The following is a 60,948-nucleotide window of genomic DNA, read 5'->3' as shown; positions in this document are numbered from 1 at the left end:
GGAATTGGAATCGAACCGGAACCGGAACCGGAACCGGAAACAGAACAGAACCTTGGAGGTCTTCAGGAGTCCATCCCCCTGCTCAAGCAGGAAAACCTATACCCATGATTGCATACCTATGGCATGCATGTCCAAAGTGGCAGCCATGTCGGCTGGCAGGCGCGGCATTGCCCATTCCTCTTCGGAGTTCGTGCACATATGGTGGGCATATGTGCTTGATGATCAGCTGGTTTTTTCCCCGTGTGCAGCAGTGCCGAAAACTGAACGAGTTGGTTTTTCAGTTTCTGTTGTGCGCATGCATGCTGGTCAGTTGATCATTGCATGTGCATGCACACCAGTAACCAGAAGGCAACCTGGCTGGTGCGCATGCACATGCAATGATCAGCTGACCAGCATGCATGCGCACAACAGAAACCAGAATGCACATGCCGGGAACCAGAAGTTCATTTCCTAGCAGGCACAAGCCCACTTGGCAGCTTCTCTTCTGGGGCATGTCCCCGCGTGCGCACTCCTTTTGGGGCACTCTGCCGAAAAGGTTCACAACACTGACCTATACCATAAGTGACTGTCTAGTCCCTTTTTTAAACCTCTTTTCTTCAAATATCACACATACTCCAAAAACATGGCAGGCTTACCTCTTTATATTAGTGAAAATATGTAAATACATGGGAATGTAAAGGTGAGCACCCAATTATCTCTTTTGGACACTAGCCACTGAGCAGAGTTTATCTTGGGGCTTATCAGTATTCTGATGGATAGGTCTGCATATCCTGGAACAGCCCACATCTGATGTAACCTTGGAATTTTTCAAAATTATCTTATACCCTGCTGAAATCCAAATTTATTCTCAGTAGATAATGTATCTCTGATAAAGAAATAGAAATACGCAAATTCCCTGAAATTCTCCTAGGATAAGATGCAGAAGATACATATCTGAAGTTGACAGAGAGCCCTCTTCAGTTCCCAGAGAATGAAAGGAAATGTGAGCCATAAATCTTGGTATCAGTGAAAAGGGCTTTGATGTAATTTAGCCCAATAAAATTTACAACTATTGTGTAATTAGTATAGCTATTATCTCTAAATGCCTATGAAAGAACCATTACCCTTTGGCAAAACACTACTACTGTTTTCATCTCCCAGCATAGTGTATCCTACTTATTTGGTAGGTTATGTCTTCTGTTTTGACATACACAGAGTCCTTTTATATGTGCATACATGCACATGCACACTTACATTTTTGTACTTCTGCAAACTCCCAGCTTGCTAAATTCTCCATCCCCCTTTTTGCACTGGTGGTACTATTTTAGCTACCAAAGAATCCAAAGGAGATACTGCGTTTCTTAATAAACAGCACAGAGCAAAATAAGATATACAATAAATACCTGTATTGAAATCACCAAACAGTCATAAATATGTACCCTATGATCTATAGATTTAGACATATAATCTTAAACACTTTTGAGTTTTGAACATGTCAGTTGCTGTGTTTGAGAATTTTGTAGGTTGGGAGGGACATAACTACTCAACATAATCCAGAGATACACAAAGCAGTATAAACTTCACACATGTTTTGTCCTTTAGTTTGTGCTCTGCCGTCACAATTTTCATGCATAATAAATTAACGAAGCATAAAAACTATTTCCTTAGACACTAGAGTCCCTGAATGCAAATAACAATTCTTAGAATAAGTCTTCACTTGATCTTCCTGGCCCTCCCTCACTATTGAGTCCAAGTGCTGTGTGTGTGTGTGTGTATATGTGTGTATGTATGTATCTTACAGATAAATAGACAGACAGACAGACAGATATAGACAGACAGGTGTAGATATAGATATAGATATAGAAATATGTAGAACACAAATGCAACAACCATATATTACATTAGTACATCTGGGGATCAGGAATGTACTAATGATTACAAGATTTGTGACATTAACATTCTTCCTCCCCACATATTTGGACCTTTCATGTATTGGCAAGATTGCATTAAAGTTTCCCTATTTCATTATTTATTTCACTGATATCACTCATTGATATGATGCTTCCCGTATCAGGATTAAAAAAAAAAACACCAAACCTTGCTGTGCCTCTCAAGTAAAATAGAAAACTTGGTTCAGTTATGAGGGAAGGCCCACTCCTAGAAGAATGAAATATTTTAAGGAATATTTAAAAAGGCAGAATATTATATTTCCTTAAAGGAGAAACTGCTCTTGGAAAGCAGCCCCCACCTTTCTTTATAGCCCCAGCAAGAGTGGGCCAGCCTATCTACAAGACAAAAGACCTTCAGCTCCAGGGTGATGGGATTAAGACATGACCCTCCAGGACATAATAGAATTAACCCACTAGCAGCAGAGCTCACTACATTGCACAATCTCCTAAGGACACTGCATCACCCAGCAAGCTTCAACCAAACCTGGGAGCTCAGACAAACATGATCCCGGAGGAACCTGAGAACAGCAAATAGATTACATGTTCTTGCACAGGAATGGGAAGCTCAAATGCAAAGCCCAAGAGAAGGTGTAAAAACTCCCCTCCATGTGGTCAGCTCCATGTGGTCAGCTGCCCAGGACCATCCATGTGGTTCTGCTTCATCATTAAACTGTCTTTCCAATCAGCCTCCATGTTTCCAGTGTCTTTCTCCCAGCTTGGAACTGAACCAGATGGATATTTCTTCCAACAATAAGATAGCAGGGGAAAGAACCAGAATTTAAGAACTGACAAAATTCCAAACACACTGATGCATGCTGATAGTACTTTGGCAAATGCTCCCTAGTTTGTTTGGATGGTTAATCATCCTGACAAACCTAATTTGAACAGGACAATTTCTCCAGTAAATAAAAATTAAACATACAATATGCTGCTGACAAAGTCAGTGGGTTTTTTATATATATAAAAATGTCTTGTGAGGCTAAAGAAAAGTAACAAGTAGTAGCCCTACATGATTGTCATTGTTGCTATTACCACTGTGATTTATGAAAGCATTTGGGTCTCCCTAGAATTTCCACAAGCGTTTCCCACCTTAATCTTTGCAAACATCTAAATTTCTTTACAATTAGATTGAACTTAATTATGGCCTTTGCTAATCATCCTCCTGCCTTGCTTTACCTGCTCTTGGGTCACAAATGGCCAGCTGTCTCATCATTTCATAAAGAGTTGTTTTCCTACCTGCCATTTGCTATGTTCAGAATGTTAATAGCTACTACAGCGGAATATGAATAGGCTTGGTTGAGCCACTTGAAATGTAGAAAAATGGCCCAGGCATGAAAAAAGATAAAAGGGAAAAGGGCAGTAATGAATTTAGAGGAAAATGAGCATTAATGGCCCTAACATTACTCATGTTCCACATAACAAATTATTGGAAGTCTGTCAAGCACACCAAATTACCTACTCATCTGCTGTTGTGGGGCCCTTTGGAGCCATCCAAAACCAGCAAAAGCAAGACAATTTGAGCTAATTTTACTATTTATAACAATAGAACAGACCATTAAGATAAATTAATGTCATTATCAAGTTTCTATGAAAATGACAAATACTGCTATCTCGAGCAGCTTTAGAAGCTGTTGACTATAATGAAATCTGCTCTACAGGTACTAAAGAGAAACACTCCATGTAATTATTTTCTAGTAGCTTGTTTGTTTCCTTCCCATTCATTTGCTTTCACCACAATTAGTTCTGTACACAATACATGGTAACTAAACAGTCAACACTAGGCGACATTAGGACTAATTGGGCAATTAGGAGGCAGTTCTCATCCTTTTAAGTCCTAAAGAGACCTAGGAGTAAACATTCTTCTTCAAGCCCCAATGCCGGTGCTACACAAGCTGACAACAATGTTTGTCCAAGCCTAAGGGAACATCAAGTAAGACAGAAAAGAAAGTGCAAATCAAATGTTTCCCCCTAAGGCTCAAACAACAGAGAGGGTGAATGCAATGATCTAATAATGACACCTCATCCCCACCCCCAATAGTAGCCTCTCCAAAGGAGCTAAAGGATGCGACAACTTGGAAAGTTTTGTTAGATACTTCAAGAATTTTAAGGTGCCTTAAAATGAAGATTAGAACATCACATGACTCATGGGCCAAGGAATATCTGGCCTATCAGATTAACCTACCTATTCTTTGGGCCTCAAATCATTAGGAATGCATGTAAAGTACCTTTTATTTATTTATTAATAAAATTTATATACCACCCAACTTGCTGCCCAAGGCAACACTTCTCAATGGACTACAATGAAAAAGCTTGTCATCTTGTTCTAGGGAAACGGTATTTGGTTACAGAAAGAATGGGCTGCCCAATATGAAGACAAAATGCTAGTCAGGCAAGTTTTTTTAAAAAAGATTGAAACAATCAAGGGATCTAAAATAAAACAAAGAGAATATAAATATGCATGAATGTTTGTGTGCATGTATGCACACAGACACACATTAAAGAGAAATAAAAGAATACTGATGACTTCTATCTGGAATATTTGTATAGGTGAAGGTGATCTATTAGGAAATGATATAGCATCCTAATATCAGATCCTAAGAAAGATATCTTAGAAAGATATCTGGAAGTCTTTAAGAAGCTGCTGGATAGCCATTTGTCTGAAATGGTATAGAGTTTCCTGCCTAGGCAGGGGTTGGAGTAGAAGACCTCCAAGGTCCCTTCCAACTCTGCTATTGTATTGTATTGTATTGTATATCCTTGGCTTTAGGAGGGATTCTTCAAAGTCATTGCAAGTTGTGCTCATTGTTTAACCGTTGCAACATGAAGGTCTGATCACTAATAAGCCAAATGTATATAATATATTTCAGCAGTTGAATTTAAAACTTAATAACGATATAGGATTTTTCTTTTAATTAGCCCATCCTCTTTGGTTAATTTATATTGTTCACACACAAAAAGTGGATTAATTTAATAACTAATTAAACATGGAGAGCACTCTCCAAATAGAAATGGAAATAGCACTTAGACTTATATACTGCTTCATAGTGCTTTACAGCCTTCTCTAAGCAGTTTACAGAGTCAGCATATGGCCCCCAAAAATCTGGGCCCTCATTTTACCAATCTCCAAAGGATGGAAGGCTGAATCAACCTTAAGTTGGTGACAATCAAACTCCTGGAGCGAGCAGTGAGTTAGACTTGCAGTTCTGCATTCTAACCACTGGGCCATACAGCTCTATATACCTTAGGATATGACACAGAAGAATGCAGAGTGTATGTACACCCAGAATAATGAATTTCAATTCTGAGGAGGCAGATTTAAATTCCATTTAGAGAAAACTAAAAACAGCAGCAATTTGGCATTGGAACCAATTTCCCATAGAGATGATGCATTTTACTGGATGCGTCTCATGGTGTATAGCAAACATCAGTCATGGATAAATTAAATTGGATTCTTGCACAGAGCAAGGGCTCAACTTAAATGGTTTTCCCAGCTCTAAAATGCTTGGATTGACAGGTCTGTCTTTGAACCATAGGAAACTATTTACCATCTCCTTCCAACTCTGTTAATCTCTTTGCTGTTAATCTCAGGTTGCCTATGCAATCCTCGGAGGTGGCAGCCCGCACATAGCTTGCTATGAATTACACCATAATCTATCGGAGGAGATGATACAGTTAGTGGACCTGGTGCTCTTTTCTTCACCCTGCAATAGTCTTCTTTATCCTAATACTGCCCTTCCTAATGTGATGAATGGAAACACCGAAGCTTTTCAGCCTTAGTGCTTTGAAATCCTTACCAAAAAGAGAGTATGCTAAAAACAAAAACCGTCCATGCTTATCACAATTCATGTGTTCATTCTCAATGGCTTCAACAAAAAGTCACTGGCACAGTCTTTAGGAATGGCATTAGGCATGGGAAGCCTAATCCTAAATTCTAAAGTAACGATTTAGCAATAGGGAGGAAGGAAACACTCCTGAAACTTTGCTGCCGTGACGCATTAGGTATATTAGATGTTCCTGCAAATGTAACTCTAACGTGAAAGGATACACAAATGCACATATACCATTTGGGTCTTCATAATAGGAATCAAAGAGGTTCGACTTTAACCCCAGATCAGGCCTGACATGAAACAGAAACTCATTCCAAAGCATTACATTAGGAACCCAAATCCAACCCCACCTTTGGCTTTAGGTCAGTCTTCTTAATTTAGCATTCCCAGTTATGGCAGATTCCCATCATGTTTAACCAGCATGGGCACTGTATACCAGTGGTGGTTTGCAGGCGGTATGCCCTGGTAGGAGCCTACCGGTGCCTGCCCGGAGCATGGGGTACCATTCCGGTACAGTGCTCTGGAGGGCTCACCCACCTGCCAGTCATCCTTACCTGTCTTTAAACTCTTTGGCACTTCCGTGCACACGCACAACACATACAGTGCCTGTGCAACACTCTGCCAAGCAGCTGGAGCATCGTGGAGGCTCGCGGAGGCATCGCTGGAGGGTAGAATGTGCATGCGCTGTACGGGTTGATGCGGAGGACACCGGGCCCCGTTGCAACTGTACCGGTTGCAATGGGTTCCGGAACCTACCACTGCTGTATACGTAACACAGAGTAACATTCCCAGAGATACCTTCAAGGAGTGTACTACCCTGTTTTCCCCAAAATAAGACCTCCCTGGATAATAAGCCCAATTGGGCTTTTGAGCGCATGCACTAAAATAAGCCCTCCCCCCAAAATAAGTTTCCCCGAAAATATTTAAACACAGGAACAGACAGTCCCTGCCATTTCCTCTGGTTGGTTGCCACGCAAACAACATGAGATGAAGTAAGTCTGGGGAGACGGAGGGAGGGGGAACATGCACCACACACACACACTTACCTAACAGCCACTCCCATAACCCTAACCACCAAGATCTTTCTGTCATGCTAACGGCCGCCGCAAAAAGGGCAGCAAGCCCAGCAATGCGCAACACAGCAGTAGCCGCCATGAGGTGACCACGCTCACCGCCTCCTGCACCTCAAAAATAATAAGACCTCCCGCAAAATAAGGCCAAGCACTTATTTGGGGAGTCAAAAGAAAATAAGACCCTGTCTTATTTTGGGGGGAACACAGTGCATCTAGCCATTGTAAGTGAAGGCAAAGCATCTATAGATCACGGTTTACAGATTAACAGAGTTGGAAAGGGACCTTGTAGGTCATCTAGTCCAAACCCCCACTACCCAAGCAGGACACTCTACACCATTTCTGACAAATGGCAGTCCAATCTCTCTTTGAAGGCCTCCAGTGATGAAGCTCCCACAAGTTCCAAAGGCAACTTCTGTTCCATTGGTTGATTGTTTTCACTTGTCAGAAAATTTCTCCTTATTTCTAGGTTGAATCTCTCCTTGGTCAGTTTCTATCCATTATTCCTTGTCTGGCCTTCAGGTGCCTTGGAAAATAGCTTGCCCCCCCCCACCTTCCTCTCTGTGGCAGCCCCTCAAATATTGGAACACTGCGGTCATGTCTCGAAACTGCCTATTCTCTCCCAGTACAACTGTGTTTCTTTCTGGTTGATCAGTGCATCTATTTGCCATAACAGTCATCAACTGCTGGAATCACAGAGCCTAGTCAGTTAGCATTGTATTAAAGTTAATGAAAGGCAATTAGTATAATAAAGTGCTATCAAACATTTAAGGACATTTTATTCATACTATTAGCCAGAGGTTCTCTTTGAGAGGAGATTTCATTTTTTAAAATTTAATTATACTTTTAAATGGGAATATTGTTAATCTATTATAAAATAAAGAGATTGCAAATTTGTGACCCACTTGGAGGCCAAAGCAAATTCTATGTCAGAGAATATAAAACCAGGCCTCTTTGCACCACCCCTGAAACTTACATTGACATTGCTTTTAATTTTTTTTTCTTAATTTGGAAAAAATATTGAACATTTTTCACTGATTCTCGGGCATTGCCTAGAGTTTTAATTAACTCAATTCACATACGCTATTAAGCAACGGTTTATTAAATCAGTTACTGTTTTTCTCCATTGGCAACTCAAGGTGCTAATGTTCTGTGTCGGTGTCAAACTCGTGGCACATGGATCAGGTATGTCATGTGCTGACCATGCCCACCACTGGTTTAGGGAAGGGGGGGAAAGTCTCAGTACATCACGTGACAATGATGTGACAACGTGAGTTTGACACCCCTGCTCTATGTTGTTGTTAGTTGTGAAGTCATGTCCGACCCATCATGACCCCATGGACAACGTTCCTCCAGAGCTTCCTGTTCTCTACCACCCTCTGGAGTCCATTTAAGCTCACGCCTACTGCTTCAGTGACTCCATCCAGCCACCTCATTCTCTGTCATCCTCTTTTTCTTTTGCCCTCAGTCTTTCCAGCTTTAGGCTCTTCTCCAGTGAGTCCTTCCTTCTCATTAGGGTGGCCAAAGTATTTGAGTTTCATCTTCAGGATCTGGCCTTCTAAAGAGCAGTCAGGGTTGATCTCCTCTAGGAATGACCTCCCATCTGGACACGTTCTGGATCTTTAGGCCACATTATGACAATAGCATGCATTTCCAAGGGAATTTGACATGATCTTAGAAACTGTTCCAGGACTTTGCTGGACAGAACACATATGAGAGTAAATGGTATGTGTGAATAATTTTGGGAGACAGGAATGCAGCCAAGGGAGCTGTCAAATAAAAGGCAGTTGAGCCTACAACAGTAATATGAGTGAGGCAAGAGGCTTAGAAGAGATCTTACCTACTTTGGGAGCTATAAAGGAGACTAGATGTTGTGGCCCACCAGTGGCCAGTGGAGCTGGCAGAGGAGTCAGACAGTGAGATTGGGGAGGAACATGGGCCAGTCCTGGAGGCTGAGGAAGGCTCGGACGAGGGCTCTGCATTGGGCCAAGGCCATCTGGCAGTTCTCAGCTGCCTTCGGAGCTAGACAGCAGTGAAGCAGAGGAATAGCAGAAGAAAAGAACAGCTCAGAAATCAGGATCGATTTGGGAGTAAAGTCACAGGTGGACTGTGATTGACCTCTCCCATAGGAAATAAAAGAGGAGCGAAAGAGGACTGGGCTTTTGCAGGAAACCATTTGTTCGTTCGGTCATTAGATTCGTTTCAGGAGTGTGAAGATCTGTCCCTGAATCTCAGAGAATCTGTGCCAAGGCTTTCCTTGCACTGCTCTGCATTTGGAAAATATTTACATGGCAGCTTTCCAAGCTACATAAGGTCTGTGGTCATAAATTCACCTTTGAAAGACTGTTTACCAGGCCTTTGCTGAATATGAATGTGAGGAATTCACATTCGTTTAATAAAAGGGGTTTTGTCGGGACCAGGAATCTTCTTCATGCTTTTTAGGGAAGCCTAGGTCAGAACACTAGAGAAGTACTTTCAGACTTGCAAGATGTCTAAAATGTCTTGTTAACTTTACATCAAAGTAGAATTGGCTTACCTGCTCATGTTTCCTGTCTAGTCTTCCTTGTAAAGCTAATAACAATCTTGCAAGTCTCAAAGCTGTTGTTATACAGAGGTAAACCTATATAATGAGATACATCAATGGTGGGTTCCGGGAGGTACAGCCTGTCCGGGCGTACTGGTGGTAGCCGGGAGCAGTGGCCACCGTACTGGAATGGTGGCTTGTTTGGCCTACCTGCCCACCCGCATTCCTTACCGCTTTTTGATGCAAACGGGCCAATTGTGCACACACGCAAAGCATGTGGCACCTGTGCGAACTCCACCAAGCAGCTGAGAGTTGCTGGGCGGTGGCGTGCGCATGCGTGCACAGCACATGTGCCTGACGAGGACTAAATACTGATTTTAGTGGCACACTTTGATGTGAATGGTGTGCACATGTCTATATATGAAACAAACAAAAAATAAGTTGGTGAAATCTTTGCTAGGCATAATAAACCTATTTACATACCGTGTTTCCCAGAAAATACAACAGGGTCTTATTTTCTTTTTACTTCCAGAGTCTTCTGGACAGAAAGTTTTCCAGCAGCCAGTCCACAACCATAGAGCGCACTCCTAGAACGGCCACTGCTGGAAGACTCGGCAGCCAAGTTTGGAAGTTTGGAACCGAAGAAGACGTTATTTTAGACATTTTTTTTTTTAGACATTTTATTAGGATTTATAGGCCGCCCTTTTCCCTGAGGGGACTCAGGGCGGCTTACAATCACAGGGAAGGGGGTGCAATATCAAAAGACAAACAATATGTGAACAGAAGAAAATAATAAAACACAACTTGCATTCAACAGTCAACACTCGGGCGGGTAAATTGGGAACCTATCCCCAGGCCTGATGGGAGAGCCAGGTCTTGAGGGCTGTGCGGAAGGTCTGGATGGTGGTGAGGGTACGGATCTCGACGGGGAGGTCGTTATGCTTGGAGGGCGGCAGTGGCAGCGGCTGCTGTAGGGAGAGCTGGGCCCGGACATGTTGAGGTTAGGAGGCATGCCTGCTGGAGGCAGAACAGGCGCTCGCGCAACCCCCTTCTCCAGCTGGGCAGAGCTCCATGCATTGACCTAGCGGGTATCCCTAATGTGCCAAGCCGCAGGAGCTGGGGAGCAGGCAGAGCGCCACATGGCTTGGTGCCTTAGTGATACCCCTAGGTCAGTGAATGGCGCTCTGCCCAGCTGGAGAGAGGGGTTGCCGGGCAGTTGCTTGTGAGCTTGGTCACCTCATGGCTGCTTTGCCCCTGAGCCTGTGCCCGGCTCTTCGGGAGCCACTTCACAAGGGAGCAGCTGCCCAGCAACTCCCCCCTCCAGCCATGCAGAACGTCACTCCCCAACCTAGTGGTATCCCGAAGGTGCCAAGCATTGTGAGCACCGTTCCGCCCCCCCGCTCCTGTGGCTTGGCGCCTTCAGGATACCGCTATGTTGGTGAGTGCTCTGCCTGGCCGGAGGGGTGTTATCCAGGGGGTTTATTTTGGGGGGTGGGCTTATATTTTTGCCCACGCGAAAAATGTGGCAAGGCTTTAGTTTCAGGACAGGTCGTATTTTCGGGGAAACACAGTAACAGACTTCCACAATTTCTCAAGGATGCTTACATCTTTTATTTCCACCCCTTCTGATGATGTCATCACCATACCTGCAGTCTTTGGAGATCAAAATTAAATTATGGCCTTTTTTCCCCCAGCACAAGTCCATAGACTATATGTACATTCCACATAGATGCAGCAATATAAATATGTTCATTTCATGCTGCCATGAAAAACAAAATAACCTTTCAGTGTGGGAAATCTATAATGTAGGCAGCTTATTTTGCAGTTAGGTGGTGCTTCTTTGAACCCATCCAATTTTCTGAAAATATCTTGCTGTGGTGGACCTCTAAAAGGCAGTGAGGTTTCTCACATTGTTTGACAATGAATAATACATTGGAAGCAAAGGCAGCCATTAGCTCTCTTCTAATCAGTATCATGTAGCATTTTACCAATTAACCACTTCTCTCAGACACTTACCAAATGAAGTGGCTGTAGGCAGAACTCCCACCAGGCTGGACTGGGCCATCTGCATTTAGAAAATTGCCTACACATTTATTAAAGTGAAATTCACCCATTAATTACTCCTGCCAGTCTTTCCTCCAAGGGTTCTCATTAGCACATTGATCTAATTATCACCACCAGAAGCAAAAGGGTGTAGAATTGGGAAAGATTGGGACACGGGAGGAGGAAGAGGAGAGGAGAAGGAGAAGAAAGAGAAGGAGTCTTTTTTTCTTCCCATCTTCAACCCAAGAATAGCAAAAATCCAAACTCCATAACAAAACTGAATAATCACTCATATCCAACATCTCTATTTTATCTTGATGAAATCTATACGAAACTCATTTTTGAAAAGTTTGTAGTTTAAATTACTTAAAAGTACAAAATCCAAATAGTTATGGCTTAGGTTTAGGCTGCATTCACTCAATACCAGATGTGGGTTTCTGCCGGTTCGCCCTGGATCGGGCAAACTGGTAGTGGTGGCGATGGGAGGTTCCGCCCACCCGCCCAGGTACTTCTGCGCATGCGCAGAAGCGGCGCGTGAGCGCGCACAAATGAACCAGTAGTAAAATAAATTGGAACCCACCACTGCTCAGTACCTGACACCACAACTACCAAGCGTGTTTGACTTAACTAAGAGTCCTGCAAATTCAGTCTCTCTTACTAATTTACCATTTAGTGGGTCATGTGAATGTAGAAAATTATGCTAAGCTTAGCCAGAACTTTAAATATTGGCCAAGCCTATGTTGGGACGCATAAGCAAGCAAGACCTTTTTAACTAAAAGTTTTTTCAAATGCAAATATGAACTTAAAAATGGTCTTCACACATACACACACATGTCCAATTCCCAATGAATTCAAATAACTATTTGGAAGCATTCTATTAATTGAATATAGATGGGAAAAATTGCACCATGTGGCTGTCACCTTTATCACTACATCCGATGACAGCCTTGGTGAGTTTCCATCTGGAATGTATCAGACTCCTAACTTTTATTCACTTGTGTATTTAGAAAGAAAGGGGGCATGACAGCTACATTTCTAGTCTCCATCTCACCTTTAGACTTATTCTTGCTCTGAAAAAATGTCCAGGATCAGCTAATAGCTGCCTGAAACAGTGTATGATATTATGTTAATGAAGACTGGGATAAACGCTGTAGAAAAATTTGCATAATATGATCATGGCCATAGCTGCCTCTGGAGTGCATATCCCGACGTGTCTGCCCCCAAATAACCGACCTTTTTCACACCAGCTATAAAATTCAGGAAAGACTTTGTCAGAAAGAAAAAGCAAAATGTTTAATTTCTGTCCTACATCTAGTGGTACAGCCATTCTGCTCTGAAGGCATCAAGTAATTATAAGTCTAAGAGCAGCCATGCAACTGAAATGCTATATAATGTAAGCATAGCAGAGTTCAGCATATCCTCAGCACAAGCCCAATATGTGCCATCTCTCTGAAATTTGTGCTGGAGAAGCAGGCCTTTTTCACAGCATCTTATGTGGAAGATCAGCTTTCTGCCCCTAACTTTTAAATAAAAGGCACCACAAACTTTGTAAATGATGTCTGCAGAAGAATGGAGCAAAGGCACAACACTTAGGCTGAGTCTGCATGATACATTGAGGCACAAACCAACTACTGTACATTTTTATCTGGTTACCAAATGCCCAGCAAAAAGAGGACATATTTGTTCTTCTTGTGTTCCATTTGGCAAGCATAGCATCAAAATATTGTCCGGCTATGATAAAAGAGAATATTTGTAGCTCAGAGTTGAACTGTGGAGTCCTTGATGCTGAGTTGGTAGTTTTCTTGAAGACATTTCATTACCAAACTAGGTAACATCATCAGTGCCAGAAGGCAGTAGGGTTTGCACTTATTTTTATATACCAGTGATTTGCCCTGTCAAAGTTGCTGAGTGTTCTTGGTGGTTCCTTGATTAGGCTGTTTTACTGCTAGCTTGTTTGTCTGCAATGAAAGTTCTTTGATTGGAGTATTGTTTATTTCATTGTTGGTCTAATGTTAATCTTTGTGTCAATCTTTCATATGGTTGTTGATTGTAGATGAGGGGGTGTTTTGTTTTAGTTTTTGTTTCCTTTTGAGCTTTTTTGTCTACCAAGCTCGCACCAATGGCCTCACATTGTCTGGCTTTTGGAGTGTCTTGGTTTTCTTCTTATTTTGGAGCACACTAGACATTCAAGTTTACTATTATGCCCTTGTAAATTGTCTCCTTTCTTTCCTTCATCCGTCAACAATCTCAACAGCCTGGACTTGTGTTATATATTTCCTGATTCCAGAAAGCAATTTCAGAGCAGCTCCTTCAAATCCATCATCCTCATAGTCGGTAGATTGCATAACTCATGTTTCCATGGTTAAATTTGGAAAGAACATTGTTTATTTTGTATTATTGCTGGCATGTGCTCTTTAAAATAAAAATATTAGAAAAATATTGCAATTGAAAAATTAGCCTTTCTAGTGCTGAAAAAAGTAATTCCATATACATGTAGGCTTAAAAAATTATTTGCAGGTGTTTTTTGTTTTTTTACTGAACTCTTTGTTACAGGTATCAGTGTTAAACACTGTGTCCTTCTTTCCACCAGTCTTCTTTTGCAATTGTCCATGTCTACAATTTTTGTTTAGATATGATAATCTTAACTTTCGCTTTTTGTGCAGTTTGTATCCTTTATTGTTTCAGTGTGTCATAATACTAAAAAAATGGAGAAACCATGTTTAGGTTAATCATGGGTTAATACAGCCTTACAATCTTTTTTTTTAGCAATAGCACTTAAGATTTACTGTATATACTGCTCCATAGTGCTTTATACTGCTCTCAGGTGGTTTTAGTGTCAGCATATTGCCCCCAACAATCTGGGTCCTCATTTTACCGACCTCGGAAGGTTGGAAGACTGAGTCAACCTTGAGCCTTTCAGGATCAAACTCCAGGCTGTGGGCAGAGTTAGCCTGCAATACTGCAATTTCACCATTACTACACCAGGGCCCATTTTAAGAGTTCTCTTAAGTTGCTCTTCTTTTCTTGGTTCTGGTTCCCCACAACTATATTTCTAGATATATTCACCTTTCATGGAAAGTTTTGCTTCTTAGTATTTTTAACCATCATTACCTCCAGGATATTAATTAGGATTATTGTAAAATTTCAAAAGTAGTTTAAAATGTCTTGGAAAAAGGCAGAGGCCCTTTACCTATCAATCTTTAAATGGAATAGAATAGAGTTGGAAGGGACTTTGGAGTCTTCTAGTCCAACCCGTTGACTAGGCAGGAAATCCTACACCACTTCAGACAAATGGTTATCTAATCTCATTTTTAAAACATCCAGTGTTGGAGCATTCACAACTTCAAGAGGCAAATTGCTCCACTGATTACTTGTTCTAAATGTCAGGGAATTTCTCCTTAGTACTAAGTTGTTTCTCTCCTTGATTAGTTTCCATTCACTGCTTCTTGTTCTACCCTCAGGTGCCTTGGAGAATAGCTTGACTCCCTCTTCTTCATGGCAGCCCCTGAGATATTGGAACACTGCTATCATGTCACCCCTAGTCCTTCTTTTCTAGACATACCCGGTTCCTGCAACTGTTCTTCATATGTTTTAGCCTCCAGTTCCCTAATCATCCTGGTTGCTCTTCTCTGAACTCTTTCTAGAGCCTCCACATCTTTTTTACATCGTGGCGATCAAAACTGGATGCAGTATTCCAAGTGTGGCCTTCCCAAGGCATTATTATAGTGGTATTAACACTTCACGTGACCTTGATTCTATCCCTCTGAACTGTGTTGGCTTTTTTAGCAGCTGCTGCACACTGCTGGCTCATATTTAAATGGTTGTCCAATAGGACTCCAAGATCCCTGTCACAGTTACTACTATTGAACCTGCTACCTTCTCCATTTAATCCTGTGGCAGTTGTTGTTGCTGCTGCTGCTGTTGATGATGATGATATTAATTTGTACAGGTCGTTCAACCCTTCATTTCACAGGCTGTAAATCTCACACCACAAGCCTAAATGTTGTTGTTGTTGATGAGGAAGATCACCTCCTTTGAGCCAAGGGTTGCCAGCTCAGGTTGCCTACTTTATGACAGAGGGAAAGCTTCAGAAATTTCCTGATTTATGGATTAGCTATTATGTTCATACCAGCTGGAAAGTTTGAATGTCAGGCACCAAATGCATATGACATGGTCAATTGTTTGACACTGCAAAATTGATTGTATTGATTGCTTCCAAAATAGTTCTGATTTACATTTTGATGATTACGTAATTTTTATCAGTATTGTTGAAGATATAAAGAATATTGTACCATTATGATGAGTTGAATTTAGGAAATGATAATATAAAATTACATGCTAATAAAATCAAGATATATATGCACACATGTATATATATTATATATACGTGTGTGTGTTTGTGTATGTGTGTGTATACTGTATATATACTGTGTGTGTATGTATATGTGTGTGTGTGTGTATATATATATATATACATATATATACACACACACACACACACACACACACACACACACACACACACACACACACACATATATATATATATATATATATATATATATATATTCTGAGGTTTTCGCGGGTGTTAGTATGTAGGTCTTTAGTTATTCGGGTTTTCTCCCGCGTAAAATTGGAGGTGTCTTGGCGACGTTTCGACGAAGTCTCATTCGTCATCTTCAGGCTTCGTGCTTCAATGAAGCACGAAGCCTGAAGATGACGAATGAGACTTCGTCGAAACGTCGCCAAGACACCTCCAATTTTACGCGGGAGAAAACCCGAATAACTAAAGACCTACACAAACACTCACACACACACACACACACACACATGCTTTATAAAACCATTTTATCTTAACTTTTTAAGTAATTTAAAGTAACAGATGCTGCAAGATATTTTCAAGATCACTTGATCCAGAAGTTTATATTTTAACTTTGAGAAATAAAATTTTCAGAAACCTCTACAGAAGTATTCGGTCTCCTAATGTAATTAGTAGAGCGTTTAATTTATATACTAGCCAGCAACAAACAGAATGCACCATTTCTGTGTGTTTTAAGGAAAAGATCCTATTAGAAATCTTTTTCAGAAGATTTCACTTAGAACCCTCCTGGTGGTAGGCAGAGGGGGGGAAATGAAAAGGGTCTAGGAAAGAACCTCCGCATACAAAGACTTTGCTATTATAATGTAGCCAAGAAAACAGACTGCCACCACCAATTCCTGCTTCTGCCAATAACACGTCTGTCTTTTTAACATCTACAAATTAATTTTGACTTGGCCAAGCAGGGAACCTACTTTCAGCCCTCAATTTGAAAATCATGGAAGCTTTATAAAGTTGTTTTTCACCTGCATCTCTTTTGGACCATCACAGCGCTTTTCTTTGGGATAAAGGAGAGGAGAAAAAAAGCCAGAGTATAAAAACTTTGTTAAGCTGTCACTATCAATAGAGATAAAAAAAATGATTGACAAAAAAGAAACAAATTGCATCTTCAAACTCAGGCTCCTTGTTAAAAGCTATAACCTCTGATGTTAACTAAATTTAACCCATTCTGACCCTCGCGGTGGCCCTTAACCTTCTCTTTATTCAGCTTCCTGTGATTCCTCAAGAAAACTGATCCTGTCACTCGGAAAAAAGCACACAAAAGCTCCACAGAGTTGCTCGACTGTCAGAAGGTAGAGAATAAACAGAGAGGTCAGCACCTGGGTGCTGAGAAGCAGGTGACAGCAAACTGCCTGGATCATTCTTGGACAATCTGCAATGGTGTCTACTCTTCCAAGAAGAAAAAGAAGAAGAAAAACCCACACTGTAGCTTAGGGCATTCAAGGCAGTGAATTTCACATTGGCTTTGTGAATACAGACTTTAAACAAATTAATCTATTGCTGTTCAACTGACTGTAAAATTAGTAGATTTACTGTTGCAAAAAAAAAGAAAGAGAAGAAAAACAAGGGGGAAACCCCCCAAAAGAATAAGTGGGGGGGGGATAAGGAGAGCATTCACTTCTACTTTAATAAGGTTGTGGATATGTCCCCCTAGCCTGCCAACAAAGCAGCTTTCAAAAATCTTTTGCAGCTGAACTCGGCCAACTTGGAAAAGCTACCGAACAATGCGTCTAAAGGACAACAGAACAGCCTGCGCGAGCTGCCATGTTTAAATAGACATTTAGGACACTCGTTACAAGATCTGTAATTTGTCTCACTTTATAGCTTTGCCAGCAAAAGAAACCCATGAGGCTTGTTTTAGCTTCTTTTTAAAATCTGGGAAGTGTTAGAACCACATGTTTTTCTGCAATGGTACTGTGGTTTAAATCCCCCCCCCCTCCCAAACCCAGTCTGTAAAAGATGGCTGGGATTTTTGTAAACTTCATTTTAAGCATTTGAACGTTGCCATAAAGCCTCCAGTTCAACTGGGAATAAATAATGGCTCTGGTCCTATTTCTTATAATCTTTGAAAAGTAGACGATGACGATCTTCTTCACCTTTGGAAAAAGTGCAGAGAAGAGCAACTAAGATGATGAAAGGTCTGGAGACTAAAACATACGAATAACTGTAGCAGGAACTGGGTATGGCTAATCTAGAGAAAAGAAGAACTAGGGGTGACATGATAGCAGTATTCCGGTATTTGAGGGGCTACCACAAAGAAGAGGGGGGCACACTTATTTTCCAAAGCACCAGAAGGCAAAACAAAAAACAATGGATGAAAACTATGGAATTAAGGGGAAACTTCCTAACAGTGAGAACAATTAACCAATGGAACAGCTTCGTAAGTTGTGGGTGCTTCATCACTGGAGGTTTTTTTTAGAAAATATTGGACAGCCAGTTGTCTCAAATTGCTTGAGCAGGGGGTTGGACTAGAAGACCTCCCAGGTTCCTTCCAGCTCTATTCTGATTGATCATGATGATGCCAAGTATAAACTATTTTATGTTTTCACATAAAAATGAAAATATCCTTTCATTTCTCTGGATGGATATATTTACCTGGGAAAACATGCAGACATATCAAGGACTCTCCTCTATTCTTCTTTATCACCAATATGCAAATCAGAGGACAGTTTGGAGCTGCAATACAAAGTTCCCAACACGCTTGTCACAATCCATTCCCTATAAGGAGTTATGATTAGGAATCATTAAATAAACCTTTCAACTTTGATGCTGAAAATACATTTCCTATATTACCGAAATTATTAAACTGTAGAATTCCTACCACATTCCAAAACTTGCTCACTTTTTCAGTACATCATCTAATCTGAAAAACTACTGTAGTTAATTTTGTGATTATGGAAGATATAAAAGCCATCTTGAGCCAGAACCGCAGAAAGACACTATTAATTTTCTAGGTTTATTTTTTAACGTTTCCTAACTGCAAATTTTTACATTATTAGGTGCCTGAGTTTTAACCTATGCCTCAATCATCTTTTGTTTGGACAATTATGGCCAAATATAGCAGGCACATACAAACTTGGTACCTTCAACATATATTTGGGGCCTGTAATTTTTTCCAGCATCACCCGCTCCTATCATCTACGATTCAAGGATCCCCTTTTGGTGACTTTTCAGAATTACCGGTAGTTCTAGGTGGACCTGCACTGCCATAAACAGAACTGGTACACAGTTTGGGTATCATCCTAGACTTGCAACTTTAAAGTAAACAAAATAATAAAAACAATGGGATCTGTAAGCTGGCAGGTTTTTTAGACAGATTTGTGTGTCCACTGTGCCCTTCCCTGGATGGAGAGACCAATCTCACAGTCACCTATGCCTTAGTCACCTTTTGTTTGGACAATGGCAATGAATTCTACATAGGATTGCCCTTGAAAGCCATTCAAAAACTACAACTAATCCAGAATATATCAATGCAAATAGTTCTGGAAGTGCTATGAGGAATGGCTAAAGGAACTGAATAGGTTTAGCTTGAAAAAGACAAGAGTTAGAAGACAGAGCAGTCTTCAGATATTTAAAAGGTTGTCAGCTAAAAGGGAGATAAAACTTGTTCTCTGTTGTACTAGAAATCAGAACCAATAGGTTGAAATTACAGGGAAATAAATTTGGCTACAGTATTAGAATAAATTTTCTAACAGTAAAACCTATTAACCAGTGGCAAAGGTTGCTTCTTGAAATGATGCAATCTCTTTCACTGGAGGTCTTCAGAAGCTGGATGGCCATCTGTCCAAAGTGCTTTAGAAGATCCTGGGGTGTATAGGAAACTGGACTAGATGACCTCTAAGAATCAAATCTATGATTCTATCATTAATATTTTAAAAGATAGGCAAACAACTAAGCTACAAAATTCCTAATGACCAGTAGATGCCAGCAAAGATTGCATATATGGGTGGTACATTTTTCTGCAGCCAGATATGGTAAGGCTAACAGAGAGCCTGTACTTTGAAGCACACAATTTTGACGCAATGCTTCCTTCTTTTCCAATCCAATTTGAAGTGCTGGAGGTTTGCAATCTACATCCTGCTTTCTGCACAATGTCTAAGAAAGACAGCAAATAATGAAGAGGATAAAATGCACCATAAAGAATCCTATGAAATAGTACAGCTCTCCTCTGTTCACATGGCATAGACAGGGTCTGAAAGTCCTAGCTGAAGCTTCTAACAGCAGTTTCCTCTCAACACAAAGGTAGCAGTGCCCTCTGCAGCATTACTCAAAACAGAGATGCTTTGTACTAGTTGTGTAGGATGGCCTTTACACCGTAAGAAATGCCATATAAAGCTTCATATTTGTAAGTTGGCTGGGGATGACACGAGCTATATTCTAGCACATCTGATTTGGAAAATATTTATTTCCAACAGGCAGGCTCAATTCTTCTTCTAAATGAAACTGCCACCATATAATTGTTAACGTGATAGACAAGCAAAATGTTAAATACATGTAACACATTGACAGTATTTTTAGTTAACGTTAGATGAAATTTAATTTAATTGTCTACTTTTTGAGTTGTATTTTTTCTAGCATGTCATTCTGAAGTCCACAAGTCTTAAAAGGAGAAAGGCTGGAATCACAGAATGTGCTAAGCCTCAAACAAGCAAGCCGCATTTCCTGCATAACATTTGGAATAGGAAAGGGAATGGGAATAGGAAAGAAAAGGAATGGGAATGGAATAGAAATATAGAACAGGAATAATCTGGAAGGGACCTTGGAGATCTTCTAGTCCCCTGATCAAGCAGGAGAACCTACACCATTTCAGACAAGTTCTTCTTTAAAACCTCCAGTGATGGAGCACCCACAATATTTGAAGGCAAGCTGTTCCATTGGTTAATTGTCCCCACTGTTAGGAAGTTTCTCCTCAATTCCAGGTTGTTTCTCTCCTTTTAATAGTTTCCATCCCTTTATTTCTTGTCCTGCGCTGCTTTGGGAAATCATTCGACCACACATACACACAGCCTTTCTTTGTGGCAGCCCCTCAAACACTGAAATATTAGGAGGGATGGGTGAACCTCTCCCAAAAAAAGACAGGTAGGCAACAAAGTCACAAAGCCGAAGGACTCTAGGCAGCCATCACCGGTCGTTTGTGGGGCAAGGCAGCCCATGGTTGCGAGGAACAACTGCCAGGCCGAATTGCTCTCTCGCTCATCTACTTTTCTTACATCCTTGGCTCTGATGAACCCGCCAGCAAGAGAAAACAAAGGTATTAGTTGAGACTAGCTCAGATTGTAGTTTTTGGACAAGGGCCTAAACAGCAAGCTCGGAGAACGGACTCCCTGCCAAAAACAAAGGCATTGCCCTTCCTCCGTGCGGGTCCCACTCGTCCTTCCCGCCAAAGTAAGAGGACCGGCGGCTGCTTACTCGCACAAGACTCTGCCTTTCCTCCCCAAATGTGGAAGGCGGCCTTCCACCTCTACTCTACTGGCGGCCGGATTAAGAAACGCGGACACCCGAAACCCACCCCCAATGATAAGGAGTCGGAGCTGCAAGCAAACTTGCCCCGGTCGCCTCCAGCCATTTGCTGGGGAACCAAGCAGCCCAGTCCTTTAGAGTAGAGATCTCCAACCTCGGCCACTTGCGGACTTCAACTCCCAGAATTCCTCAGCCAGCTTTGCTCTGGGAGTTGAAGTCCGCAAATCTTAAAGTGGCCGAGGTTGGCGAACCCTGCCCTAGCGGCGCGCATGCGCAAGGAAGCAGATTCCTTGGATTGACGCGGATCTCCGGAGTCCCTGAAGTGTTTTTTTTTTCCTTCAAAAGGCAACTGAACCTTCTTTTAGTTTTTTTTTTTTTGCTTGAAAACGTTTCGCTTCTCATACAAAACTGGAAAAAGAACAACTCGGATGAGAAGCGAAACGTTTTGAAGCAAAAAAGCAAAAGAAGGCCCAGCTGCCTTTTGAGAAAAAAAACACCACCTTCGGGACAACTGCGATAACGGAGACTCCCCTCAGACAGTGCCTAGGGAGGTTTTTAACCCCGCCCCCTTAGCTCGCGAGCTCCTCCTCTTCCTCTCTGGCATCTCCGCCTCTTCCTTCCCCCCCACACCACCCCTTGTTCCTGCACTGGGGGCTTCCGGGTAAGGTGAGTGAGTGAGTATCTCTACCTGGCCCTGGTTCCCCGGGCCCAGCAGGAACACCCCCCCCCCCGAAAGGGTGCCCTGTGATTGGCAGCTGTTCTGGGTCGCCTTGGCTTGGGATACATGCCCTGGTCGTCTTTTCGCGTAACGGTTTAGATGACTATCGTGCCTGCGTTTGCCCATTATGCACCCTAACCCAGTTTTTCAGTCTTTAAAGAGGGCGGATGTCTAAGAGCTGAAGTCCACGTATCTTGTAAAGTTGCCAAGATTGAGGAAACACTGCCGTAAACCTCTCCGCGAGCAGCTCACCGTCCTCTGGCTTGGCAAATGGCTTGCTTTAGCCCTTCCCAGGCAAGCTAAGGCAGAGAGGGAAAGAGAATGGGTTTTGCCCCTGGGATCGTTCATGATGGAAGCGCAAGTTGCAGAAGCTACCACCGCACCTAAAAATCGTAGTTTTGGGGTTGGAGAGATCTCATCCCAGGTTCCTCAAAAACAAGTAGCCACTTGCAGGCCTGCAGCTGGTTTCTACTAAATCCACATTTTCTGCATGATTTTATTTTGGCAGCGTATTTCGAAACCTTTCCAATCCCGTAGGCACTTAGAAAAAAAATTGCGTAAAAGTGGTATTGTGCTCAATTGATATTATCCTCGATTCTTTTGTCACTGCTTCACTTGTGGAGAAGTAAATTTGGAAGCCACTTCCCCAATATGAATGAGATGATAAAATACAGGGATTGCTGCTCTCTTGTAGTTTAAATTTAAGAATAAAACGACACTAGTTTTCACACACTGCGTCCAGCAACCCAATGATTCTACAAGGAGTTCTATGACAGACTAAAACCAATAAAGCTTTTAAAAAGTTTATTCTAGTCTAATAGGCAATTCTCTTACCACTAGAGTTTTGCTTCTTCCTCAGAGGTCTGTGAATTGTTTTTAACATATTTCTATGGCCTGCTCTAACCATTCCTGAAAATGGGCTTTGAAAAGAAAATACCTCCCTGAGGTGTTCTGAAGTGATGAACAGATATTTCCTACAGTAATATTCCTTTAAACGTATCTTAAAGAAATTATAGGAGTTGTAATTCAACATATTGGAAAACATCTGGTAAACAAAGATTGTTGTAACCTCATAGATGATACATGCAAAAATTACATAATGTACACTTCTTACAAAGCTGTACTTTTTGGATAGTTATACAGCCACTATTGCCCGTTTCTGAACAGTTCACAGCCCAGGGTTTGGGCACCCTGCATTAGATCATACTTAAGCTTAAATTTCATTTCCTCATTTTTTGATCTCATTATTAAGCCAGGACTTCTAAACTTAAGAGTTAGATTAACAGTTTACTCAATAATCTAGTATTAAGCAACCATAGCTTAACATGCTGTTTAAAATTAAAATATCAGTATATAGTCTTATTGTCGTCTGAGTTATAAGTATTTTATACACATTATTTCTTATCTCTGTGTTGCATTGCTAATATTTTGGGTATGGGTTCACTTTATTGAACAAATAGCACATTCACACAACTTTAAAAAAATATCTGCAGTTTTGTCTATTCAATAAAAATGAATTAATCACAGATTATTTTTCAGCATTTAGCAGTTTAATATTTTCTTTGTCAAGGTGTCTTACAAACATATTTTTAAAAGTTTGAAACTTTTTAAATTAAATTTCAAACAATATAACTTTACATGATATTTTTAAATTAAAAAGGAAACTTGACAGTGAACCTAAAAATAATACATGGTTATATGTTTATTTTTCTGCCCCCATCCTAGAATGACATCATTATACCTGAAGAAATTACTGGATCTGGCTGGAAGGAAGGAAATGAACTCCATAATTCGGTATATTACCAGCGTCAGGGTGCAGCCAGGGAAAAACACAGCAATAGCTCAGATTTCGCTTAAAACAGTACATGATAAGAAAGGCTCTAGCAATCGAGCATTCTGCACAAACGTAATTGAAGAGAAAAGAAAAAAGAAAAATGCCAAAGAAACTTTTGAAAGTGTTGGGAGGAGGATTCCATACAACAGGATACAACTAATTGATGAGAATGGTGAAGACATGGGAGAAATGCATAGGGCAAATGTACTTCGTATCATGGATGAAAGAGGGATGACTCTTGTCCTGCTGTCTGAAAAAACAGATCCACCCAAGTATGGACTAATGACAGGAAAACAAATTTATGAAGAACGTTTCAAAATTAGAGATGAGAAAGCCAGCCCCAAAGAAGGTATGTGTGGCTTCTGTGAAAGATAGTGGCAATTCAGATAAGCCAGGGGTGGGCAGAGTTTTATCAGTAGGGGCGTATTCCATTTTATTTGATTTCCACATAGGACATGGGCATGTCCTCATCAAATGGGACAAGATTGGTGTGTGTGTATGTCTGGGTGCTCATTTTTACTTTTTAACTGATGAGAACTATATCCTTTTAACAAACTGAAAGGAACTAGTTTGACTCATGATCTTATTTTAACAGGGTCTGTTCAACAAAAGATTATTAAAATGTCCACAGTTACAGAGCAACATGATTTCAGTACAAAAGTAAAACAAATTCAGGAATGGATTGACAAGAAGTACCATGTGAAAATTATGCTGCATCAAAAAACTATTTCAGATGGACCGGAAAAGATGGTAAGCTTATTGAAACATTTTGAGGTATGATTTCTTAGCAGAGATCACAGTATTGTAAGTTCGTTTCTAAAATCACTGTTTCATGTCAAATGGAAAAGGCCAATTTAATGCTCCACTTCTCAGCATATTTCACCATTGCAATGGAAGCTGGGCTGCTTGTAATTCAGCATCACCAAAGGGGGCTTTAGGTTCTCAAATCTGAAGGGAAAGATTGCCAGGAAGTGGTTTCATCTGAGTCAAGACAGTAAAAGCTGACTTGTTGTGTTTGTACTGCCTACTGTTACACTTGTCAGTGAAATAATATCCTGTCCCACTTATTGCTACGCAATTGGAATTACAACATTACTTGAAGGAAGCATCATTAAAACCAGCTAGAATATCTATTAGCTTGAAATCAATACTCCTGAGTTCTTGACTTAGGATTTGGAAGATGCAGTGAGCTTTTATAAAATAAAATGACTGGTTGTATTTAACAACATTCGTTAACTGATGCAAAAATATTCAAACTGTTCATTAAGCCAATTTGTCTTATTTTCAGTTAACAGTTTTCGATAAGATTTTGGATACAATGCGTGAGAAAGCCACGTATCACTCCAAGCCCTCTATTGGTGCAGAAGGAAGGAGTACCTGTATATTGAGACATTTATCAAAGAAAGAGATCCAGAAATTAAATCTTGTGGAGAAAAATAAAGATATTCAGAAGGAGAATGGAAGCAATGTTACAGACTCAGATGTAACCAAGCAGTGATTGTTTTTTTCCTAAAATGGAATGGAAAAAGAATACAAGAAGTGATTTTGGTGCACCGACCTTCAACCTTCTGTACCAATTGTATAAACTTGGCAATGACCACCCTCTCAAAGCCACTTCTTTTGAGCATGTCTCATGATGACTGTTAGGCACATCTAAAACTATTGTTCAAGGAATGGCATTTCAGCCATTAGCAACCTGCTGTTTGCTGCTTGCTGCAGATGCTGGCAGAGATTCTTCCACTGAAGATAATTTTCTGCGCTGTTCTTTTGGAGGTATATATCCACTGAGGTGAGAGGCCAGGCTCCGCTTTTGCTGTGGTCTCTTAGGAAGTAAGAAACAAAAGAAAGAACAGTGATGGAATATCCTTTTTTGTCATTAAAAACTTAACAATAAAACTGTATGTTATTAACAATCGGGTCAACTGGGTTTTGGAATATCACAGCAGAGTTAAAGGAACTTTAGATCAATTTGGAAGGAGGGAGAAGGAAAGGCTAACTAAAGCAAGAAGAAGCAAGCCAGGAAAAACACCAAAGCTGAGCAGCGTACAAGATTCTGAGCAGCGTACAAGATTCTATCTTTCTCTACTTAATCTCAGGTAGAGATTCAGAGGGTGGGGTACAAAAGATCCTACATTTAATGCCCTTGGGCTATCCCGGAATAACAATGGTGAAAACTCCCAATGTGGCTATGTTGATAGCAGAGGTGCCTCTGTTCTGAAAGCCTGGGAAGGCTGAGGCCTGTAAGTATTTTAACAACAAACTTGGCCTTCCATCCTTCCTAAGTCAGTAAAATGAGGACCCAGATTGTTGGGGGCAATATGCTGATTCTATAAACAGCTCAGGGAGTGCTATAAAGCATTGTGGAGCAGTATATAAGTCTAAACACTGAAAACCCTGCAAACGCAGCCCTATTTTCCCCACTGGAAAACAGGTCAAATATTTTAAATCTCTGCAATGCTTAAAACTCCCATTTTGGCCTTTACCCTCCCCCCCAACACAAACCCCTTTGTCAGCAGACAATAATTATTTATCAACAACTGAAAGGGCAAGACTGTATAAAGTTTAAGAAAATCTTCATGAAAGCTTAAATGAGATCAGCTGGGTTTTTTTTGGATAATTTGAATCATCATGATTAAACCAAACCACTTTGCATGAACTCTGCTGAAGTTTTATATACAGACAATTCTCTTTATTTGCAGATTCTGCATATGTAAATTCACTTATTTGGAAAAATGCTTTTGTAACACAAACCAATGCATGGCACTCTTCCACTTATTTTCAGGCATGCAGAATGTCAAAACATTGGAGTCACCCAACACGCATTTTCTAACTGAGGTTTTAGCATTCACTAAATTCAGTAGTCAGGGCAATTTTAGAGAACATGACTATCACGAATAATGATTGTCTATATATCCCATTCCCTAGAGAATCTTATTAGTTATTATACAATCGCAAAAGATTTGCATCAGAGCAGATAATTTCAGATAGATTGGTCCAATCAGAACTAATACATTGGGTCTGGAACAAAGATGAATTATTCCATATATGGATGGAAATACAGCTGTTCCATGCAGAAATATTTTGGAGAAATAATGATGGGAAGAAGCCAAAGACATTGGTGAGGGAAGAGAGCAGAAGCTAGGAAGATCATGGAAGTATTTGGGCTATTAGGACATTGTTGACAGTTGACAGACATACCATATTGGGAAAAAGGGAGAGGGCGCAGTGGCTGAACCCTTGCCCTACTTACAAAAAAAAATTACTCCAGGATCTCTGTAAGCTTTGTTCTGACTGAGAATAAGAAAATCTGTATTTTGTTTTAGCCAAACCCAGAAGTACAAAAATGTTCTGAATTTTTGGGTTGACCAAACCATTACTTATTCAGAGAAATTCAGGAGACCTTCTGGAATGCAGTGCGTTTCATGTTTAAAAGTATATATTTGTTCCATTTTTTTAAGCTCCTATTAGGAGAAAATTCAAGAATGTGACTTACTTTTGTGTCCGACTTTTTCTTATTAGGATCATGTAGTACCATGTGCCTTATGAGGCTCTGCTGTAAAGAACAAAAATTAATGTTTATGACCTGAAATAGAAGTTGAACAATATTGATCAAATAATACTATTTAAAATGCCTACTTTCATTGCAAAAGTCTTCCCGCAGCCAGGATGGTCACACACGAAGGGTTTTTTTGCCTCATGAAATGAGTGAATATGACTTTGAAGATTGAACACTGTTGTGTATGTTCTTTGGCAGCCATCCTTTGGACATTTAAAAACTTCTCTGTCAACAGCATGAGTTTTCATATGAGATTTCAGATAATCTTTGCGAGTCAATGTTTTGGAACACACTTCACAAGTAACTGGTTCTAGTGGAAAAGGAAAAACAAGAGGCAGAAGCAGAGCTTCTATTAACAATTCCTAAGCATAATTCTTCAAATATCTTCCCAAAGAATAATATTACTATCATTATATTACCTTGACCACCATATTAAAAAATAGTTGTGCAGCATTTCAGGTTTAGAAAGGAAAGATATTTTGAAGGATTAGAGATGCTCTTTAAGCAACTTTTGTTGTTGTTTTTAACCTGGTTTGCATAGCTGCAGTGCCAATTCAGGAGAAGAGAGTTCTATTTAAGTCAGGCATGTCCAACCAGCAGCCAAACAGGCCACATTGGCCCTGGACGCCTGATAATGCAGACTCACAAGATCGTAAACTTTTAAGATTATGTGCATTCATATACATTAACTGTATTATATATCTTATGTGCAGTCCAAGTGGCAAGCCAAAAGATTGGACATACCTGGTTTAAATAGTTATTTTATTTGAATGTATTAGTTGCCCAATTCTAAAGGACAAATATTACATGTACAAATGACATGACAATACTTCAAATTTAAGAGCAAATCAAAACATTTATAGAACATCTGAATCCGACTATAGCTATGGTGTTTATATATTACTTGAGAATCAGGCACATTTCTGAATACCAATCCATATAATCAGTTGAGTTTGATTATATCACATGCTTCTTGTGGACTTTTCAAACATATCTAGTCAGTCACAGCTGAAAAACAGGACAGTGCTCAATGAACTTTCTGTGTGATCCTATGAAGGTTTCTTATACTTGCACATGTACCATACTGTATCTACATATTCATCCCACTTAATACGCATGAGGAGACTCTACCTGTGAATCAAGGTTGATGCATTCTGTTTATGAAAATGTTTTTTTTATTCATGAAGGTGGAAATAGAGTACAGGTAGTTGTTGACTTACAGCCATTCATTTAGTGACCACTTGAAATTACAACGGCACTGAAAAAAGTGACTTATGACCATTTTTTACACAACCCATGCAGCACCTTCATGGTCATCTTCATCAAAATTTGGATGCTTGGCAACTGACATGTATTTCTCATGGTTGCAGTGTCCCAGGTTCATGTGATCACCTTTTGTGACCTTCTGACAAGCAAAGTCAATGGGGAAGCCAGATTCACTTAAAAACCATATTACTAATGTAACGTCTTCAGTTTTTGTTTGTGTTTTAAAAACATCTTCAGTGATTCATTTCACAACTCTGGCAAGAAAGGTTGCAAAATGAGACAAAACTCACTTAACTTTCTTGCTTAGCAACACAAATTTTAGCCATAAGTCCAGCTTTACCTATACCTGAAGAACTAGTCAATGGAGCTCTAACGTGAATTAGCTTCTTTTTAAGTAACAGAATAACTGCATAACTTTTAAGATGTGTTTATCAATTAATGTATGCTGCCTCAATTATCAAAGTAACTCTACAGCAATTTTAATACTTACCCACATGACTGAGTCTCATGTGTTTCAGGTATTCTGACCAGGTTTTTCCAACAAACAAACAGGTCTCTTTTTTGCATGCATAACCTGTAAGAAAAACTGATGTTAACTGGCTTCAAAAAAATAAATGCATATTTTTATTTGTATCCCACCTTTATTATTTTTACAAATAATTCAAGGCGGTGAACATATCAAACAAGTCTTCCTACTTTCCCCACAACCACCGCCCTGGAGTTGGTTTGGGCTTAGAGGATGAGTGGCCCAAAGTAACGCAGCTGGCTTTCATGACTATACTTTCTATTTGCATTGCACCTCAACTATCTAATAATTTATATATGTTCCATTTGTTTCTGACTGTTGTATAAATTCCTTTAGTGTAGCTTATTCAAGTAATCATGGTTAAAATAATTACATGACCCCAATTCTTACTCTTTTAGCATTATTGAAACAAAAAGAATAATTAATTACCTTGATGAATTTTCTCATGACGTTTTAAATGGCTGGGTGAAGAAAAGCGCTTTCCACATTCTTCATGACCACATCTGTGGGACAACAAACAGTCACTCAAAATTAAAATAAAGATCACTGCTTATGAAATGTGAGGTATAAACACTCTTGCAACTGAAAATAAACTTTTTTCCTTCAGTTCTTCATTCTGTAAAATCACCTTTCAATGAAAATATTGAGAGAAAAATCTCAATTCAGATCAGGAAGGCAAAAATGTGACAGTGAGAGGATACTACATATATATCCCCTTACATTCACAGATTGTTTAGTTTTATGTATTCTGATGTATAATTATATTAAATAAATTTAGCAGTCATTGCCTATTAAATACTGTGTTTCCCCGAAAATAAAATAGAGTCTTATTTTCTTTTGACCCCCCAAAATAAGCACTTGGCCTTATTTTCAGGAAGGTCTTATTATTTTTGAGATGCAGGAGGCGCCAAGCATGGTCATGTCATAGCTACTGCTGTGTTGCAATATTTTCAGGGAGGGCTTATTTTCAGGGGGGTTATTTTAGCATATGCGCTCAAAAGCCCGATTGGGCTTATTATCCAGGGATGTCTTATGTAATAAGCACAATCCAACATTAAAACTGGAAATTTCAGAGGTGCTTAGTCAGATACCATGGTTGGAAAGTACAAAACTCAAGTCAATTTAAACAATCTAAGAAGAGGGGATAGAAAATAACAAGTATGAAAATTGGTACCATGTAACTGAACATTTTAGTACTTCAGAACATTAATGTGTATTGTTTTTACATGAGATACCAATTTTCACACTAAAATATTAGAAGAATAATGTTCACCAGATCAGAGGGAGGAATAAGCAGTGAACTTTTTAATATCACCTGTCACATGTGAATTTAAGCTATGCCAGTCCTATTTGGAGACCTCTACTAATATCTTCCTTATGGTAACAACTTCTAATTCCTACTTGCAAATATTCTTAAAGTTATTAATAAAATTCATTCTCAGGCTTTAACTAGGTAAAGTGTCAAAATGTTTCACTTACTTGAAAAATGGTTCACCAGTGTGTTGAGACTGATGTATTTTTAATTGTTGGTGCTTTTTAAAAGTTTGCCCACAATTTTCAAAGTCACACTATTTGAAAAATCAATTTGGTTACAGTCAGAGAAAATCCATAATAAATTCATAATCTATGATCTTTTATCAAGAGGCTTACTTCAGATATGTAATTGTACAAATTAGGAAAAAGGACCCCAAATCATCAGTAATTAATCTAATGTAGTTTAGAGAATGCACCAATGCAATTAATCTGTACAAACAAACATTTTTCAGAGTGTAACCTGTCCACTATGGCAAGAAAAATATGCCTTGCCTCTCATCATATATAACAAATTGTGATGTACAGGGATGTACACCATCTTCTGTTACTGCAAAGGAAAAGAGGAAACTGTGGATAGGTTTGCTGATGTACAACCTAAGTATGCAAGATAAACTAAGTTCACAAAGTATTCTAAACCAACCCTGTCAAACTGGTGGCCCATGGGTCGTATACGTCACACGTAGGCCATGCCTACCCTGGCTCCGCAAAGGCAAAAAACATCGCAATACATCAAGATCTGGCCTGTGATGTGATCGAGTTTGATGCCCATGTTCTAAACCAACTGATTAAGACTTATGAGGGGTAACTTCAGCCATGGTTAGTATGCATGAAATAGCTTTTAGCAGTGTTTCTCAACCTTGGTGACTTTAAATCCTGTGGACTTCCAGCACTGGCTGGGGGATTCTGGGAGTTGAAGTCCACAGGATTTAAAGTCGCCAAGGTTGAGAAACACTGGCCTACAGTATTAAAGCATTATGCTTTCCAGATACTGGAGACTTCCAACAGATGTTGGAGATTTCAATATACCATTAACCTAGACTTTAACCAATCTGATTGAGGATTATGGCAAAAAGTCTAACATGTTCACATTGAAGATTCCAGAATTGAGAAGATTTCACTAAATTACACAAATTTCAAGAACTGCTTCCTAATGTTTGGAATGAAGTAGCAAAGAAATAGAGGCACTTACTACATATTTCCTCTGATGATGTCTCCGTATAATATGCTTGTTCAAGTTTGATTTTGTTGTAAATGTTTTATTGCAATCATTTACTGTGCACCTATAGAAATATTAAAGTATAAAAATGAATACAAATGCCTGATTTTAAGTAACTCAATACAAATGCAGTGGTTTCAGACAATACAGATTAAACATCTATCTAAATACATAAAATACATTTATTAACATCTGCCTAAATAAAAAATAATTTATGTTGTCAGCAGTACTAAATTTGTTTACTTTCTGCTAAACATACTAATACACTTTCAGTCAATAAAAACTTACAATATAACCAAGCAATGAAACATTGCAATCTAGTTATGTTGTGAGCTATACAAACTGGTGTCAGAATTGGTTAGGGCTTTGTTGCCCAAATGATAATATACTTACACAAATTGTTTTTCTCCAGTATGTGTAAGAAAATGACGCTTAAGATGGAAACCTCTAGTGAAGCCTTTTCCACAGCCTTCAAAAATGCAAACAAAGGGTCGCTGTTAAATTTAAAAAAAGATTTTTTAAAAATGTTGTTTTAATCCTCTTGTTAAATGTCAGCTCCCATTCATGTTCCATTTTTCTCTACTTCCTTTTTGTTGGTGATGAGAACTATTATTTCTCCAGAGTTACATTAGATATTTCTCATTTTGCCAATCCACTCTACTACCTTCTTAACAATCTGTTACTGTCTATAGCCACCAAGTTAAAGACTGACAATTCACAATGAACAAGCAGCAAAATTTTCCAGTTACTCAAATACCTCTATCACTCATTTTCAGCCATCAAAACTGATCCATAATTTGGGTGAAAAAATGATCTGTTTTTAAAACAGTAGTATAACAGAGTAATACATATTAAGGATATTTGACAGTGATTAAAATCTTGAGGCAGGTTATTTTGTTTCCTACTGGATGCTGATGAGAGGAGCACTTTTTCTTGGTGTCCAACTTAAGCCCAGAATGCTCCAGTAGAGAACAACTTGTACTAGTATTTTATGATCTCTGCTAGCCTTTGTTTACCTGAGGAGAAAAGGACAGTAGGATAATTTGCTTCTTCAAATGATTCAGAGAACCAAGAAGCGGCGGTTACAACTGTCACCTCAGTGTAAATAACTAAATGAGTTGCATGTAGTCCATCACCATTCTACAGTAAAATTTGTATACAAGTTTTCATTATATTTTTATCCCACATTTATTATCTATTAGTTAAGATAGTAATTAATATTAATATGTGATATTAAAACTAATACATCAGGTTAAGTACTTGGAAACTTGGAGCTCCGCACTTCTGTAAGGCAGCCCAAGGGATTTAATAAAAGAAACAGCAGCAATTTAATTCATGGTATATATGTTTAAATCCCAGTTTCATTCCTTTGGCCTCATGCCCAACAATCTCTATTTCTGACTAGCGCCCAGATTTATCCGCCCAACCGAGGTCAAGCGATACTCTTCTTCCTTAGCTCCAATCCACGGATTCTTACTTGCAGTACGGGTAACCCAGAGAAACAGACGCCACAAGCGCCTCAATTGCCATAGTAACTCCGCGCATGCGCTCTTTCCTCAACCCTGCCCTAACACAACCTACTTCTTACTGATTGGTCATCCACTCACTGCCCACGTTCCAATGGAAACTGCCGCACTCCCTTCCACAAAGCTCTATTTCCGCCCTTGGAGACCAACGGTTGGTCGTCCCGGAAAATGTTTTCCCACCAATCACCGCTCTCGCTCCTGGCCCGCCAGGTACCCTCTCTAGACCGCCGCTTCAGCCTCCCATACCTCTCCCGTGTGCCGGCACAGGTGCGCGTCCAGTTTCCAGCCCCGGTTGAAGGTGGCATCACAAAACGGGAACGAGCAGATGAATATCTGCTCCTGAGAACGGGAACGGCTCTCCCCAGGATGAGAATGTTTGTGCTTCGGAGACTGAATCGTGGTGGTGGTAGTAGCATCGGCGGCGGCCGCCTCCCCGCCAACGAAGTCCTCTCCGGCCATGTTTGGACCATAAATCATGTGATTGTGCCGTAACTCCGCCTCTCCTTTTTTCGTCCTCCAGGCTTTCGGAAGCTTATACAGTTAACGAACCTCCGCCCCCAGAAAACGCCCCCCCCCCCACGGCGCAGAATGCTTATAGAGGCTGCGTGAGAAGAGGGACACTGATTTTGGCGCATGCGTGCTGCTGCGGTTTTTTTCTTCTAATGGGGGCCTTGCCTCAAGTTGGGCCGTTTCGTGAAACGTTGGCTTTCGCTTCTTCTCTCCCCCCCCCCCCGGTGGATTTTTAAAACTAAAACGGTCAATTGAGGAACTCATGTTTGGCCCGACTCTTCATTGTCCCTTGTAAAATAATTACCACCAGCCTTACGAAGCTTTCTTCCTTTCAAATATTTAATTTTAGTTCGGTTTCTACCTGCTTAGATAGCGCTTAAAATGCTTTGAAAGAGTTGTCCTGAATCTCTCTATATAGAAGGCAAATGCCACTCATCACAAAATCTTCAGAACCGTAAAGTCCATAAACTTGAAAATTGGCACGTACCTTCCTCTTGGCCTCATTAGTGATCACTAAGAAAGGCTTTTTCAAAATGACCATCAGATCATTAGTATTTCTTATTCAGTAATTAATGCACTCTGATGCTAAGGAGTTCTACTCCCCCTCCCCACCTGAAAAGAACTCTGTTCCAACTGCTAGGTGCCTCACATTCTGTTACCTCGGTTCAAACTGGCAGACATTCCACTCCTTTGCTCAGGAGCGGTCTGGGGCTCCTTGCAATACTAAACGTAGGTACTTCACCAAAATGTCTACGCCTTCCACCTATGGAACTGCTCCCGGACTCAAGACAGCAGGAGGGATATTCCCTTATGTGCTACAATCACCGATCACCACTAAGCAAACTGTCCAACTGCCAGTTGCCTCGCATTCCGTTACTTCAGTTCAAACTGGCAGACATTCCACTCCTTCACTCAGGAGTGGTCTGGGGCTCCTTACAATACTAAACGTAGGTACTTCACCAAAATGTCTATACCTTCCACCTGTGGAACTGCTCCGGGACTCAAGACATCAGGAGCGATATTCCCTTATGTGTTTCAATCACCAACCACCACAGAGCCAACGGATTGTGAACCGAATTCCTCCTGCATAGCCGGATCATATAGTTTCATTGCGAAGCACGGTTATCCAGGTAGTACAAAATATTCACGGTTTTAAGAGATACTTTACTATAATATGGATATTTCTTCCATTCTATTTCAAGTCCACCAGCAGGAACAAAGAGGGAAAGTTGTTCCTGCAATAGTACTAAGTAGATTGAAATAATGTGCAACAAGATATGAGTTAGTGGCTCTTGGAATAAAGCTTGCCCATCTTGGCCGTCAAGGTCTATGTAAAAGTTTATTATTTCTTTATTTATTGAGTTTGTATGTGGCTTATTAATTGAATTTTGGGACGCCAGCAAAATTCTGATATATTAGGAAACTTCACCTCTTAACAATACCTTCTTGAATAGAGTCTAATTTCCTGATGATTAAAATTCTACCATTCCATGCAAAAGTTTTTCCTTGAAATTCATTTTTAACTAAAGGACAGATTCCAATGTTAACAAGAGATTGAGAACCTGTCTGTATTTTAAACATTTCTATATAGGCATTGTAGAGCCAGATTTTTCCAAAAATAGAAGAAGGAACATTTTTAATTGCTTTGCCCGATTATGGGAGCTGAAGTCCACACATCTTAAAGTCATTGAAATTAAGGAACTGAAGACAGCTGATAAGATAACCAGTTTAAGATCTCTTAAGATTATTTTGGAATAGTGGCAGTGAGAACCTGTATTTGTTCTCAAAATATTTAGATGATTGTTTGCTATTAAAGAGGCTATTAAAATTTTTGTCACGCTAATAAAACTATCAACAGTGATGGGTGGTGGATTTTTTTTATTGGGAAAAATAAAGAACAAAAATGGTGTCTTAAATTTCTGGTTATGCCACACTCTTATTAACCATGCTCTTAGTAACCGATAAATAGTGGGCACTGGACACAAGTTGTTTTGCATAAGCAGTTACACCTGAATGTCATTTATATTTCTCCAAATGCCACTGATACAGCATTGTACCAGATATTCTGGAAAACAGAAGGCAGCATCTCAGATGCTTTGCTGGAAACATTGGTGACCCATCTCTAATTAGACAGGGATTTCAACCATCATGCTTATGTGTTTCTATTTGTTCAATATATATGGCTGCTAATTCTTTTTCAGGACTGCTAACAATATTTAAAAATACCACACAACAACATTACAAATGATATACCGGTAGCAGTCAAAAAAACCCCAAAAACTAATTAGCACAATCATGATACATGCTCAGCCATACCAGGCTGTATGATGAGGTTTTCAGGGCCTTAAAATATTGTTAGCTAGTGCTTTCTGGAAGATTTAATAGAAATATAATGCAAACTGCAGGTTTTCTGCATTGTCTTAACATAGTGGAAGAAGCAAAAGCTACTGTTCCCATGTCACAAGGGACTGCCTGTTCTTTAGTTCTATCTCTTCCTGTCTAAAGAGAAAACACCATCCTTCAATCTTGATGTTTTCTTTCCCCAAGGAAATAATCAATATATGAAATAAGCAGGTGCTTTGTCTGCTTTGCACATAAAATGAATGACGCATTCTTTACCTAAGAGCAAGGCTGGCAACATCTCATGGGAACTAGAAAAGCCTATCTGAGCAGACAGAACTATAAAATTCCTGATCAAATGATTCTGTGTCAGCACTATGAGGAAGCTGACTAGTACTAAAGTCTAAAACGCTAAAGGCAGTTTGGTAGAGTATACAGTATGTTTAGTTTTTAATATCTGTTTAGCACCAATAGACTTATCAAGGCAACTTTCACATACCTATCACAATACATTGTAAAAAAGAACAATGAGACATCATTCTAGCGATTAGAATGATACACTGGGAAATGTTTAATTCCCATGATCAAAGCAATAATGATTGTTGAGTGTCTAATAAACCTTCAATAGCCCTTTTTAAATTAAATACAAAATACTTAGCAGTAGAGCCAGAGAAAATACCAGTCAGTCATCAATTCTGAGCCAATGTTTTAAATTTCTGTTTCAGAAGTTCATTATGTAATATAATTCACATTATCTGTAGTCCCTACCTAGTCGTAACTGATTGTGTATGATAAAATAAGAAAACAAACTAGCATAAAATATTTTTTCTTCTGAAATCCAGTAGGAATTGGAAGTGAGATTTCATTGTATTGGGTATTTTTTGCTCTAAATCAAATAGACATGGAACTGTAATGAAACTTTTCAGGATTTAAAAAAAGAAAGCCAAAAGAACTTATATCATGAGAAAGAAAAAACTTCATTTTTTTAAAAAAGAAAACATGTTTATTTTTATATTGCCTATTAATATATGAAAGAAAGTCCTAGTTTTATAACTACAGCATGAAATTTTGTAGTTCGGATTCCCAGTTGAAAAAGTTCCTGACAGAAATGTGTATCATATTAAAATAATAATTAAGATACACCAACTATTCAATGATAGAATACCATATGTATATGCATATATGGCAAATTCTTGAACACAATTGTATCTGTGGTCAAAGAAAATAGAAACAAAAATGCATATTCATTTTTCTACCCACTTTTCTTTAAAAACATTTCCTGAATTAAATTCAATAGAAGTTTTCATAATGCCATAATGCTGAGTCCTATATTAAAATCATGAATATCTATTTGTGAGGGACTGTTTTAGAAACATCATCAGATTTGTCAGCTGATTATGGAGTCATACAGTGGACAATCTTTTATTTTGACTTTTATGTGTGCCTTGATTTTATTTGCAGCTTTCCCCTCAGTTTACCTCATAATTTATCATCTCTAGAGAACTCTTTACGTTCATCGAAAAAGGCATTAATCACTAGTGCTAAAGAATAAAAATAAGGTTACCTCTTTTTTTTTAAAAAAATTAATCTTATTATGTTGGAAGAAAATGGTGGATTTTTAATCATTTTAAGGAAGTTTGGAATGAAGGTCCTTCCTGTTAATTTGCATAAATAATTCCAGCATTTTTCTTTTTTTTTAAATGAACTTAAATGTTTCCATGTTTACACAGGTAAATTGGCCACAACCAAGTCAGATGTTTTCTATTATACTTTTACTATTAAGTAAGGTTCTCTAAATCAGTAGGCTTTGTTCATATGGAAGCTATGCTTAAAAACATAGTAAAGAAGATGATTTTAATGATAAGCTTTGATTGATCTGTATTTGACTTTGCCACTTTTTAAAAAAATGTCAACAACAGCATTTGGCAAGCATCTTAAAGAGTCCTTCCTTATACAGCACAAGCAAGCACTCTATCAACCTTTGGGATAGGAAGCGCATCTGTCTTCTGTCTAGTTCCTTTCCTAAATGTCTCCCTCAATTAGATTTTATTGGAGGGAGGGAGTTGTAAATGCTCCTTTCTGTTTGAATCCTCAGGTTAACAATGCCCCCTGTGATGACCAACACAAGATGTTGTATCCAAGAAAGAGGTGCACTCAAGTAAGAGGAGATCTTTGTGACAGTATCTCCCAATATGGTCCCCATGCCCAGCTAATCACATTAGCCCAAGAGAAAAGAGGTGGCTACTAGACAGCCCAATAAAGAAAAGGAGAAAAGCAAGACTAATCTTGTTAAAAGGGAAGCAAAGATAGACGCTACCATTACACAGTGGTTTATAATGGCCCAATTTTCCCAGGGTTGGCATCACCTGTACCATTCTCCCAAACTTGCAAAAATGGAAAGAAAATCTGTGTTTTCTAAAGAAGGCTTAACTTTAAAGCAAACCATGTTTTCCATGTTTTCTAAATCATTGGGACAATGGCTTCCATAAGTGTGTCTGTGGGTAGCATATATGGAGCACATACACATGTTTGCATTTATATGCACAGAAAGAGAGGCATTTGAGGACTTCCTTGTAGATGAGTAAGTAATATATTCTGCATTCCATCATTGGATTATCAGTAATTGGGAATCACAACTATAGGCCATACATTTGATTTGCTGGTCAAACCTTTGAACACTTTCTCAAGCCCTAGGGTACATACATCCATAGTATTTAACTGTTTTATGATAGATTGAAAATGATAAGTGCATACCCGTGTTTCCCCAAAAATAAGGCAGGGTTTTCATGAGTTGTAAGCCATAATCATCACAATTATGACAAATCACGACTTGAACTATGTTGCTTTGCATGTAATGAGTCTATCTCATATATTAGTTTCACCTTTTAAATTGCATTACTGGAATAAATGAACTTTTGCACGATATTCTAATTTATCGAGTTTCACCTGTATTTTCAGGAAAACAGTATTATATCTTAAAGGCAAAGGCAAAAAATACTTTTATTAAGTGAATCTTTTTCATACAAACCTGTACCCCTTAAGGTCAATTTTTAACATAACCCTTGTTGTTAAGGAAGTTTCTCAGCTATCCTGAGTCGTATCTATAAATGAATCATATAATTCAGGGGGATACAAATGGGTCTTCACTAACTGAAGTTCCGCTGTTTTCATGCCTGTTTTAAAAAAAACAATTTAGGTTGGATTCAATTGTTTTTTTTAAAAAGTCCTTCATCCTGTGAATATGTGAAAACTAAAGGAATTACAAAATTTGCAGTTTGTGTGGACTGTCTGGTGTAAAATAAATTTTCAGTGGTATTTCTGATGTGGGAGAAGTGAAAAGGCAACCCTTGTCATCTACGCTCTGCAACTTTTGACATCAGAAAAGTTGTGGTTGACATGCAGGTCATAATTGCTTCCTTTATTGCTCTTTTGCAAGCATGCTTAGTTATCTGCCTCTCTGCACCATGTATATACTGGAGCAAAGGAATAATCAGCTCAAAATTACAGTAAGCATCTTTAAAGAATTCTCAAAAGGGATTTTTTTTTATATGATCTACAAACGAATTGTCCCATCCATAGTAGCCTTTAACAGCTTGGAACTCTTGCTTACGTTTGCCTTATTGAATACAAGTTAAAATAATTACATGCACCTGTCAGAAGTCAACGTATGAATGACTTGATTGATGCATTTGGGACACTGGAAGAAGAGGTTTTTAAAAGTGCTTTCCTTTTTGTAGTTTATTTTTCCCCACACTGGGTAGTAGAAATAGGTTCTACATAGTAACTTTATACATCTAATTTTTTGAATGATTGTCTACTGTATAGTTTTAGATGAATACTAAGAATGTAACCTGTATATAAGGGCTGATTCTCAAATGTTGAGGCTGAGGTTAGCCCAATAAGAAAAGAGGATTTCCCCATCAATCCCCTGTCTTGTTTTTTTTTAGAATCACCCCCCCCCCTCCCTCCATTCAATCATGTCTGATTTTTAGAGCCTGCCTGGACAAAATCTCTGCAGTTTTCTTGGTGAGGTTTTAAAAAATGGTTTGCCATTGCCTCTTTCCTAAGATTGAGAGACAGCGACTAGCCCAAAGTCACCCACCTACTTTCTGCCTATGGTGGGACTAGAACTTACAGTCTCCCGGGTTGTAGCCTGATGCTTTAACTACTACACCAAACTTCTCTCTAGAGTTGGTTATGAAATAAAACAAAAATAAAGGATGTGCTCTTTTTGGACCATCTCAATTTAAGAATTAGTACCCTTATTTATTTACTGATTTATTTCCCACTATATTTTGTATAGAACTCATGGTGGGATACAATTAAAATGATCACAAATAATAGATAATAGATAAATAACAAAAACCTAAAAAGCTTTCATATATTAGTTTATCTGGAAATAGTAGTAATAATAGGTGTATTGATGATGTATATTAAATGAGTTTTTGAATGGTTCTATTTTAGACTTTTCTAAAAGTCAGTAATGACATTTAGCTATTACCAAGTGCTCTCCCCAAGATCTGGCATGTGGAAGGAACCAATAGCATCTGTACCAATTTGGTCTAATGGTTAAGGCACCCAGCTAGAAACTGGGAGGCTGTGAGTTCTAATCCCATTTTAGCCATAAAAGCCAGCTGGGTGATCTTGGGCCAGTCACTCTCTCTTCTCAGCCCAACTCACCTTAGAGGGTTCTTGTGGTGGTAGAAATAGGATGAGGACAATGTGTTGGATATGTTTGCAGCACTGAGTTATTCGTAAAAATAATAAAAGCAGGAGAAAAATAAAATGTTTAAAAATAAATAAATAAACCTTTACCTTAGGAATAAATAATAATAATCTAGCCTTTATGACCCAGGAAAGTCTTTCCCCCATTGTCATCTACTACAGGTAAACCAAGGCAGAAGTTACCATTTAAAGTAAGTGATGTTTGTGAACAGTTCCTGCAGTTGTTTCCTGGTTTGTCTCTATTCCAGCTTTCCAGCTTTAGTGGACAGCTCCTTATCCCCCTTGCATGCCCAACACCGTGGCACGACAAAACCGCGCTCGTCAAAATAGCAGTGATAAAACCGCGTCGCTAAAGCCGCGACGTCATCACCGCGACGTCATCACCGCCGCGACAACAGCGTGGCGGCAGAAGGGCGCTTTAAAACAGCGTTGCGACAGAAAGCCAATTTAAATTAAGGATTAGGTTAGGATTAGGTTTAGGGGTTTGCTTTAGGGTTAGGTTTAGGGTTAGGGTTAGGTTTAGGGTTAGGTTTAGGGTGCTGAGTGCTTCAGAAGGCGCGGATTTGCCCTCCGCGGTTATGTCATCGCGGTAGGGTCGCGTTTTTCCTTAGCGCTTAAGACAGCGCAGATTTGCCCTCCACACTTATGTCAGTGCGGATAAGGGCTTCGCGGTTTTGTGGTGGAACCGCCCAACACTCCCAACAAGTAGAATCAAACAAAAGACACTTTTTGTCCCATACTTCAGTTTGTTGAAATGCAGTAGTTGTTCAGAGGTGTTGTCACAAATTATGCAATGTGATATTATCTGCATTTCAAACATGAGCATAAGGCCCACTTCTTATCACTGTGGTAGAAGGAGGAGGTACCAGAAATTGCTAGACATTTCATGTGCAGGATTCAGCTGTTGATGTGATTCTTCCTTCATTGGTTCGGTTTTCTTCAAGAATTTGTATAGGTTTAAATAATCATTCCTTCTTTCTTCTCTATCAGTTCATTAGCTGAAGCAGAGATCAGATATCCCTTTCCTTCCCACAGATCCCATACACTAATGCTGTTCTCCAGTCTGTTGTTTTTCTAGCAGGTAAAAGTAAAGGTTCCCTTTGCACATGTGTGCTAGTCATTCCCGACTCTGGGGGTGGTGCTCATCTCCATTTCAGACCCAGCGCTATCCAAAGACGTCTCCATGGTCATGTGGCTGGCATGACTAAATGCCGAAGGCACATGGAATGGTGTTACCTTCCCACCAATTTTTCCTCCTTGCACTTTTACATGCTTTCAAACTGCTAGGTTGGCAGAATCTGGGACACTCTGTTATGCGAAAATAGGGATTCGAACTGCCGACCTTTCTGATTGACAAGCTCCACGTTTTAGCTACTGAGCCCCCGTGTTTCTAGCAGGGTCTTTTCTAATAACTCAGTTTCACAGTGCAGACACGGTTCAATTCCCAACTTGATTCTCTCTTCTTAGGTGCATGCCACAGTTTTCATAGTAGCAGAGATTTGAAATCTTGCAGCCTTTGCTGTGCATAGAAACTACAATAGCACAAAAGATAAACAATCAGTGAAAAACATTTGTTTAAAGAAGATTAGCTTGAGAGTGTACCATATATTTCATAAAATAGCAGGATTACCTGGAATTAGTTCAACACTTAACTACACCAAAGGATATGTAGCAAGGAAGCCACCACCCCGATGGTTTCCAAGCCTGACAGAAGGATGCTAAACTATATTTTCTATAGCTTTAGTGATCTAATTCAACCCATCTTGTGCTGGTTTCCTCTTCAGTGTTCATAATAAGTTTTAACTTTTGCAAGCTCAATACTCCACCTTTGCTTTACTTTATCTAGTTGATCCTCATTATTGTGTTTTTGAAACAATTATACTATTCTATTCTTATTGGGACACCCTGTAAGGACAACCAGACTAAATTTTAATTAATAACTTTGGCATTTTATTTATTTATTTCCCGTCATTATTATTTTTTTACAAATAACTTAGGGCAGCAAACATATGTAACACACCTTCCTCCTCCTACTTACTCCCATAGTAACAAAACCCTGCGAGGTAGGTGTGGACTAAAAGAAATCAATCAAAAGAAAGCAACTAGCTTTCATGGATAAGGTGGGATTTGAATTGATGGTCTCCTGCTTTCTAGCCCAGTGCCTTAACCATTAGACCAGTGGTTCCCAAACTTGGCAACTTTAAGACTTGTGGACTTCAACTCCCAGAATTCTCCAGTCAGCTGGCTGGAGAATTCTGGGAGTTGAAGTCCACAAGTCTTAAAGTTGCCAAGTTTGGGAATCACTGCATTAGACCAAACTGGCATTGTGAATTAAAGGTCAGATTTAGTCTTGCTTCAAAGGCAAGTAATCAGGGCCCAGTTTTCATCATCTCAGTGTATCCTAATGTGCTGAGTTTCAACCTGCAGAAACCTAAGCCTGCTGTATCTGAATGGGTCTGATTAAGGAAAGATGTAATATGGCATGTCCGTTTTTGGGGGAAATTATCCTTGAATCTTGATCTTGTCCTCGTCTTGTGGATGTGTTAAGAACAGTTAAGTGAAAACTCAGTGCCAGCAACCAATCAGGCTAGAAAGGTGCCAGCTGGCAAATTGAGATGTTTCCCCAAAGCAATCCGTCAAAACTGTTGCTTTGTATCTTGTGTTTATAGCAGGCTCCTACCCAAATGATTAATGAAGGAAGTAAACTATGTGGTGGCGCCGTCTTGGAGGGGGCATCTGTTAGTGAAAGGAAAAGACAAGGTGGAAGGTGTCCTTTGACACCACTCACCACTCTCCTATCAGCTCTGGAAACCAAGGCGAGCTGAGCCGCCTTGTTTAGGGTGGGATATTTGCTGACAAAAGTCTATGCAAACAAGAAGCCCTGTGAGAACGTGGAGGGAATAGCTGTTCCCATCTGGCAAAGGTGAATGTCATTTGCAGAGCAAACTTGTCTCTAATTCGAGCAAATACTGTTACAAGTGCTGCAGTTGGGAGAAAAGAAAACACAATTAATGGGAAGTCAGCACGACTTGAAGATGAGAAATGAGACAGGGAAATTCATACCTCAGCGTAAGAAAAGATATTTTCTTGGATCACAGTTATCAAGTGCTTTATATCCATTTTCTGATCCACGTATAATTCCACATTATTCATTTGCTATCTCATAAGTTACACTCCAATGGGCAGACAACATAAAGTAACTGAAAAAGTGACAAAATAAAAACATAAATTGTAAACCATTAAATGGCAATAAAATAAAACGACATTTTTAAGGCAACCATGCTTTATCTAGCCCAAAAGCCAGACTGGGTTGTATTGATTTAGAATTCTGAGAGTTACAGATGTGAAGATGCTCCTGGATCTCATCTAGATGACATTAACTTCCAGCATTTGGACTGTATTATTCTAGAAAGAGTGCAAAGAAGAGCAACAAAGATGATTAGGGGACTGGAGGCTAAAACATATGAGGAACGGTTGCAGGAGCTGGGTATGTCTAGTTTAATGAAAAGAAGGAGTAGGGGAGACATGATAGCAGTGTTCCAATATCTCAGGGGTTGCCACAAAGAAGAGGGAGTCAAACTATTCTCCAGGGCACCTGAGGGTAGAACAAGAATGGGTGGAAACTAATCAAGGAGAGAAGCAAGTTAGAACTGAGGAGAAATTTCCTGACAGTTAGAACAATTAATCAGTGGAACAGCTTACCTCCAGAAGTTGTGAATCCCCCAACACTGGAAGTCTTTAAGAAGATGTTGGATAGCCATTTGTCTGAAATGGTATAGGGTTTCCTGCCTAGACAGGAGTTTGGACTAGAAGACCTCCAGGGTCCTTTCCAACTCTGCTATTGTATTGTATTGTTGATTGTATGCTGTTGTAATTTAGGCTTGGAAATATAACCTGTCTTTGTGATTCCAGTGTTGCATTTATGAGTGGCAAAAATCCATTTACAGCGCAAAAAAATGCCATTTCAGAATCAGGGATTTTCAACCAGAAATCTAGAATGGTTTTATGGTTGGTTGCCTAGTCAGCCAGATGTTTAAGCTGGACTTGGCATTTTTGCCCATCTATGAAATCCTTCCCAAAGTCCTAGGATAAGCAGAAGTACGGTAGTTGTTTGATGGTATTAAAAGTACTGTTGCGGGATATAAGCTGTTCCAAGCAAAGCTGCCTTTTGTAATTGACTAATGGTGATTTTTCAGTGTCAATACTGTTCAGATGGTGACATCCTTACATGTTGCTGAATTAAGGTTCTTTGTCCTGATAAATGGAGCTTGGCCTAATCCTGCTATCTTCTCTAAACTTGTTGCATTGAGTGATAAGAGCCAAAAGGTGTGTCGATACGGAGAATCAATGTTAGACACTCAGGGTCTGGACTACACGGTGTTTTGTGTTCAACCTGTTTACAGAAAGACTGTGCAAACATGATTACTCAGCCCTGCAGCCATTAATAATTAAGCTTAATAGCTTTCAATTGATTTTGAGGGTAGTTTCTTTTCTTTTCAAGGCAAAATAACAATATTTCATGTGTGCAAGATACTGTATATATTTTGTCCAGGCAGCATCTGAGATACATAGCACTCTTAATGAGGTAAGAAGGAATCTGCTATCATTACCTTTCATCTGTCTTCTGTCCGATGTATGTGGAACAATGTGGACTCGCACTTGCTCGTGTGCAACAGACACAGTGGGGGGGGGGGGAGATACACATTTGGCCGCCTTGCAGTCTACAAGCTGGATATGGTGGACTTTACACGAACTGAAGAATTATGACGTCCATTGCATCTGAAAGCAGCAAGTTTGGGAACTAAGGCTGTATTTTCATTATCTAAGTCTCAGAATTTGGGCTGAATTTGGACTTGAGAACTAACAAGTAAACGAATTACATCAATATTGGCCAACCACATCTAATGCAAAATATGAGAGCCAGCTTTTTGCCGTGTTGATGGGGAAATCTGGGAATTGTACTGTCTAACACCTAGGTTAAGGCTATCTTTCTTAAGTTTAAAACTGTTTCTCTTATTTTCTGTTGCATATTACCCGCAAATTATACTCTAATAATTCTATTAACATCCAGTTCTTCATGCATTCTCACTTGCAATTTAGCTTGAAACCTTAACCCTTCCAGTCATGTATTACTTCCTTTCTCCTTCCATGTCAAAAAATTGCAATTTCCTAACCATTTTTATGCAGGGATGCTCAAATGTTAGGGCAAAGACCATAGAAATGCTTTTGGACACGGCACAGAAAGAGATTGGAACATAAAATGCTCCTCTTTCACATTGTAGGCAATGTCCTTTGCCAATTTAGTCTCCTGCTTGTGATTTAGTCTCCTGCTTGTGAGCCAAGGTGGCGCAGTGGTTAAAATGCAGCACTGCAGGCTACTGCTAGATCAGCAGGTCAGCGGTTCAAATCCCACCGGCTCAGGGTTGACTCAGCCTTCCATCCTTCCGAGGTGGGTAAAATGAGGACCCAGATTGTTGGGGGCAATATGCTGACTCTCTGTAAACCGCTTAGAGAGGCCTGAAAGGCCTATGAAGCGGTATATAAGTCTACTGCTATTGCTATATTGCTATTGCTATTTGGCTTCAACTTCTACAATTTCTTGCAATAAGTATCCTATGGATTAATTTGAAATTGGATGGGATGATGTAGTTTCTTAATTGCATGCATAGTTGTATAAATTATTTCCTGACAGTTAGAACAATTAACCAGTGAAACAACTTGCCTCCAGAAGTTGTAAATGCTCCAACACTGAGGTTTATAAGAAGATGTTGGATTACCATTTGTCTGAAGTGGTGTAGGGTTTCCTGCCTAAGCAGGGGGTTGGACTAGAAGACCTCCAAGGTCCCTTCCAACTCTGTTATTCTAAATATCGATATCATCTGCAGAACAATGAGATTAAACTATGTAAAACAAACTAAAATAAAGTTGGCTAGGTAGTGCAAACCCAGGCAATATAACAAAACAATGTCTATCATATAGCAATTGTCTATCATCTCTCTCGCTCTCTCCCTCCCCCTCCCTCCCTCTCACACATCTCTCTCTATTTCTCTATTGCTCTATCTATCATCTGTCATCTATCTATCATATTTATCATATGAGCCGAGGTGGCACAGTGGTTAGAGTGCAGTACTGCAGGCTACTTCAGCTGACTGCTAGTTCGGCAGTTCGGCTGTTCAAATCTCACCGGCTCAGGGTTGACTCAGCCTTCCATCCTTCCGAGGTGGGTAAAATGAGGACCCGGATTGTTGGGGGCAATATGCTGACTCTGTAAACCGCTTAGAGAGGGCTGAAAGCCCTATGAAGCGGTATATAAGTCTAACTGCTATTGCTATTGCTATCTCCTACCACAGTGGTTCCCAAACTTGGCAACTTTAAGACTTGTGGACTTCAACTCCCAGAGTTCTCCAGCCAGAAGAGCTAGCTGGAGAATTCTGGGAGTTGAAGTCCACAAGTCTTAAAGTTGCCAAGTTTGGGAACCACTGTCCTACCACAATGATACACAAACTCTTACAGGCTATTTATAATTCATTAAGTAAAACATTATTTAGTTTATTATGTGTACACATTCTGTGAAACTCAATGGAGCAACAATGAAAGCCATCTAGCACCTTTGGGCATTCATAAATTTCATGCATTTCCATAGAAAATAAAATAATTTTGTTTATAATTACTATAACATAGGCTTAGAGAAATACGTCAAATGTAAGGTGAAATATTCATTGACCATGGGATTAGTCTTTTAGGCTGGTATCATTGAAGTGCTAAAAGCAAAAAATGATTCCCTTTAAAACCAGAATGGGTATAACCTTTCCTTCCTTTTTGGCCATGTATCGCTGATACTATTTTAAATATATTTACCTAAATTTACATCACAAAAGTTTCAGCCACATTTAATTAATGAGATAAAAATCCAACATTTTGGGTTGGTGCTGAGAGTCATAGTGAATAACTAATTGATTCTTATCTCTTTTTTTGCCTGCCAAAAAGTTTTTGCTGCCAATGATTTTCACATACCAGTAGTTTATATTTTGCTTATTTTGGCTGTCTTACAACTTTTCCCTGCAAAATGGGTTAAAATTAGAGTTATCAATCAAGTGGTAGAAAGTTACTTCTGAGAATTTATGTACCAACACTGTAATTGCAACAACAATTCATTCATTATCTCTGCGGTGGATAATAAATTTTTGGACATCACTTCTGAACCCCAGTGGTGGACAAAAAAAGAATAAGAGTTGGCTCATTGGCATCAAAACAATATTATTCATAAAAAAAGTCACACTACTCTGGCTTTACTCAGAAAGTGAACAACTCTCGATGTAATCAATTAGCTGCACTATGTTTGAAGTAAGTGTGTTAGCAGGTTAACACTTTTATGTTTTATATATTGCATAACAGCAACACCTACTGGTTCACTTTATTATGTCTCTGCAGTTGTGGGTTCAGTCATCAATTCTAGCTAACATGATAATCTAAATCTGGAAAAAAAAACCAGGAAGAAATTCCCTCCTTAACTCCCTTGGGATATAATTGAAATGTAGAAAACAAGGAAGTTTCAGACTTCTGGAAAAATAATCATTTAATGAAAAGAGGACGTTCAGCTTGACTATCTCATAACCAACTCACTGCAAGCACACTTCATTCTACTCATCAGAATTACACAGAATTGTCCAACTTTTCAAAATACGCTTTCAAAGTGAATTGTATTACATCAAATTGAATGAAATATGTAAAAAAAAAAAAAGAATTTTCTGCAGGATCCTAATTGTGTTACTGTGGTTATTTCTACCCTAGAAGAGTATCCCTGATCTAGGAGGAGTTGTTGTTTCAGTTTCTAGTTCAGTTATGAATAAGTGAACTAAACACCAGTAAACAGATCGGCATTTTATCAACTTCAGGTTCCCAGTTGTGATGCTAGAAAATTGAGTTGACTTAAAGGGCCACAGAGATAACGACTTGCATCTTAACTTCTCTTCTGTGAATAGGAAAGAGATTGTGTTTATCAAGTGATGGTCCCCACCTTCTCTTTGCAAATGCTCTGCACTCTTGAAAACCTGCTCCTGAGATTTGGGAAGCCTTTAGGAATTATGTCTAATATTATAGTAGCAGTATAGCACAGGTAGTCCTTGACTTACAACAATTTGTTTAGTGACTGTTCAAAGTTACAACGGCACTGAAAAAAATGACTTTTTCATACTTACAACCATTGCAGCATCTCCATAGTCATGTGTGATCAAAACCCACATGCTTGGCAACCGCTTCATATTTATGACATTTGTGGTGTTCCAGAATCATGCGATCCACTTTTGCGAACTTCTAACCAGCAAATTCAATGGGAATGCCAGATTCCCTTAACAGCCGACTTACTAACTTAAAAACTGCAATGATTCACTGAACAACAGTTGCACGAAAAATGGGGCAAAAATCACTTAACAAGATGTCTCACTTAGCAACATAAAGCTTGGGCTCAACTGTGGTCATAAATCAGGGAATACCTGTACAGGATCAAAATGCATGAAATGAAGAACAACCTAGGATCCAAGTTAATCCAAGTTAGATTGTGAGCACTGTAAATTGGTGCTGGCTAGACAATTGTCTTAAATGATGATTCTACAAGGACAAACTTATGTGGTCATGGAATAGCTAATGTACTTTTGCATCATGTAAATGTTTAGGAACAAATTTGGTAAATGAAATTATTTGAAAGCCACAAGAGGGCGTAAAGAGACTGTGCTATATATTTTATCTTCAATTGTTGACAAAATGAATAGAATTAATTGCATCTCCCTCCTCCCTCCATCCCTCCCTTCCTCAGCTAATTTTCTCTCCATTTTAAAATGATCAAACTTGACAAAATGTTATATTTGATTTAAATACAAATTTAAACAAACAAGATGATAATGATGATTAAGAAGTTCAATTACTATACAATCAAACCGAGTTGTATTTAGTACTATTTTATTAAGCCTCACTAATGGCTGTTCACAGGTCCATATATCACTGTATTTACATGACAGGCAGAAAGAAAAAGGGGCAGGATATTTGGAATAGAAAATATAATATCCACTGAGTATATTTGAGGACATGTATTGTTGCAATATCCCTGAAACAGAGGGTCAACAGAATGTTAGATTTTAGTGACCAGAAGCAACTGTTGTTCCAACTGTTGGACTCTGACTGGGTAGATTCAGGTGAGTCGACGGGGATTAATCTTGTGGAGACTATCTGGGATGAGTTTGATCCTGTGACTACCGGGGCATGGACAGGATTATGCGGAGACTCAGTGCTGCCACTTGTGTGCTGGACCCATGTTCCTCCTGGTTAGTTTCGGCTTCCTGGGAGGTGACACGAGGCTGGCTCCAGGCAATTTCCAACGCTTCATTGAGAGATGGGTTTTTTCCCACTACCATGAAGAAGGCAGTGGTGAGGCCTCTCCTTAAGAAGCCTTTCCTGGACCCAGCTTCTTTAGCCAACTATCGTCTGGTCTCCAACCTCTGCTTTGTAGCAAAGGTTGTTGAGAGTGCGGTAGCACGTCAACTTCCCCAGTACCTGGATGAAGCTGCCTACCTGGATCCGTTTCAGTCAGGTTTCAGGCCCAGGTACAGCACGGAGACGGCATTGGTTGCATTGGTTGATGATCTCTGGTGAGCCCAGGACAGGTCTTATTAGACTTCTCGGCGGCTTTCAATACCATCGACCATGGTATCCTATTGTGACAACTTGGGGGGTTGGGAATGGGGGGGGCACCGTTTTGTGGTGGTTCTCCTCCTACCTCTCGGATCGATCACAGTTCGTGTTGACTGAAGGACAGAGATCGACCCCAAAGCACCTCACTTGTGGGGTCGGTTCTCTCACCCCTCCTGTTCAACATATATATCAACCACTGGGCGAGATCATCTGTGGTTTCGGGCAATGGCATCATCAATACGCTGATGATACCCAACTTTTCATCTCTATCCCAAACCACCCCAACAATGCCCTCGACATGATGTTCCGGTGCCTGGAGGCTGTGCAGATCTGGGTGGGGATGAACAGGCTCCAGCTTAATCCCCCCAAGATTGAGTGGCTTCCGTCATCTCAATTTGAGCATCACGTACCATCTTTGATGATTGGGGGAGAAATTCTCAGAGAGGGCCCGCAATCTAGGAGTCCTGCTGGATACGCGGCTTAGTTTAGAAGAACATGTTACGGCTGTGACCAGGGGGGCCTTTTACCAGGTTCACCTGGTACACCAGTTGCACCCCTTCCTAGATGGGGATGCCCTGTGCACAGTCACTAACGCCCTCGTCCTTTCTCACCTGGACTACTATAATGCTCTCTACATGGGACTGCCCTTGAAGAGCACCAGAGGCTCCAGCTGGTCCAGTATGCGGCCGTGTGGGTTGTCATAGGGGTACCTAGGTGCTCCCATGTTACACCCCTTTTAGGCGGCCTGCACTGGTTGCTGGTTGTTTTCTGAGTGCGATTCAAGGTGTTAATTATGATCTTTAAAGCACTTTATGGCTTAGGCCCAGGGTACTTGCGAGACCACCTACTGCCACTGGTAGCCTCCCACCGTCCAGTACGATCCCACAGAGTTGGCCTCTTCAGGGTGCCGTCGGCCAGACAGTGTCAGCTGGTGACCCCCAGGGGGAGAGCCTTCTCTGTGGGAGCGCCTTCCCTCTGGAATGAGCTGCCCCTGAGCTTCATATAATCCCCGACCTCCGGTCCTTCCGACGCGCCCTAAAAAGTTGGCTTTTCCAGCAAGCCAGCCTGGCCTGAACAAAACAAATCAAATTATTGATTACTGTTAATTTTAATTTGAATTCTTTTTTAAAAAATTGTCAATTTTAATTGGGTTTGGGATATCCTGTTTAATTTCTTCTTAACTTTTGTATTATATGTTTCTTTTAATGTTGTATGCCGCCCTGAGTCCTTGGGAGAAGGGCGTCATATAAATCGAATAAACCTAAACCTAAACCAGAGGTGGTATTTGCCGGTTCTCTGAACTACTCAAAATGTCTGCTACCGGAGGAAAAATTGTGAAATGTTACGTGACGGCAATGTAACTCCATGAGTTTGACATGTGTGGACTAGAAGAATGGATGAAAACACTACCTATGTCTTTAGATTCACTTCTAGATCTTCAAACATGATGATACAGTTATAGTTACTTTAAACAGTAACATTTGCCTCTGTGTAAATTAAGCCATAAAAGGAATAATTGTCAGTGGATTTTATTTGGCCACAGACCTGATCTCTGTCCCAACAGATAGCACACTTCACAGGCTAATGGGAGTCGGCTCATCAGATATTTGTGCCTTATAATTCAGTGGCCAACTTCTACAATAATGTTTGGAGCAGCTGGATATAAAAGGGTATATTTGTATATTCATGATATATTCATGTCTCACAAATTTCAGTTCCTGTGCATAAGTAATACAATTACAGTAATTATTTAGGAAGGCAAAAAGACACTCCAAAGTCATTCAGTGACTAAGGAATGGCTCATTATAGATTACTGATTTAACAGAGTTTTTGAAATGAATAAAAAATGACCAAATAGTCTGAATTGTTTAGAGAACATAGTACAATCAAATATTTTGTAAACAAGCCACCTTGAATGTTGACCTATTTATCCTTTGATCAGAAGTTCCCATTTTGAAACAAAACACATCCCAAAATTTGGTTCTTTCAGTTCATATGTAGCCTGGGAGACTAGCAATTGACCATAATATTTGGACAAACATGAAAGAGAGAGAGAGAAAGAGGGAGGGAGGAAGGAAGGGGGAGAGGGGGGAGAGAGAATGTATTTTTTTTTTTGCTTTCAATCCAGTTGCAGTAAAGGCAATTATCTTTGCTTCTTCAAACATGCTGGCTAATTTAGCGAAATTAATTTCAGTGCAATTTATTCTCATCTTCTCTTAATATAGCACACACTGTTTTCCTTAAACAAATTTTTTTAATCTTTGTCCCAAAGAAGCTGCTGTGAAGTGTTTACATATCTCATACTCTACAAGGCCCACAGTGATAGTCAGCCAATGTTTTGAAACACAACATGTAAAGTTCTCGTAGGCTGTTTTACTAGCTGATAACCCAGTGTTGCCCGGAACAAATCCCCCTTTACCAGAGGGAGCCCCTCTTTCTTTTTGTTTGTTTGTTTGTTTGTTTTAAGAACCAATCCCCCTTACCAGAGGGAGCCCCTTTGGGGAGTACTGTGAAGCCGTTATCATGGCAACTCCACTGTGCTGTACAGTAGAAGCCATTTTAAGGCATAACAGGCTGTATCTTAATAGAACTTGAATCCAAAATGAATCCACATTATCACTGTCAAAAGTACTGTGATTTGACACTATAGATACAATTCATTCCTTTTCATTCCAGCGGCCTAGGTATTCCAGAGTTATGCTGGAACGAACACACATACACACGCACCCACACACCGAGGGGTGTTAGGGGTGTCTTACCCCCATAGTATTTTTTTCCAGAGAGTAAGTCATCTGTGTACCAAGTTTGATTGAAATTACTTGAGGCATTCCACCCATACCTGTTGGTCCGGAGGCCCCGTACCGGAACACTCCCTCCACTCGTTCGCTCTTTCACTTGCCCCGCCCATCCGCACCAGAAGAAGAACCAGAAGAAGAAAGAACTGGTGAGTGGCTGTGGTGGGGTGGGGATGTTGGAGAAGAGGGAAGAGGCAGAAGCACTGCTAGAAGAGTGTGTGCATATGCACAGGCTGTGGGTTTTAAAAAACGTCTGAGTGAATCCAGGAAGAGGGAAGAGGAGAGGGGCTGGAAGTGTGTGTGTGATGTGGTCAGTAATGTTGAAGACCGTCAAGGACAGCCATATTTCCTCTGTAAGTAGCTGTTTTATTGTTTTGTGTACTTATTTTATTATTATTTAAGTAGTAAGTGCACAAAATAATAAATTTCCTTTTTTTATATCTTCTTTTTGTAGGCCATTATTTGGGGCAAAGAATTCAATGACGTCAACTTGGCCACTCCCACCCAGTCACATGACTGCCAAGCTACTCCCATTCAGTCACATGACTGTCAAGTAACTCCTACCCGGTCACATGATCACCAAGCCACTCCCACCTAGTCACATGACTACCAAGCCACTCCCACAAAACAGGCCACACCTGGGTTTACAAATCAAAGCATCAAAACAGTCAAAACCACAAATGTTATAATAACTCTTAGTCTCCAAAGTCTTTTTGACGTTTTCATTGCTTTTCCAATGATGGCACAGGAGAGCCAGCGAGATCGCAAAGGAACATATTCTATCAAATCTAAGAAATAACAGCTCTGCCCGAGGATTGGGACAGCAAGGGAAAAACATTGCATCCTTCACCCCCTAATCTAGAACATCTCAAGCAGACTGGAGAGACAGGAACAGGAGTGTAATGGCACTCAGGATGAGCAAGTGGGGAGGAGAGGCTGCCAGGGACACTGACCAAGATAGACTGCTCCAGTGGTGATTCCTGCCGCAGGCAGCGCAGCAAAGAGACCTTTTCTAGGATCATCAGGAGGGAGTGCCTGGAAGAAGAAGGCTCTTCAGTGGCCCTCAGAAGAGGCCTCTCAGGCTGGGACTCTTCAGCCATGGCAGCTTCTGGTGAAGCCAAGGGGAGAACCAAAGGCATTGGCTGCCCTTCCCTACCTGCCCCACATCATCTTCAGTACCGCTGTCTCTGGCCTCCTGATCCAGATGTTGAATTGAATTGAATTTATTATATTTCTATGCTGCCCTTTTCCCCGAAGTGGACTCAGGGCGGCTCACAACCCAAGTCAAGGGGGGGGGGTGTACAAATAAGGAAAAAAAGACGAACAAAACAATACCACAATTTAAAAACACACAACAACCATACCATTCGAGAGGGGACAAAAGCTCATTAGCCCCAGGCCTGTCGGAACAGCCAGGTTTTAAGGGCTTTGCGGAAGGCCTGGAGGGTGGTGAGGGTTTGAATCTCCACGGGGAGCTCGTTCCAGAGGGCCGGAGCAGCCACAGAGAAGGCCCTCCTCCGGATGGTCGCCAGTCGGCATTGGCCAGTGGATGGAATTCGGAGGAGGCCTAATCTGTGGGATCTAATCGGTCTATTGGAGGTAATTGGCAGCAGGCGGTCTCTCAAGTACATGGCTTACCCTCAGCAATTACAATTGAGAGGGGAGGGGGGCACCTACCAGTCCTGTTTGAATGGGATGAAAGCATATTTGCTTTCAGGATTTTCTTCAAAGAAGGTGATTTGGGGGAAAAACTTCAATATTCCCTGCTGATGAGTGAAATGTAGGATTCTTACACTAATTTAACTGCAAGATGGCCCAGAGAAATGCGTCTGCCTGTGGGTGTGAATGTCTTTCCTTGCATAATCCTGCCGCCTCCCCAGCTTCTCACACATGTCAATTAAATCCCAAGGAAAGGCACCAGGAGACATCTTCTCCCGTTGGGCTTTGGAAATTGGAAGAGCGTAAAGTAATGTGTAACAGAAAACAGCAATACCGTAGCGCCTTCTATCATCTTCGATAATTAAGTAAAGGTAAAGGTTCCCCTCGCACATATGTGCTAGTCATTCCCGACTCTAGAGGGTGGTGCTCATCTCTGTTTCAAAGCCAAAGTGCCAGTCCTGTCCAAAGATGTCTCCATGGTCAGGTGGCCAGCATGACTACACGCCGAAGGCAGATGGAACGCTGTTACCTTCCCACCAAAGGTGGTCCTTATTTTTATACTTGCATTTTTACGTGCTTTCGAACTGCTAGGTTGGCAGAAGCTGGGACAAGTAACAGGAGCTCACTTTGTTACCCAGCGCTAGGGATTCGAACTGCCAACCTTCAGATCGACAAGCTCAGCGTCTTAGCCACTGAGGCACTGCGTCCCATCTTATTTCGATAATTAAGAAAGTTCAAAAAATAAAACCCCAAAGCCACATTCTTAAGCAGTTTGAGAATAACACTGAAGGCAAATTTTAATTCAGCATTTGTTCCACTCACATTATTCCCAGCTTCTTTTTCCACTTTTATCTTGAATTAATCCATCCACTTTCTGTGGTCATTTTTAGGCATATTCCTCAACTCAGTTTTCTTACTGGACTCAGATTCACAAAGATGTTTGCTATTTCCCTTTGGTCTTTTTTTTAAAAAAATTATTAAGCAATGGCATCCCAGCCAAAACCTCAGAAATATTATTATGCTTTACTGTAAAAAGTATACTTAGTCACTCTTCTGAGGTAAAAGAAAAGTGAACTCACTTAACCTGCATGGCTTTCAGAAGTCCGATTGTCCTGTGTGAATAAATCCTTCTGGAAATGAGACAGTGCAGACTCACATTCTTTGTTTATATGACCTTTTATAAAAAAAATAAAAAATAAAAAGATTTATCACCCAAAAGAGAAACACAAGCAAAATATGAGATACTTGCCAGCTGTACTTAGATCTTTTCTGAAAGATCTGCCTCTGTTTTTCAGTTCCAGTAATTCAATTTGGCTATTAGCTACTTCATTTCTCTCTCTCACAATAAACACTATGGAAATATCAGTACAAGGGCTTAGAACTCCTGTAGGCTGGGACCAAGTTCAAGGTGATATATCTTCATTTAATTTTGGGACTCAGACAGCCGCTGTAAAAAGCCTGAGGCCTATGCCAAACAGCAAGGCCAAAAGCAACCTCTCATCACTTCTTAGATGCCTACTGAAGCTTCGGGCCCCTTATAGAGTACAGATATTACTGTTGTTGTTGTTGTTGTTGTTGTTGTGTAGGAAGTTAAAACTCACACCTCTGCTAGAAAAATGAAATACCCTGGGAAATATTAAGAAGGCAGAATATTATATTTCCCTGGATAAGAAATGGAGAAACATGTTTTAGGCAGGAAACAGATTCACTCTTAGTAGCCCCCACCTTTGTCAATGGGCTGACTGCCTGAGCCAGTCTACTCTACATAACAAAGATCTCTCCCTTCAGCTCCAAGGTGATGGGATTAAGGCATGATAGTATTAGCCCTTTACCCATCTCACCACAGGGCATCTGGGAACACAACCAAGCTTGGGATTCAAAAGACCCACAACCTACAAAGTTAGCTAAGACTAATTAATCCCCAGTTAACTAAGCCCCTGGGAGTCTGACAACCAATCAGAATACATTTCTTACACAGGAACAGGGAACAGAGAGGTGGGGCTGAAGAGACAGTATAAAAAAACTCAGGAACTCTCAGCAAGCCCCTTCGCTTCTTTTTCTTCACTCAACATTTTCAAAGCATGTGATCCCCTTTTTGCCTCAGACCTCAAGCCATGTGGTCCTGTCCACCATTAAAACCATCTTTCCAAGCAGCCTCCATGTTTCCAGTGTCTTTTTCCCTACTTGGAACTGAACCCAGATGGACATTTCTTCCAACAGTTGTTAGTTGCGAAATCGTGTCCGACCCATCGCGACCCCATGGACGAAGTTCCTCCAGGCCTTCCTGTCCTCTACCATCCTCTGGAATCCATTTAAGCTCACACCTACTGCTGCTTTGGTGACTCCATCCAGCCACCTCATTCTCTGTCCTCCCCTTCTTCTTTTGCCCTCCATCATTCCCAGCATTAGACTCTTCTCCAGTCCTTCCTTTTCATTAAGTGGCCGAAGAATATTACTGTTAGAGAGTAGCATTCCTGCAATCCATTTTCCTTAACACAAGTGCTTTCAGGATATGGTAGGATATCATATAATTGGCATCAGGCATGGCCAGTAAAGTCATTGTTATGCTGGCTGGCTATGAGAAGATTTTGTCTTACAGTACAAATAAATAGCCATCCTACACCTGCTACTTTTAATGGGAGCAATACTGATACTGAAACCAGTGGGAGCTTTCTTCCTTGGTAAAAAAACAGGCAAGCAGAAGGAGAATCCAAAAGCATCATCACCAGAAAAAAAGATTAAAGGGCTCCTGAAGCAGTGGTGGGTTGCAGGCGGTATACCCTGGTAGGGGCCTACTGGAGCCTGCCCAGAGCACTGGATACCATTCCAATACGGTGCTCCGGAGGGTCCACCCGCCCGCCCGAGCTCCTTACCGGTGTTTAAGTCTTCGGCACTTTGAAGTATCTGCAGGGTATGGTACAAAAAATCAAGATGGTAGCCATGACTGTAGAATTGAAAAAAACTGTTCATCTTTATGTGCAGCATAAACAAAAACAGACAAAACTTCAATCACAGTGCCATGGCTTAATTCTGATTTTTCTTTTAAACTATACCTGTGGACATTCTTACAATGGCCCATTGCTTCTCTACTAGAGCTACCATTTGTGTGTGTGTGTGTGTGTGTGTGTGTGTGTGTGTGTGTGTGTATGCCACAGGTTCTCCTCCTTTATCAGCTAAGCCAGGGAAATAGGTATGTATTGTGTCACAACTGATAAAGGAGGAGAGCCTGTGGCTTAGTGGCTAATACAACTGCCTGATATGTAATACAGCCCAGGTTCAATTCCCAATAAGGGTATGGCTAGCTGTTGAGAGCTAAATAGCTTGAAATAGATCTATACTAGTCTCCCTTTATTTATTTATCAGCACAAATGCAACACAAATGTCACAAAGGCAAAATAAAAAAAATGCCTTTCTGCCTGGATGGCTCCTAGGGTAAGCTGAAAGACAGAAAAAGGGAAGCACTATGCTCCCTCCCATATCTGGGCATACCAGGAGTTGTGACATAATACATACCTATTTCCCTGGCTTAGCTGATACTAGTTTCCTTTTTTTTATTTAGCAGCACAAATGCAACACATATAATTTTGCTTCAAATTGAATGGGAAATTTTTCTGTTTCCCAGAGAGGAAGAAATTTTAACACTTCCTGTCCATTTCTCTTGTTATTTATAAAGCAGTAGGAAAACGTGATCAGAAGTGGTTGATGAGTGTGCGAGTGTGTGCATGTGCCCTGTCACTGATGAGTGTGGTAGGTTTCAAAAAATTTTAGAACCTTTTCCGTAGGTGTGGCCTACTTTGTGGAAGTGGCTTGCCGGCCATGTGACCGGGTGGGAGTGGCTTGCCAGCCATGTGACCAAGTGGGAGCGGCTTGGCAGTCATGTGACTGAGTGGGCGTGACCAACTTGTAAAATGTGGTGAAACTCACTTAACAACGCTCTTGCTTAGCAACCAAAATGTTGGCTCAGAAACTTTGGCATTTGAAGCACACAAGTCTTAAAGCTGTCAAGTTACAAGACCCTTGAACCCCTAACCCTTTAGAAAAAAAAAACCCAGGGGTATTCAAACTTGACAGCTTTAAGACTTTAAGGTTTAGTTTAGTTTAGTTTAGTTTTTAGTTTTATTAAACATTTATAGGCCGCCCTTTTCCCTGAGGGGACTCAGGGCGGCTTACAATAATAGGGGAGGGGAGTGCAGGACAAAACACAAAAGAAAATGTGAGTAACAAATAATTAGCAGTAAAAACACAACATTCATTCAACATTCGGGAGGGGCGAGAGTAAAGTCTTATCCCCAGGCCTGACGGGAGGAGGTTTAGATAGGACTCCTACAGGCGGGCGGAGCGATTAGTGAGCCAGCCAATCAGTGAGTGGTGGGTGGGGCAAGTGTGGTGTGGGCGGGGGGAGGGAGCTGGAACCGGTTCTAAACAGCATGGTAGATTTGTGGAACCTCTTCTATAGAAGAGGTTAGAACTGGCAGGAACCCACCCCTGTTCTAGAGGGATGGAAAGAGAGATAAAAGGCAAAATTGCTACTTATGACTCTTGTATTCATAAACTGAGATTCTAACTATTCTGAGTATATGGCAAAACAACAATAAAATTCCTTTTAACGGGAAATAAGTGAAAGAAAACATGAATTAACGCAATAGTCAGCAACGTCTTCCTGCCCCTGAACATGTTTTTGCAATGTTATGTCATTGCCTGGGCATCTGTCTCCTTCATTAAAATTTTACGAGTCTGCTGAAATACTTCAAGCTCTTGCATGAGGCCACAAAAATCTTCTTTTGTAATGCCTCTTTTCAATTGCTCTATTACCGAATGCTATACTAATTATTCGAACTATCCAAAAGAAATGCTCCACCAAGTCAGTCAGGTTTGAAAGCTGTTGCTGGGCATTTAAGTATATTTATGCCTACATAGACAATACTTTCACTGGGACCATGGATGAAACAAAGTGCCTGTGCTGGTATTTGTATGCAGAAGTGGCCATGCATAACTTTCAAGGCATTTTTGCAAAGAATGCAGGTGATGTAATCCTTTGAAGTGGTGATTTGTTCATTATTGTGAAGCACTGATTTAAGAATTTTGCATAGCCCAATTTCTTAATCATATTGGATCTCACACTGTATGTGCAGAGAAGACCAATGAAGATGATAAGGGGTCTGTAGGTTAAACCATACATTGAACAATTGAGGGAACTTGGTATGTCTAATCTAACAAAGAGAAAGACTAGGGGTGATATAATAGCAGTCTTCCAGTTTGAGTGGCTGTCATGGAGAAGAGGGGGTAAACCTATTCTCCAAAACACCTGAGACAGGACAAAAATAATGGGTGGAAAATCATTAAAGAGAGATTGTTCCAAAGGTGCTTTTTCTGGAAGCAACTGGACTTAGCAATTGGACATTGAAGCACTTCATTGGCCCTCTAAAAGGATGCAAATGACCAGCTGTCTGCAAGAAATATAAATCCTTCCATTCCCCACTATCCTGTTAGAGCTGAAGAAGCTTTTTAGATGAGAAGTGAAACGTCTTCAAAGAAAAAACAAGAAAGTTCAGTTGCCTCCTAAAAAAGCACCTTTGGGACAACCATGACCTGGATGACTGAGAATCTCTACAGAATTAAAGAGAGATCCAACCTATAACTAAGGAGAAATTTCCTGACAGTGAGAACAATTAATCAATGGAACAGCTTACCACAAGAAGTTGTAGGTGCTCCATCAATGTAGGTTTTCAAGAAGCGACTGGATCAGTGGTGGGTTTCAAAAATTGTTCGAACCTACTCTGTGGGTGTGGCCTCCTTCGTGGGAGTGGCTTGCTGCCTATGTGACCAGATGGGAGTGGCTTGTCGCCCATGTGACTGGATATGAAGATGCCGATGACACTTGTCAGAACCACCTTAAATGACCTCACACACAGCACTGGCATGCATAAGAATAGGATGTAAACTTGTTTTTTAAAAGGCATCTTTGGTTTGCGTTAAAACAACTTCAACACATGCAATGTTCTGATTGCACCACAAACGCAGTAGTCATCTTTACCTTTCACAGAGGCAC

General features: G+C 40.2%; 2 protein-coding genes across 2 annotated transcripts; one reads left to right on the top strand and one right to left on the bottom strand.

The window, feature by feature from the left end:
• The first annotated feature begins 21,667 nt into the window (after window positions 1-21,667).
• MTIF3 (mitochondrial translational initiation factor 3) lies at window positions 21,668-27,399 on the top strand. The gene is made up of 4 exons (XM_014052163.2): window positions 21,668-21,896; window positions 23,674-24,131; window positions 24,378-24,532; window positions 25,071-27,399. Exons 2-4 carry the CDS (start codon window positions 23,675-23,677, stop codon window positions 25,278-25,280), a joined length of 822 nt encoding a protein of 273 aa, XP_013907638.2. The 5' UTR covers window positions 21,668-21,896; window position 23,674; the 3' UTR covers window positions 25,281-27,399.
• Window positions 25,270-33,678, bottom strand: GTF3A (general transcription factor IIIA). Its single transcript, XM_014052161.2, has 9 exons — window positions 33,433-33,678; window positions 32,054-32,154; window positions 31,634-31,724; window positions 30,610-30,698; window positions 29,560-29,633; window positions 29,095-29,178; window positions 27,419-27,648; window positions 27,276-27,335; window positions 25,270-25,604 (listed from the first exon to the last, which is right to left on the bottom strand). The coding sequence occupies exons 1-9, from the start codon at window positions 33,661-33,663 to the stop codon at window positions 25,464-25,466; spliced, it is 1,101 nt and encodes a 366-aa protein (XP_013907636.2). The 5' UTR covers window positions 33,664-33,678; the 3' UTR covers window positions 25,270-25,463.
• Between the last annotated feature and the right edge of the window lie 27,270 nt (window positions 33,679-60,948).

This window comes from Thamnophis sirtalis, unplaced genomic scaffold (genome assembly GCF_051295495.1).
Source record: "Thamnophis sirtalis isolate CommonGarterSnake01/CBP01778 unplaced genomic scaffold, rThaSir2_p1.2 scaffold_8, whole genome shotgun sequence".
In the NCBI taxonomy this organism is placed as follows: domain Eukaryota; kingdom Metazoa; phylum Chordata; class Lepidosauria; order Squamata; family Natricidae; genus Thamnophis; species Thamnophis sirtalis.
The sequence above is the reverse complement of the archived record's forward strand: the minus strand, read 5'-3'. Positions and strand labels throughout refer to the sequence as shown.

What these genes read in the sequence shown, in the direction of transcription:
- MTIF3 (XM_014052163.2), top strand. Translation starts at nt 23,675, where the DNA reads ATGACATCATTATACCTGAAGAAATTACTGGATCTGGCTGGAAGGAAG. An exon ending in GAAAGCCAGCCCCAAAGAAG is followed by an intron (nt 24,132 to 24,377) that starts GTATGTGTGGCT and finishes TTATTTTAACAG; the next exon opens with GGTCTGTTCAACAAAAGATT. An exon ending in CAGATGGACCGGAAAAGATG is followed by an intron (nt 24,533 to 25,070) that starts GTAAGCTTATTG and finishes TCTTATTTTCAG; the next exon opens with TTAACAGTTTTCGATAAGAT.
- GTF3A (XM_014052161.2), bottom strand. Translation starts at nt 33,663, where the DNA reads ATGATTTATGGTCCAAACATGGCCGGAGAGGACTTCGTTGGCGGGGAG. An exon ending in GGAAGACTTTTGCAATGAAA is followed by an intron (nt 27,336 to 27,418) that starts GTAGGCATTTTA and finishes TGTTCTTTACAG; the next exon opens with CAGAGCCTCATAAGGCACAT. An exon ending in AGAAAAAGTCGGACACAAAA is followed by an intron (nt 25,605 to 27,275) that starts GTAAGTCACATT and finishes TTACTTCCTAAG; the next exon opens with AGACCACAGCAAAAGCGGAG.